Here is a 72089-nt window from a genome sequence, read left to right on the forward strand (position 1 = left end):
TCTCAAAAGTACTTTTTGTCTTTAAAATGTTTCTGAAAAGTAATGCTAAACTCACTTAGTCTAAAGAGGTGAAATCCTGTGTTTTAGTAAATAAAAGAAATAGCTTTTCTTTTGCTACATTTGCAAAAATGTTGTTTGCTTTTAAATTCAAACACCTTTTTTTTTTCTTTGGAAAAACAAACTTTCCAGATTTACTAGTTTTACATTGTCCTTTGTTAATTGAAATGAAGAACTTTTTGTTTTAACTTTCTTTTTATCAGAAATTAAAAATAAAATGGAAAATGCTAGCAAAGATGTCTTACCGGATGATTTAGATAGCTGGAATGAACGGAAAATTAAGGTCTATGGTACCAATATTTTGTTCCTGAGAAATACATATCTTGATAATTGAAAAGTTGAAAAAAAATGTTAAGTTTAATCAATCCTTTTTATTTATTTTTCCTTTACAAACTTACCAAAGATGGACTTATGGAATTGGTATTGTTTGGTTGCAAGAAGATTAGCTAAAATATAGTAGTTTCTGAATTCTCTGTGTTAGGAAACTGAAAGATACTGATATGATGAGGAAATACATTGAATTCATAATATAATATCTTTAGTCTTATTTTCAGTTTTAAAATTTCCTTACTACATTGAGAATGTTTGAGAAATTGACTCCGTGTTGACAATGCACCACTTGCAGTAACTAAAGGTGCAGATGTTGTATTTTACATGGAGCCAACTGATTTAGACATACGTGATTTCTATAATTGTTACATGATCATAGTTCAAGGTAATGGATCTTTCCCCCCCCCCCCTTTTGGTGGTTTTTTCCCCTCTCATTTGATATTCTAGCTTTGTAATTATATATTATAGTTCTAATTAATACCCTTGTGGAGATCATATATTCAGGTGCAAAAAATGTCATTAATGCATGCCGGGAATGTAAAGTTAGACGACTTGTATACAACAGTTCTGCAGATATTGTTTTTGATGGATCACGGGATATACTTGATGGTGATTTGTCTTTCATTTGCCCGGGGAAAGTATGTTTTATATTGCTGCAATCTGATGAAACACTTTGGAATTTGGTTATTATTTGTTGTTTGCTAACTGTCCTTTATTTTATCAACGTACCAATACAGTTTAAGGATATGCTGATTGACCTTAAGTTTCAAGCGGAAGGACTAATCAGGTTAGCAAACAATATTGATGGTCTTCTAACATGTGTACTTCGGCCTAGCAATGTCTTTGGACCAGGTGATACACGGCTTGTGCCTTTGCTAGTTAATCTAGCCAAAGCTGGTTTAGCAAAGGTTTGTGAACTGTCTCAACAATATAACTTTGTCTGTATAGAGCTGTAGTTTTACTACTATCTTTTTTATCTGGAAACTACCTGATTATTATCAATAGTAGCTGAAACAGAAAAACAACAGCTTGCCTGTAAGAACCACTCATTTTTATCCTAACTTTTCAATTTTGGATTTATCTCACATAAGAACCTTAGTTGTTATGCATCTTAGATTTTTTTATGCTTTTGGTGCAGGAGGATATCTGTTTGTAAAATTCTATTATTTCTCTTGCTTTTTTCAAAAAAAGAAAAAAATGTCTATTTTATGTTATGATGGAACGTGGAATATTTCTATTTAATTCTCTTTACATTGACTGGGTTTCTTATTTCAGTTTATTACAGGATGCGGTGAAAATATGTCTGACTTTACCTATACGGAGAATGTTGCTCATGCTCATATCTGTGCTGCAGAAACTCTAGATTCTCGGGTGGTCTCTGTGGCTGGAAAGGTTCTCCTTAAAAGTGTCATTAGATGTGCAAAATTCTCTCATATTTTAATTTATATTGGATCTTTGTATAAGGGAGATGTTCCCAATATGCAGGCTTTTTTCATCACAAATCTCGAGCCGATAATGTTCTGGGGATTTGTGTCTCTCATACTTGGAGGCTTAGGGTATCAAAGGTAAAGCCTCCTGATTTTCATAATAAGTGAAGCATGATATATCATTCACCAGCACAAGGTGCTGCTGAATTTTGCCATACCATTAGTAGCAAGGATCTTTACATTGGAATAATCTTCTTTCTTGTTTAGCAGTGGATTGCAGATGATATCTACTGTTATGGTATACAAAATCTGTTGTTATATGTTTTACCATCCTGTTTGATTTCCTTCTTTGAATTTCAGTTGCTTTAGTAAAAATTTGTGTGATTTTGTCTTTCTGCTGCATTGGTTGCTGAAACAATAAAAATAATCTTTCCCTTTGTTTTGATTGTGCGAGTCTTTTAGTGATTTTTTGCCTAACTGAAGTTGTCAATTGTATTGCAGACCTTACATAAAGGTTCCTACTTGGATGGTTTCATGTATTGTCTCACTTCATCAATGTAGAAATGACAAATTGTACAATTACAGCGTATCACCTCACTACATGCTTCAACTAGCTTCACGCACCAGAACTTTTGACTGCTCTGCAGCTCAAAATCATCTTGGATACTCACCTGTTGTCTCCATGAAGGTATGTTTCTGCCATCTTTCTTTTAATGTAAATGCATTCTTTTCTACTAAATAATGTACCCATCATCTGTTTATTCTTTTAGCACTCCTATATTATATAGAATATTTTCTCGATCTTCTGTTAGCCTATTTTTTCATAATTTATGCTGAGAGTTCTACAAAACTAGAACTTTTATTATCAGTTGATTGGCCAATGTAAGTATATATTGCATTCAATTTCTTTTTCTGATTTTGTATTTTCTTTTCGTCTCTCGGTATTTTGTTTCCATAATGTACTTCTTTATAGAGTTGAAGCATTACTCCTTGTTTCCACTTCTGAAACATTGACCACGTTATAACTCATCAGTTGATTTCTACAGTCAATTAAACATTCTTGGCTTCCATTTATTTTTCTGATAAGCTGTAATGCAAATAGGTAATAAATAATAATGGTAGTGCTTTCTTGTTCTAGTTCCTTACTATATCCCTTGTGAGGGACAGATGGATTGTTTTGATGGCAAGGTAAATGGAGTGAGGTTAATTTCGCCTATTTCCTAGAACAGAACTGATAAGAAGAATGGAATTTTGTAGAATTGGGTATCCTTGTTGCTTCGTGAAATTAAAAAAAGAAAAATATAGCCTTTCAGAGTAGGTTTTCTTGCGGAATCCAGTAAAATCTTTTGTCCTCATGCAGTTATCCTCGTTCTTCCTAGTTGATAAGCAGAAGACCATTTTCATTCCCTGTTATGCGGTTTCCACTCTTCTTACATTCCGTCCCAACATAAGAGATAATTAATGTTAGGTTCAAGCTCTAGCTGATTGAATTTAGCACATAGAAGTGTTTGATTCGAATACTGTTACTTCTCATTTTCTGATTACCTGGAAATAGTTTTTCAAGATCCTGCACAGAGTCTGCTAGCTTTTTTTCTATCTGAAAGTTTGACGTCTTTTTTGTTTCTTGTTGCTGATAATACAGGTGTTTGACGTCTTTTTTGTTTCTTGTTGCTGATAATACAGGATGGTATCAAGTTAACAATTCAATCATTCTCTCATTTAGCCAATGTCTCATTTTATACGAAATACGGAAATTTTAATGAACAATCCAAAGCAGAGAAGATGCTGGGCAGCGGGATAGGTAGTCTATTATTTGATTTTTTATGCAGAACTTCATAATAGCGTTCAATAGGCATTTTCTCTGAAGTTGTTTGGCCAAAGAATTTCAAGTGGTTTTCTTTCAATGATTGAGCACATGTTCAATTTAATTTTTAATGTTGGAACCATTTATTTCTTCTGATTACTATTTAGGTCACCAGTATTATACCTAACTTTCAAAGTCCAGGTGCTTTCTGATGCATGCTATGTAATAAGATTGTACTATGGGAGGAACAGTTGAAATTCAATTCTTTCTTCCTTCAAATGTTGATGAAGGTTTTTGGGTTTGTAATTGTAACCAACAGGCTGCTATACAGTCCATGTTGACTTTAGCTTGAAGCCTAAGCCAACATTTCGTGGCAAACTGTACAATCAAATTAAAAACTTAAGACATTACGCTTGACTCAGCATCTTTTCCTTGGATGCATCCAAAAATGCTACTGTAAATAATCGAGGCTTGATAATGCAACTATATAATGACCTTAAATTACTTTGTTTCAGTTGCAGACATCTTGCTGTGGAGAGATGAAAGGAGAACATTTGCATGCTTCTTTACTCTGGTTTTGGTATATTGCTGGTTCTTTCTCTGTGGAAGAACTTTTGCATCGTCTTTAGCCGACCTTCTGCTTCTAGTTATAGTCGCTCTTTATGGACATGGCATTTTATCATCAAAGATGTGAGTATTGGTAATAATATGCTAGGTTGTCTGATGGCATTTCATTGGGCCTTTTAACAGCAACCTCAATTTGCTGAAGTTCATCTGAGCCCCATTTTTACACATTGACTGAGTTTATCTGGAACTTTAAGCAGTAGCTCAGTTCTCATTCCCATTTTGGTTTTCCCATTTCATCCTTTTTCTTTTCCACTGTCCATGTTTTATGCCAAACTCTTCTATTAATATTATCTTTTTCTAGGACATATCTTTCTTTCCATACCACTGTTTTGGCTAAATTGCTCTGGCTCTTCATTTTTCTTAAGGGTACTGGGGTCCGACTCATCTGTGATGCTCACACCCGAATCTGAGTAATGTAGAAATTTCCTTATGCTCCAATTTCGCATGGGCCATCAGAGTTAAGGGGATGAGAAGGGAGATTTGTTGTTTTTTTCTTGAGTTTTTATAGTTAAGTAGATGCTATGCAGTACTTTTCATGTTTCCCTTTGTGCACTTTTACCATTTCTGTTAATATGACTAAATCAGGCTTTCTTCCCATATAATAAAACCAGAATATTAGATACCGTGACTTCCCCCTAAAAGAATGTGGTTTAGTTGTGTACATGGTATAGAGCACTTGACATACCAGAACATTTTTCTCTCCTAAGTATTTACACTCCCATTATCAACTTATAAACTGAAAGTTTTACTTTTCCTTCGGTAACCTGTTGAATTTTGTAATTTTTTTTATTAAATATGTTTTTCAAACAAATGAGCCCTCACAAATATGCATATATAAATGTCTCTCAGTTATAACTGCCTTTGAAACAGATGTGGTTTTGCTGTTCAAGAGTTACCTTCGTCTCGTTTCAAAGTCACAGAATCAGAAGCTCAACAGGCAATGAGATCCATAGCACATACATGGAATAAAGGAGTACGTAGAATCAAATCGTTGGCGAAGGGAGAGGATTGGAGCAAGTTTTTCAGGGTATGTATTTTGATGGCAATTCTTTCAACGGTTTCATGCATTTTTTAGTGTTATTTGTTTTAAGGGCTTTTATTCTAGAACATGCAAAATATGAAATCTCCAATCTAGCACTTTTTATTATACTTGTTCTCTTGAAATCCTCCTGGTTCGGGTTAGATCTTGTTTCCAGGTGCATTCTGGTAAACTTATGTTTCCAAAGTTATTGGGTTGTATTTATATGGTCTAAAATTTTAGATCACGACCTAAGACCTTCCCATACACATGAAACGTATGAATGTTGTCATGACCGATTGACTAGATAGTCTCATTTTCTACGTAGCACCATGTCATGCTTATAATCGGTATTGTACTCTTTGGATACTCATAATTTCTCAAGATTTTGGTATCTGAAGTTGGACTTCCCAGGTTCAAATCCAGGACGCCCCATATAAGGTTTTGCTTTTGTTGGACCTTTAAATCCAGGATTAGATTCTTTTGCAGGATTAGATTCTTTTATTAGCTAGCCTTCCATGCTATGCTATTTGGGTGTGTGTGAGTGTCAAGTATGAGTATGTATCTAACATGGGTATATTCAATTTTTTTGAAGTTCTTTCATGTACTTAGAGGCCCTTAGAGAATCATATCTTCTTCTCATGTTTAGATATGTATCAGATACAAATACCTAAAAAATAATAATGAAGAGTAGCAACATAGCTTACATGCATAAACTTTGCCCAAAATTCAATGTGGATTTCTTGCACATTTTGACTCGTATCAAACTTGCCAAATAGGAAAATATACAACTTTTTTGATTGATTAATCTGTACAAACTATTCATGAGTCCATACAATGAACAATTATGGGCATAATACTAAGTTCTATGGTGAATTTTGGTTTACCTATCCAAGCTTTCTTCATTTTCATTGAGAAATTTGAATTTCTCACTTACGCATGTAACTTGTTCAGGTTGTGATTTCCATTTATCTCTTCAAGTCGATACAGGCTTATTCCGTAGCTGTGCTTTTTGGCATCGGTGAGGAAAAAACTAACAAATTACTTCCACTAATAAATGAGCATTTCCTTTGGTTTAATTGTGGGTATTGACATAAAAAATAATCCGTAATGCAGTACTGGTTTTTGCCTTCACTGCATTTTTTGTTTATGATCAATATGAAGCAGAGATTGATGCATTAAGGATTCTTATCTTCTGTGGTATCGTGGAATTAAAAGGATTGTTATTAAGGAAACTACCAGCTTCCATCTCGTCATTTTCTCAACACGACAATGTATTGAATCAAGAAAAAGTTCCCGCTCGAGTAAAGGAGTGGAAACAGCCGGATCATGCTCTGGTAGTTTTTTAGTTCCATCACTGACTTGCATCAAACCTATAATGTCAGATATAGGCATGAGTGTATGCGCCCGGCGTGGGTATGTTTAATTTTTTTCTAAATTTATTCATGTATTTGGAAGGTTCTTGAAGGATCATATGTAGTATCGGGTCATAGCAATTATTTTCCTAGAGAATTAGTCATAGGTGCACGTAAAGTCTGTCACTTCTAGGCAATGGTTCATTTTAAAGCGAGTCAGGGATACATGCACATAAGTATCTGCATCGGTAACACATGCTGAGTGTACTAGAAAAAATACCTTTTTTTAAGGTAAAAAAATACGTAAAAGATTTGTTTTTCGATATTTCATAACTAAAGCTTAAAGTTATCTCAAATATTTCAACTTTATAGTTTCTTCACCATGAGGAAATGGAAACCCAACTTTAGAGTCTTGGAGGCCTCTTTTAATTCGGTGGTTGTTTGGGTAAGGCTGCCAGAGCTTCCCATAGAATACTATGAATAGGAGATACAAGCTAAAGTTGCCCAGACCATGGGTCATCTTTTCTTTGAGTCGATAATGCAACTAGTTTCGTGGGTAGGGTTTTGTATTCAAGTCAATATTGAGGATCCCCTTAGATAGTTCATAGTGCTCCAACGAAGGAAACAAATGCTACAATATGAAGGTATTGACAAGGTTTGCTTCTCTTGTGGGAGAATAGGGCACAGACGGGAATCTTGCCTTATTTCATATCCAAACCTTACTATGGCACAAAGGATAACCTCCTTGAAAGTCATAAGAACCCTGCCGCTAGGAGCCTTAAAGAGGGAAAGGGAATGTTGAATATCAAGGCAAACAATAGTGTAAAGGCCAACGTTTCACCTAGTGAAGAAGATGGCCGCATCATAAATAGGAGGATGATAAATGTGTTTCAGCTTACTCAAACCTATATACTTGTACACTGACAATAATATCAATGTCAACCGAATTAAGACTCAATCAGATTTAAATAGACTTTAATTAATATTTTTCAAATATGGGTAAACCTTGAGGTTAATATTTGTGGACAAAATTGGACTTGAATAACAATACATATTATGAATGCGATACATAAGTTGTCCAAATTCAACATAACTCATCCCAATACCACTATTAATTTTATATATTAAAAATATTATAAGAGTAGAGGACCAAATGATGATAAATTAAAATAAAAAAATTACCTACAAAACTTTAACACTGTTGATAAAGGCTAAAGCCCTGAGACATTAAGAGCATCAATTCAAGTTCCATTATGTGCAGATAATGTATGAGCTCTTAAATCCACGCTGTGTGGGTTTTCTCCAAAATTATTTTAATTTGATTCTAGGTATTTTTGGATTATGGTTGATTTGGATGTGCAATTTCATTATGTGTAGGTTTTTTTCTAAAGCTATTCTAATATAATTTAGGATATATTTCATAGTTGATTAGATGTGTATTAATTATGATTATAATTTTAAAAATATAAAAAAGATTAAATCTTAAATTTCAATATAATAAACATATTAATACATAATGGCCTTAATTAAAGAGATGGTATGACTTAGTCTAGGGGTGAGCATTCGATTGAGTCAAGTTGAATCGAGTCAAAATATTTTAAAGTTAGTCGAGTTGGCGAATCTTATTTTAACAACCGAACTCAATTTGAAATTATTCGAATCAAATTGGGTCAAAATATTTCGAGTCGAGTTAATGAATCCTATTATTTATACTATGTTGCGTTTACATGAACCAATTATTTAACTAGTAGATGAAATACAATATTATTTAACTACATAAATATAATGGTTTTGCCTTTTAACTTTATGGGTAAACATTTATCAAAACGACGTAATTTTACCTTTTAACTTAATGGTTTTGACTTTTAATTTTAGAAAATGTAAATATTTATCAAAACAGCATAGTTTGCCTTTTCTCATAAGAATTTTCTGATAACTTGTATTGTATGTTCGAGTTAAACCGAAAATTTTGATTTTTTATTCGAGTTAATCCAAATAATTCGATTAACTCAAATAACTCGAACTATTTTATTCAAAATTTGAATTTTTTATCAAGTTTTTTGAATCGAATCAAATTTTGCTCACCCTTATCTTAATGTAGATAGCATGATTGTGGATCTCTTATCATTATAATATTGAGGAAGAGAGAAGAGATGACGGAATTTGAACTCATGTCATCTAGATACCCAACCAATGCTTTAACCTATTCTCTAAGCAAATCATGACATCATTTTTTTGAAAGCACAAGCCTTGGCAAACAAGGGTAAACTACACTAGTAATCATGACATATCCCAAAAATTGGGTTAGTAGAATCAAATTAGTGGACCGGATGTCGAAATTAGGTTCGTAGTAATAATTAGGTAAAAATACTAAAATAATAATCGAGGCTAAAATTTAGATAAGGAAATTAAAATTAAACATTTTATTATTAATTAATCTAAAACAGATTTTAAATACGAAATCAGATTTGAAAAATAATTAAAGAAATTGGTTTTTAATTAAATTAGGACTAATTTTAAAAAGTGTGAAAATTCAAAGTGATTAAAAGAGTAATTGCCCAATTTTTAAAAATTGGTTCGCTATTTAAGCAACAACCCGTCAGTTCCCTCCACCATCTTTTCCATTTGATTTTCTTTTAAAATTCCCGATCTAAGCTTTTCTCTCCAATTAGTCAAACAACTTAGATTTTCTAACCTCTCAAACACCTAGTCAACTCCCAATTTTAAAGAAAATCCATGTTTACTTCACCAATTTCTTCAATCTCTTCTCATGTTCATCGTTGAATTAGTATCTACAAGTCATAGTTTTTTAAAATTGAGGTAATTTTTTTTATTTCTATTGTCAAAATTAAGCATGTTGTTATTTCAAATTGAGTTTTAATTTATTATAATGAGATTTTGATAGATTTAATGCTTTCTAATCAAAACATGGTTTAAAGGTGAAATATAAAATATCAAGGAAACTTGTTTTACATTAATTTTAGACTTATTTTGAACTAATTAAAAGGTTAGTAAAGTTAATTTTATAGATTGTTAAAGAAATTCTATGAATCGAATGTTTTCCCTCTTATAAAATGTTCTTGAAAGCTAAGTTTTTTGGAAAAGTTAAATTCAAATAATCAGATGAAATTCATGACTTAGATCTATAATTAGATGATATTTAGGATGTTTGGAAACAAATTTATGGATTAAAATGAAAATTAAGTGATAAAACCTCTTATTTCGATAAAAATGAGTTAGATTTTAGTATTGAGAAAAAAGAATGTAGATCTACGATTTTGCTATGGTTTGAATGTGATCAAGGCTGTAAATAGTGAATGTGTAATGTATTTATTATGCATGTAAAGTGTCAGATCAATCGGGACCTTCTACAAGCAAGGCAAAGGGCAAAGAGAAGTTTCCCTAGCCTTTGACGTTCGAGTGAAAACAATACGGTAAGTGATCATAATTGGTACTTCTAGGCACAATTCAATGAGTTAATAGGAAACTTAGGTTAGCCTAAACACCTATCCTAAGTTCCGAGCATAAGTATCCCTATTCAATTTATTATCGTTATGCAAAATCATGTTTATGAGATGAGTTATGCTATCTGGTTTATCATGAAATGTCAATGAAAATGTTATGTGTTTTGACTAAATATGATTTAAGTCTTGCTGATTTTATGCACACTATATGAGATCTATATGATATGCCTTTTTAAGCATTTTTAGAGCACTTGAAGTGCATTATATGAGGTTTGATAATGTGATATGAACATGAGTTAAATGATATGTGAAAGTGTGCATAAAACAGTAAGTGTATGTGTTTAAAATGAATATGTTGGCATTGTGATCTCTTGAAACCATTAGATATTGTTGATATGTCACAGGATTGTGAGTACTCACAATTATATGTTTATGTTTGGGCGAGGAGACCTCAGGATATGTTGGAGGGATAAGGGAATGTCGAGCATAACTCAATTCATCGAGATATGTTTGGTGTGTTTGGAGAGTGTTAGCCATATGCTACACTTCATAGGATATGCTAGACTCTAAGTCCTTGGTTGTGTTTGGAGTTCCTTGTATCTAATGTTTTATGTTTTATATATGTTTCATGGGCACTAAATGCCAATATATCATTAAAAAATGCTAGGGATGATGCTTGTGCTATGCCATGTAATAATGTGATAGTATGCTTACCATTAACCTTAATATTGTACCTTGTTGTGGCATTTTTGAACACTCACTAAGCTTGTTAAGCTCACACTCCTTTTATGAACATTTTTGCAAAGAAGTATCTTTTTAAGGAGGGGAAGTGTGCAAGCAACTGATCTATCTAAGGCATTCTATTCGAGTATATGATTTAGTTTTTCAACTAGCAAAAAAATGGCAATGTGGGATTGTTTTGTAAGGGTTTTAGACTTTATTTTTGTTAATGGTGTAAAAGGACTTTATAACTGGTTTGTGATTGTTAGGATGATTGGAAATTATGTTTGGAATGCATGTTATGTAATGTTTATGCCCATCTGTGTAAAATGCATAAGAATGGTTGAATAATTGATATGATGATTAGACTAGTATGCTGTAGGATTAGACATGTTTAAAATGATCAATTGGTATGAAGTGAACCATCATTGCTCTACTAGAAATGCATGAAATACTAAATTTGCTATGCTAAGTAATTGAATTGTGACTTAAGGATTTCATGCTAGCATAGTTGTTTACCAAGGTTGTTAAGTTAGGTTTCTAAATGATTTAATGTAATTAAGCATGTTTTGTATGATCTATGTATGCTATATGATAGATTAGAATAGAGAATTTGGCATAAAATCACGAAATGGCATGTCTAATTTAGTTTCAAATTGTCATATGCAAGTTGCTGTGTTTTTTTTTTTGTAGAAATTGTATACGATGACACGACAACCTATAATCGACGTTGTGACGATGGATCGTTGTTGCGACGCCGTTTATTGCATTATAGGGACGATACCTACTTCTAGATGGCATTTTGATGTGAGTAATTGTGTCATCATGACGTGGCAAGCTATGGTTTTGGGTTTGTTTTATTATATTTGCAATTTAGTCTTAACTTTTATACAATCAAAATAGAGTCCTTAAAGACGATGAAATTTCTTAAAAATTTGCATGATTAAGTATCATATGTTTAATTTAAAAATTTTATCTTTAAATTTGTAAAAAAGGTTTTTCGGATATTTTTCTAAATTTATGATTTGGTCCTTAAACTTTGTCTTTAAATTCAAATGAGTTTTTCTTGTTGATTTTAGCTAATTCTTTCAAAAATTGTCTCGAGTAAAACATTATAACTGTATGTATGCCTAACTAATGTTCTATAATTGTTTTGTATGGCGTGTTAAATGACAATTTTACCCCTGGATGTTATTTGATGATTTTTACTAGAAAAGCATGTTTTAGGTTTCCTTTTTATGGTTATGTTACTTAATAATTGATGATTATGCATGCATTTGTGTGGTGTGATCGATGGTTTCGGTGGTTTCTAGTGTGATTGGTGATCGGTAAGGAGGTGATGTAAGTGACTAATATGACATTTCAGATTTGGGTCGATTCATTCCAGCCGGATTTGGGGCACCACAAGTCACCTAATTATTAATAAATCTTTTTTTTTGTCACCTAACTATTTGAAAAGTTACAAAATGGTCACCCAACTATTCAATTTTACTTTTTTTTTGTCACAAATTGATTAACGATGATAACTTTTAAAATTAGAATTGTAACAGCCCGATTTTGGACCTAGTCGGAACAGTGGCTTCGAGACCACTAATTCAAGGTCAGAGAAAGTATTTTATTATTATTATTTTAGAGTTATAACATGTTTATATTAGTGCATGAAAAATTTGGTGAAGTAATTTTAGCGTTTGTGAGCTTAATTGCGAAAAAGGACTAAATCGCATAAAGTTCAAAAGTCTTAATTTGATAGCTAAGGGGGTTAAATTGCCATGTATCATAAATTTGGGGTCTCTAAAGTGAAATTAGGCTCTAAAATAGTGCTTGGCCTGCCAAGAGACAAAGAAAATTTAATGGTCAAATGTTAGGTATTTGATGACATAATATGTGATAAAATAATACCCTAAAAGCCTAGCCATCATCTTTTTCCTCCATCCTTTATTCTTGACCGGAAATATCAGCCATTGGAGGGGTTTTTGAAGCTTGGAATTTCAGCCATTTAGTCTCTCTTCAAGTAAGTGATTTTGATGATTTTTCTTAATGATTTTTGCATTTTTAGAACCTTTGTAGCATGAGCTTTCAAATGAGGGACTATTTTCCAAAATAGTTGAAAGTCTAGGGCTTTACCATAAGAGTGTTCATGTTTTTTTCTAAAATTTTATGGAAGAAAATGAATCATGGTTGTGAAATAAACAACTTTTGTAAAGAGATTTCTCATGAAAACCCTAAAAAGGACCATTTTGCATAAGTTGTAAAATAGGTGATAAATGTGAGAAATAATGAGAATTGTGGGCTACTTTTAGTAAAAAGTGATTGGCTAGGCTTGGTTAGTGAGAAAATGTGATAAAAATCAATTTTTGAACCTAGGGGTAAAATGGTCATTTTGTGAAAGTCTAGGGGCAAAACGGTTATTTTGCCCAATTATGAATTTTTGAGTGTCTAAAGTGATTTGCTGATGAGATGAATGAATTTCTATCATTTTAGATCAAGAATTACAAAATCCCGGCCTAGACTGGGGAAAAGCGAAGCAAATGGACTAAGCCGAGCTAGTCATCTACATTTTGTAATCCGCGGTAAGTTGTATGTAAATAATACAACTACATTGTTATTATATGTGTTTGAATTAATATGGCAGAAATTGCTTGTTTGTGGAAATAATTATGCAAGATGAACATTGAGATAATAGAACTCCCGTTTGAACCTTAGGGAATAAATCAGATATTCATGCCATGACATTCGGGTTAATTGTGTACTAGTGCAAGACATGTATGGGACATGCATCGGCCACATTACGGGAACCAGTGTAAGACCATGTCTGGGACATGGCATCGGCATTGAGACGAGAGTTAGTGTAAGACATGTCTGGGACATGCATCGGCTACAAAATGTGTCAGTGTAAGACCATGTTTGGGACATGGCATCAGCACAGATATGTGAGAGTCAGTGTAAGACCATGTTTGAGACATTTCATCGACATTATACCCTATGTTTGAGGTTTAATGAATATCTGATAGCATTTCGAATGGTTCGACTGTGAGAAATTCAGTTTAAGTTTAGCGATAAAAGTATAACCATGTTGTGAGTGGTACATGTACCTATTTGAAATGTATGAGATGAGAGCTTAAAATAGGCTATGTGAGTTGTATTGGGTAGTGACGAGTAAGTGGTGCTTATGCCTACTTTTGTATTATGAGTATGATGATGGATGGTAAAGTTATTGTTATATTTATTTGCATACAACTTACTAAGCTTTATGCTTACCCTATTTCTTTCCATTTTCTTATCATGCCGCCTAATTAGCTCGAGAATCAACGGTCGTTGGAGGCATCGATCACACTATCAATCGAAGCACTTGGTATAGTTAGATCTCTTTATTTTGATTATGACATGTATAAGACTTTGATTTTGTTTTAGTGTCACATTATTATGGGGCCAAGTGTGTTGGCTTGCTTTAACATTTGACTCATTTTGTACAAGGCCATGAAAAATGGCTACTATGAAAGTCATTACTTGAATGTAAAGTAGTCTTTCATGAATGAGGAATTGTCAGTATGGTTGAAATATATGAATTGTATATAGACCTTAGCTATGGTTGTTGTTATGTTGTGTTTCAGGGTGGCAAAAGGCTTGGTAGATAGCCCTACATTGTCCACACGAGTAGACACACGGGCATGTGTCTAGGCCGTGTGTGACACATAGCCAGCTCCATGGGTGTGTTGTCCAGCCGTGTGTCCCCTGCACGTAAAATTTTCAAGTCAGTATGCATGGTAGTAAACACACGGGCAGAGACACGGCCGTGTGTCTCAGCAGTGTGGAGGACACGACCTCTGGCCACAGGCGTGTGCCTCGGCCGTGTGCCTTAAATTGGATGTTGACGTTAGAAACAGAATGTCAAGGTTTTTAGACATGGGCTAGGACACGGGCGTGTCATGGCCATGTGAGGGACACGGGCCAAAGACACGGGCGTGTGTCAGGCCTTGTGAAAACCCCTGTAGGTTCGAATATAGAATTTAATTCACACGATCATGGGACACGGGCGTGTCCCTAATTGCTTAGGCCGTGTGTGTCACACAGGCCATCAGCACGGCCATGTCTTAATGACCACAGAGTGTGTTACCCTTCCACACGGGCTTGTGCCCTGTTTTTCAAGGGTTAATTTTCTAAGCTGGATAAGGACTCGAACTAGTCCCGAATGATTTTCAATGGACGTTTGAGACCTCGTAGGCCCTGGTTAAGAAAATTTAAATAAAATTTGAAGAAGTTTTAAGTTTGATAAAGTCTTAATGATTTCGAAAACGTTGGAATGTATGTATTTATATGAGGTAACGCCCCGTTCCAGTCCCGGCGTAGGACTCGGGTATGGGTTGTTACAGGAATCACAACTTTAACCCTCAACATATAAAAATTATATCAATTTAGTCTTGATTCTAAAAAAGTTTAATCCTCAACATTTACACATCGTGTAATTTTCTTCTTCTTATTCTTCTTCTTTTTGTAATTTTACTTTGAGGGTTAATTTTAAAAGAATAAGAAATATGAAAATTATTATCTTGGATTTTTGGGTGTTTCCATTTTTTTGTATTTTTCAATAAAATTTAGTTGATAAATTAGGTGAAAGGGTCACAAAGAAAAGCAACACTACAGAGAAGACCAAATTACATAATGTATAAATATTTAGGGTTAAAGTTGCTATTATATAAAATTTAAAAGCTATCACCATTAGCCAATTGGTGATCAAAAAAGACAAATTGAATAGTTAGGTAATCATTTTGTAACTTTTCGTAGTTTGTGACCAAAAAGATATTTACTAATAGTTGGGTGATATTTCCCAACTTTTCATATTTGGATGACCAAAACAATTTTATAGTTGGCTTTTTTCGAAATTGACCCAAAAGAATTGATTAATTACGAAAATGACCATATACAAAAAATTGTATGAAAATGTCTTGTTTCCTACAGTACACGTTGGTGCCGTCATCGTTAAGCAATCATCAACCTTTTTAAAAAAAAATTTTTTTGGGTGCCACTAGATAAATTGGCAGCATCGGACTGAAGTGTGATTATATAAAACGTTGAAGGACCTGATGAAGCAATTACCCTTTTTAGATTGATTGGAAAAAAATGTGCCATCAAATTAAATGCTTTCCAAATTTGATATATTTGCATTTTAGGTATGTTTTTTTTGAAATTAAATTTAAATAGCCCTTAAAAATATAAGAATAACAAAAATAAACCCTTCTCATTTTTTTAATTTTTTAAAAAATAATAAACAATAAAAACTATAAAAAATTATTATTTAAATTACCCAAATATATCCCCACAAAAGTTTACTCAAGTTTATCTAAATTCAAATAGGCTAGGGAATGAATTGAAAATGTTTACATTTAGATAAACTTGAGGAAATTTTTTAAGGGATGTATTTGGGTAATTTAAATAAGAATTTTATATAATTTTTTAAGTTTATTATTTTTTAAAAAATAAAAAATGAGAAATGTTTATTTTTGTTATTCTTATATTTTTAAGGGCTATTTAAATTTAATCTAAAAAAGTAACAGACCTAACATGCAAATAAAACAAAAGTTGAAAAGCATTTAATTTAGTGCGTCTCGTGGCACCCCTTTTTTTCAGCCTATCTAAAGTGGAATTGTTTCATTAGGACCCTAAATGTTTTATATAAGCACACTTCAGTAAATTGGCGGCACCATTAAAAATTGTTATTTTTAAATGCAATCATTGGCCGATGATGGGGAGTGATGTCGCCGATGTGTCTAGCAGCATCGACAAGTACTGTAGAAATCAAGTTATTTACATACATGATTTTTAAGTTGGGTTATTTTTGTAATTAATCAAAAAATTTGGGTTACTTCTAAAAAGAAACCTTTATAGTTGGGTGAATACTAATGTAGTTTACCCTAAGGACAGAGGCAAATTCAATTTTTTTTAGCAAGGGTCGGAATTTATTTATAATTTTTCCATAGATCAAAATATAAGTTTATTATGTATTAATTTATAATTTTACCTTTTTTGAATGGACTAAATAGAAATTTTTTATTTTAGGGGGGCTAAAGTGTAATTTTATTATATATTAATTTATAATTTCTTTATTTACAAGAGGATTGAATTGAAAACTTTTCATTTTGAAGGGTAAAGTGTAATTTCACTATATATTAATTTATAATTTTTTTTATTTATAAGAGGAGTAAATTGAAAATTTTCATTTTCTGGGAGGGCCAAGGCTTTGCCTCCACCTTCATATTTGCCTCTGCCTAGGGCTATAAATGAGACACTGGTGCTCACAAGCTATTTGCGTTCGACTTGAAAGAAATTTGACTTCGATCCGATAATTATCAAGCTAAACTTGAACTATTGATTGACTATTATCGAACTTTTCATATTATTATATTATTAAAATATATTATTAATTTATATAAATAAATTTAATTCAACTCGAGATGGAATAACTCAGTTTTATATGAAGGTGAAGTGAAATGATAAATTAAACACAAAATTTTAAGTGGAGCTCCAACTTGGCTTACACCCATGTAACATAACAAAACAACAATAAGGGGAGGAATTAAAAATCCTATAAAAACAAAACGACGTGGGTCGGCTCTCTGTTTCCAAACGACATCGTCCCAGATAGCCCTATCCTTTATCCTTGCCTGTCGTTAAATGTACTTCCCCAAATCTCTCCTTGTTTCTATGGTTCTTTTTCAAATTAATTTTTAGTCGATTTTCTAACACTTTAGGGTTTCATAACTCCCTCTCTCTGCCTCTTTCTAACAAATTCTTAAAGCTACAATGCGGCCGCCGATGAATCCACATAAGCTAGGGAAAGAATCGGAGGAATCCGCAACCCCGTCGAACCATTTGTGGGTCGGAAATCTGTCGGGCGAGACGGTTGATTCGGATCTGATGGAGTTGTTCAACAAATTCGGCGCACTCGATAGCGTCACCACATACTCTTCTAGAAGCTACGCTTTTGTCTACTTTAAGCGCGTGGAAGATGCGAAGGCGGCGAAGGACGCTCTCCAAGGAGCCACCTTGCACGGAAACCAAATCAAGATTGAGTTCGCTCGACCGGTTCGTTTCGTTGTTCTTTTCTTTTCCGTCTCGTTAGGTTTTTCATCCTTTTCGCAATTTTTGTATAATTATTCCTGTTTATATTTTGAAGGAAACAGAGGACAAATCGATGTTTTTGGTCTTCCAAATTCGTATATTTACCTTTTTTGCACAATTTTTTTCACAAACTATTCGCCCATTTCTCATGAAAACTCGAAATATATTCTGGAACTTAAATGCAGCCAAAAACATGAAACTAATGCGAGCTCAATCTGTTATAATTTTTTTACCAACTAAAAATGAATCAAGAGTTAATTTGGTCATAGATGATGGAAGCCAAATTAGGTCTAGAGATCGTGAAATTTTGATAATTTTATCTATCATGGAACTGGGATATCTTCGCAACGGCTAAAGGCTTTCAAAATCTACGGATTTAAGGGTTGAAAGTGGAGTAATGATGAAGATTTGCAACACAAATTTGGTTGTTGAAGATTTGCAACACAAATTTGGTTGTTGTAATATAACTTGATTTTCGTCTAAAGTGAAAAGAAAAAAATGTACAATTAGAAGACCAAAACATCGAACTTTGTTACTTTATAGCAAACAGCAAAAAATCTTACACGATGGATGATTTATATTTCCTGCAATCAATCTCTCAATATAGACACAATGGGCCGTTGCTGCTGTAGGTTTTATAATTTCATCACTCTAAACAAGTTTGTACCTTGGAATTATACTTGAAAAATGTTCAGGTTTTTTGTTTTCGCTCTCGGATTCGAAGTCTGAGTTTTGATCAAGCAAAATTTTGTTTTTCTAGAGGTAGAATTAGGAAAATGTTTGAAAATAATGGAATTCCAGCTCATAACTTAAAATAAAATATTCCCGTCAAATCAATCCCACCGTTGATGGGTTAATTGGCAGACGACGTGGACCAATGATTAGAAAATATAATCAGGGTTCCTTCCTACCTTATTTTTGACAACGTTGGTACCAGTAATGTCTTGGTCCAACCATGAGAGGCAAAACTACCAATTGATGACTTATCAATAAAGGAAGCCTTTTGTATCAATAACAAGAAACCTCTGAGAAATAAAATTATCAGCTAACCTAATTCAATTGAACAAAGTTCTTTTCTTGATACACAAGGTAGGTCATGTATGAGTGTGAGATGTATGTTTGATACCAGTATATTCAATTTGTTCTGTTAAATTTTTTAATCTCCTTAGGAAGATTTTATCTTAGTACTGATGTTCGAATATGTAAACAAGGATGTTATATATGGGAACTCAAAAAGAAAATGAAAATCCAGAGCAATATAGGGTCAAGGCATTTAACAATTTATAATTTTCCTTTAAAACTGATTTGATTTTTTTAATTGACTTTCGTTACCGTTCCATGCAAAACATTTTGATCAAAGAATGAAGCTTTAAGGTTGGTAGACGTATTTGTATAATATGGAATTTGATCAAATTGGTTTCATGAGCTTTTGTTTGTGCCTCCACCACTGCTTTTGCAATTTTCTTGTATGATGGATGCTAATTGATCTTAGTTCAGTGGAAATTAAACAAACTAGGTGATTAAAAGGAATTTAACAAAATTATTGCCTAGGTTATTAATTGAAATGATTATGTGACCTTTACAACCATATATCCCTTTTTCATTCTGGAGGTTGAGAAAAATATCTATTGATGCATTTTGATCAAAATATCATTTTAGGGTTGAAGAAGACAGTAAGTTAAACTCACCTCAACTAAGCCTTGGTCCCAAGCTGGTTTGGGTTTGTTAAATATCGCTGACTTGAAAAAGAGTAGAAATTGTTCATGTAGAAAGTGGTCTCTTTTGTTCATGTAGAAAGAGGCCACTTCAATTATGGTTGACTTGAAAGAGAGTACATTCTATATAAATTACAACTTGCTGCAACACGGTCCTAGAGCCTGCCTCTTTCTTTCTTCTTTGTTTGTTAAATGCGGCTGACTTGAAAGAGATTAGAATTATTTCATGTAGAAAGTGGTCTCTTTTTCTTCCTTGCTTTTTTAACTTAACTTGAAGGATGGTAGGATGCCATAATTTGCAGTAGAACGAATAGTAGATCAAATTTGCAATTATATAAAATTTAAGCAATTGGATGTTAGTATTAGAGATGAATAGGTTGTAATTTATCTTTGCAATTTTATGATTTATATTCCTCCAATATTTTTAATGTGTTTTTCCCTCCCACATTGTCCTGCCTTATGTAAGAAACCATGTCTAACCTTTGTACTTTTTTGGGGTTTGTTGTGAAATTCGTCAGGCAAAACCTTGTAAGAATCTATGGGTTGGTGGAATTAGCCAAACTATTTCGAGGGAAGAATTGGAAGAAGAGTTTCGAAAGTTTGGTAAAATTGAAGATTTCAAGTTCCTTAGAGATCGTAATACCGCATTCGTTGAATATTTTAGAATGGAAGATGCTTCCCAGGCCATGATAAGCATGAAGGGCAAGCGAATAGGCGGTGAACAGATACGTGTTGATTTTTTGAGATCCCACCCTTCAAGAAGAGTAAGTACCTGAATTTGGAATTTTTCGTCTGCTATTAACTTTTGGAGCTACCTTATTTTGCTTGGAGTTGTGTGAGAGTGTTAGATTTAAGTATGTGCCTATTACGGGCGTGTTCAATTTTTTCTAAGTTTTTTTCATGTATTTTGAGGGCCTTGGAAGGCATATCACTATAACTATGTTTTGATATGTTTCTAACACGGGTTACATCAAGAAAAATGAGGAGTCAAAACAACATAGTAATTACCTATTGGTTAGAATTGGCATATATATTCCTGGACTTTTTCCTGTGCTTAATGCATCTCGAACCAGTTTTCTGTTCCTTCCATGTATCTTGAAACACTCATTTTGAATGCTTTAATGTGCCGCTAGTTGTTATGCTGAATGAATATTCTCATCGATCATTTTGACAGGAGCAATGGCCTAATTCTCATGACCTTAGAGATGGCACTTTTTCTGGTAGGATGGCGTCTTCTGATGTCCATTCCATTGCAAAAAGACCAGTGAGTTCTAAACCAAAAAGCTTTTGGTCTAGATTTTGCATAATGTTCTTCATTTTTCCTATGCCACTTGACTTTAATATTTTTGCATTCTAATATGTTGAATAATTTTTGCAGTATTCTCAATTAGGTGGCCGAAAAGTTGATGGTCAGCCTAGCAAAGTTTTGTGGGTAGGTTATCCTCCCTCTGTGCAAATTGATGAACAAATGCTTCATAATGCCATGATACTCTTTGGTGAGATCGAGAAAATGAAAAGCTTCCCTTCAAGACACTATGCCTTTGTGGAGTTTAGGAGTGTGGAGGAAGCTCGCCGTGCGAAGGAGGGTTTACAGGGTCGTTTATTTAATGATCCAAGGATTACTATTATGTTCTCAAGTAGTGAACTTGCTCCAGGGAAAGAATATGGCTTTGATTCAGGCATAAAGGGGCCAAGGCCTGGCATGCTGTTTGGTGACCATCCATTTAGGCCTTCACAAATGGACAGTCTTGGTCAAAATCATCCATTACTACCAAATACGGTCTCTGGATCATTACCATCTAGTGGCATTTTTGGATCAAATGTGCCGATCAGGTCTTTTAGTCATCAAGGTAGCTATGATCCTTTGCTTTCAGGTCAAGAATACAATGATTTGTCTGCAAAGCATAATCGGAGAAGGCTATCTCCTCCTGTTCCTTCTGCTCAAGGTTTTAGGCCTTCACCAAGACAAGTATCTGGTTCATGGGATGTTTATGATGTGAACCAATTTCAGAGAGATGCAAAACGTTCGAGGATAGAGGCTGCCATGCCTGTAGATGATCTTGCACCAGTGATTGGTGGGGGTGCTTCAGGTCCATTTGTGAATGTCCAGGGGAAGGGTCGTGTAAGTCCAACTCCTGGAATGGCCACTGCTGGTGGACCTGGACTGTCCCCTCCTGATAGTGATTACATATGGAGAGGCATTATTGCTAAGGGTGGAACGCCTGTTTGTCATGCTCGATGTGTTCCCATCGGAAAGGGGTTGGAGACAGAAATGTAAGTGTTATTTTTTCCTTGGTACTTCACCAGCTTTGTGGATATTCATTGTGTAAAGAAAAGGCTCGATTCCTTGTTTGATCCTTGTAGATATCAAATGTGATTTGCTTTCAGTTTTGAATGTTTCAACATAGCATATGGTGGTTTTTACCTGATGGATCTTTTTATAGAATGTTTGTTGGACATGCGCATTTATTTTTTACTTTATACCTATTGTTAGTATCCTATTCTATGTTACTCAGAGTGTTCATTTTACTTGAAGTAGTGTCTGATACTTGTTTCTGATTCATATACTGACTTTATGGAGATATGACCTTCCAAGGACCTTCCTCACACATGGAATAACTTATTTAAAAAGTGAACATACCTGTGTCATATATGTATCCATATCTAACCACTCACACCTGAGTCCGAGTAAAATTCCATTGAAATTTGAAAAAAGGGGAATTTAGTAGATATTCAGACACATCAGATACGCATCAACTGAAAAAAGATAAAGTAGCTTAAAGTTGGATTGCCTTTTTAGAATAATTTTGTGCCACTTGTAATTTATTGGATAACTTAATTCCTCTTGGATTTTTTAAAGGCCATTTTACATCTTAGGTGCAATTTTGACATTTACTGGTCATCAACACCTTTAGTATTTCAGGGTTTGAGTGAAGTTTCATATTTGCTAAGGAATTTTCTCTGTTTCTGTGGTTGAGACATTGCCTAATACAGTCCTCTATTTTGAAGGCTGGCTTCCTCAAAGTGTGTTAGATTTGAGTGTTTCCTTTTTGTATTTGTTTGATTTCCTTGTAGTCTGGTATAAGATAAGTTGTCACTTACTGAATTTCCTGTTTTCTTCAGTCCTGAAGTTGTTAACTGTTCAGCCAGAACAGGATTGGATATGCTTGCAAAACACTATCGTGAGGCTATTGGTTTCGATATTGTTTTCTTCTTACCAGACAGTGAAGACGATTTTGCATCGTACACTGAATTCCTTCGCTACCTTGGTTCAAAAAACAGAGCTGGTGTTGCTAAGTTCGATGATGGGACTACGTTATTTTTGGTTCCTCCATCTGAATTCTTAACAAAGGTTCTAAACGTTTTAGGACCTGAACGGCTCTATGGTGTTGTTTTAAAGTTGGCTCCACAGGTACCGAATGCTGCACCACCGCTACCGAATCCACCTCTTCTTTCTCAGCCCGATTATAGTCACTTGAAGGAAGAACTGCCCCTGCAGATGGAATATAGAAGGGTTCTGCACGAGGACTCCAAACCTCCTGTAAGACCATTTGGGCAAGCTACCATGCCAAGTCAACCACCCAATAGTTCGGCAGCACTATCACAAACTGGTGTTGCTTTAACACCTGATCTGATTGCTTCGCTAGCCTCCTTTCTCCCGACGACCTCGCAGTCTGCTGCTGTAGGAGGTGTTCAGCCTCCATTGATGACGTCAACTACAGAGTCTTCATCTGCTCATTCAGTAGCACCAAAAGGAGCTTCTGCACAAATTTGGAACCCGGACCAGCAAGCTTCTGAGCCTGTAGCCCCATCTTTCCAACACTTTAATCCTTCAGTACCATTGTCACCAGTTCAGCATTACTCCTCTATATCGGGTACACCCATCCATTCTTCTGCCCAAAAGGCCCTTGGCAACACTCAGTTTCAGGAGTCTGTCATTAGCTTGCCACAGCAAGGTGCTGCGTCATCAATGCCATTGAATAATTTCAATACCCCATCTCAAAGTGATCGTGGTGGATTCTCTGCCCCTATTAGCCAGCAGTATCAGCCTGAAGTTCCTCCCGGTATGCAGAAAGTCTGTGGAATGATGCATGCAACTGATACTTCTGGGTTGTACGGTGCACCAGCTCTTCAGCAGCCAAGCAATCCTAATGTTTTGTCTAATCAGGTTCATGGTGCTAATGTTTCCCATCCTCAAAATGTGATGCAAGCTGACAGAAAAAATCAGGAGCTTCCTAGTCAAGCACAGCCACTGCAATCCGTGCTTTCTGGATCTGGTCAGGGCACATCAGATGTGGAGGTTGATAAGAATCAGCGATACCAGTCAACTTTGCAATTTGCTGCTAGCTTGCTCCTCCAGATTCAGCAGCAGCAACAGCAACAGCAGCAGACAAATACTCCTGATGGACAAGGGACTGGGAGTTAACTGTGAAGCTCGTTCAGTCTAGGTAAGTTTTCTTGCCATAACTTTTTCTTGAATTGTTACATGCTTAAGTAGTTAATTTAGGGAATGGTCTTGATTTTGTTTGTTTGTGTGATGCTAGTTGTTAGTCGACCATTGCTATCCTTTTAGTTCACTGCATATGCATTCTAAAAATTTCATACAAGTAAACCCTGTGGGTTTAGAACTTAGAAATATTAGTGGTAGTGCATATGGCAAGTATGTGTGGGGTTTGTCAGACCTTTTACTATTTCGAGAATAGCAAAAGGGGCATAAATGCTGGAATTTTTGAATGTTATGTGATGTAATGAGGTGCTTGGAAGTTTTTGTTTGTTTGTTGAAGTGTTCCAAGGTATTTAAGTATGTTATAGTCTTGTTTGTGACAAAAATGATATGTGAGTTTACTTAATCTGATTTCTGCATTTGAAGAGGTTATTTCCATGGTGGCTTATTTACATCAGCCATTGTATCCTATAGACATCATCATAAGGTGTTTGAAGCTGATTCCTTTGTAGCTAGTGCTAAGGAATCATGTAATCTAAAGTCGAAAACTTCTAGTCTTTTAGGTTTCAGGTTGAAGTTTCTTTTACTTTCAATGCTCTCGCAGAATGTTAAATTGATTCTTTGCTTTTGTTTGAACTGTATTTGGCACCTTACTACACACTATCATACATATGCATCACATTCTTCTTAGCCTTTCCCATGTCAGCCATGAACCTATTATTGATTCGTTATTATTGCAGATGGTTTCTGTAGTTTTAGTACTTAGAATAGGTACAACAGTGATTATTTTATAGCTAAATCAAGGTTTGACAATTCAGCTCGATTCTTGGTTTTTTATACTAGTTTTTGGAACTGGGGTTTTGTATTTATTTTAACAAAATGAGCTTTGTTTTATAACTTTTGGACATTATTTGATAAAGTTTTCAAATCTTTTCCATAAATATTTCCAGGAAAAAAAGTTCAAGTAAATAAAAATAATCAATAACTCTTATATAGTATTTTTTGAAAATTAATTTTTTATATTAAAACTTCAAGTTATTTTCACTATTTTAAATATAAAATATTTATTTTTAGATCATAAAATTTAAAATTAAATAAAAAAAATCCGGTTTGGGTTCTCAGTTTTCCTTGCTCAGCGCTATTCTGCTCTATGTGTTTGATGTTAAATTGCTTTTTCTGAACTGTTTTGGTTGAATGAAATTGATCTTTATTTGGTTGTTTTTAGCCCTTTTTTTTCTCCCACTGTTTTATCTTCTTTACATATGTATTTATCTGCAAATCGGTATATATATATATATATTAGTTGAGTTATTCTTTTGTTTGCAAGCCTTACCAAGGTATATACATTTGCATTTCATGTAATATTAAAATCTTACTGTTGCATTGATTTTGAAGTTTCTGCACTTCTCAATAGACAATAGGATGAAACTTAGAATTCTTGAACTGTAAATATTATGGGATTTAAATTTGTAATTTTACTTTGTATTTACTAAATTTGAAAGACTATGTTGAAATGGTAAAAATGTAAATATTGTTTTACCTGGACTCATCCTTATCCATGTTCAACACATATTCCAGTATAGGTACGGGATATGATCCCCGATGTATGGAGGAATTTAGAAAAAAAAAATGAGCATAGCCGTACCCGGTAATTAGAGTCCAGGTAACATAGATTCTTCCAAAACTCAACCTACTTGATAGATTAACCGGCATGAAACTGTTGGTGATATAAGTGTATTAAGAGTTAGATAAGTGAGGTTAGAAGGAAGTTGTTTATTGTTGTGTTTTAATCTTAAAAACATTGGAAATCCGACGTTTCGTAAACACGAATTGATTCCATTCTATACAGTTGCAACTCATTCGATCGGGTTTAGATAAATAGCTTCTCCAAGATCATGGAGCCTTTTGGTTTCAAGGATGTCAAATATTGATGGTCAGAATGATGGATTGAAAATATATAAAAATGGAAAACAAGGTTGAGCTTTGGTTTGATGGGAAAGGGTTGAATGTTTAAAAGAGAAAAAGGTTTATGTTGTGTTTATGTATGTATGAAGTACATTATATACATACACACGTTTCCGTCCCTTCTGATTGATTCTTTCTCATCGAGTATGTTAATCCAACTTTTCAAAGAACCTTATTCTACGCTAGTGCTTCACATATATATCCAAACGTGTGAACGAAGGCATATATCAATATCCGAATCCAAAGCTTGCAAGTGTCTAAATCTCTTCTTGGTATCCGCGGACATCTCAACTTTTGAACACCCAAAGCGACTTGGTGATTGTTGATTGAAAATGCCCATATTCATAGTCAAAAGAAATAAAATAAAATATCGTTATCAACCCATTTACTTGTGTTGTTTCCTTCAAATTCGAGCGTTGGCTGCTCTATTCAAACCCTTAAAATCCGTTGTCCTATTTAACCCATGCTTCATGAGTTTAACGAGAGTAAGATGTCTTATATTGTTATCTGGTTGGTTCACTGATGCTCCATAAAATCCAAATTAATTTCAATTTGTTTCTTAAATCTGCAACGTGACAAAAGGCTTGTTTGGATTGTGTAGGTAAATTTGTTGTGTCCGAAATGACCGCGCTTATTCACCGTCGTCGACGTTCGTTTTTTACCGACTAGGATTTTGTATTTGAGAAAGTGAAGTTGATTCTTGCCATTTTGCATCGATGATGGCGTCGCTTCGTTGCTCTGTAAATTGGTTTTCCCTCCTCGACCATCCATTGTTAGCGTTAGCTGTTTCATCTTTTATGAGACGTACAAATTGGCTTTTTGTTATCGAATCTTCGGTTTGAATTTATATTATTTTCAGTTATCTCATTTTTCTTTGCTTTCCTTAACAAGATAAAAATACAAAGAATAATAGTTTTAAATTAAAAACACACGACTTGAGAAAATGCGAAATGAGTAAACTACATTCAAATTCACTTTAAAATAAGACTAATTTTCCATTAAATGTCAAAAAAAATATTTACGGGACTAGGTCAATTGAATGAAAAATGACAGAAATTAGCTAATTTTTAAAAAAACGCTTCCAGCCAGGAACTTTTTCAAGTGATACTTAGTAAAGTGCTTACAGTTGGAAGCTCTCTTCGCCATTTTTCAGTAAAAGCGCTTCTAGTAGGACTCTCTTTCTATCAAGTTAACAAACCGTCAAGTTAACAATAGCGCTTCTAATAGGAAGCTCTTTTCCCCTAACTGTCACCTACTTTCAACGGCTCATTAATTAGCCATTGGCCCCCCCTCCCCCCACGATAAAAAAAATTTCCTACACTCCCCATTCCATTTTTTTCAATTCAATCTCAACTCTCTCTCATATTATCAATTCTCTCTCAAATTCTCTCAAAATTCATTTAAATTTTCTAATTTTTTTCGCTCTTTCAATTTTATTTAAATTACCTTAACATTTTCCTAAAATATTTTTTCTAATACAAAATAGACAAAGTTTCGATTATGAATTCAATTCAATTTTCTAGGAATCGAATATACGATTGGTGTAAAAATACGATGTTTTTTAATTTTGAATTAAATTATTATTTAACATCTCAAAAAATTATTACAAAATAATTAATTAAAAATCTCAAAAAAACCACTAAACCCTACTCTAAGTAAACAAAACCCTAACCGTATAAAAAATGACGTTGGAAAAATCAGGGGAAAATAGCTCCCTGTTGGAGGTGCTTTTGCTGACTTGGCTGAAATAGCTTCCTGCTGAAAGCACTTTTCTGCGTATCACCTAAAAAAGCTTCCAGCTAGAAGTGTTTTTTAAAAATTGGCCCATTCCTGTCATTTTTCATTCAATCGGTCTAGTCCCGTAAATATTTTATTTTTTGGCATTTAAAAATTGATCATTTTAATTTTTTTCAATTTAGTCACTCTAATTAAGATAATTGTTTGAACTAGTCACTATCATTAAAATTTTCATTAATCCACTAATGGATTGCTAACGTGGCATATTAGCCAATTGAGAGATAACAGGTGACTTTTTTTTTTTTTTTTTTACTTTTAACTAAAACATCAATTATTCTAATTTTTTTTCTTTCTTTGTCTTACCACTCTCTATTTAGATTATATCTGGGCTTGTCATTACTCTCCTCTTTATTTATATCAAGAAGCAAACACCTCATGCAAAATAAAATGTATATGATGCCATCCCTATTGAAAGTTTCAAATAATAATTCATCATATTTCGATAAATCATATATTCATTAACCTTTAGTTCCGTAATATTTAAATTTATTCGTAAAAGAAGAAAAAAAATCTAAAATATTTACCTACTTTCTCAAACTTTGAAAGTTGGATCTTTTGGTTTGAGATAAAATATGAAGAAAAACAAAAAAGAAAGTTTTTCAAGTGATATGATAATTTATTCTTGGTTATAGAGGAGTTTTGGATATAAAAAAGCAAGCTCCAAAAACACTGTAGAGCAGTACAAGCACCAATGGTTTGATGTAGTGAGAATTACCATCCTACAAGATTTTTGCTCAAACTTGGTCAATAATGAACCCAATATATATACTATTATAAATGAGGTTGTTTGATGATGAGATTACTTGTAAAGTGAAAACAACAAAAATAAGTGATAAGAGGAGATACCCAATTTCAAGGATCCATGTTTAATACATATAACCCAACCTACAACTATGCACACTATTCAAACCTTGACCTTTTTTAAAAACCAAATGTTCAAAAAAACTGAAAACTGAAATAAAGGAGTCAGATGGGGTCACAAAGTGTGAGTAGCCTGGTTAGAACAATAGAGAGAAGAAAAATAAATTGCTTTTGGAATAATTATATAGAGATTTTTAAATTTTGACTCATGTGTCACGTCAGTAATCTGTTAGTGGATTAATAGAATTTTTAATAACGATAATTAGTTTGAACAATTATCTTAATTAAGGTGATCAAAATAAGAAAAATCTTATTTTAGAGTGATATATAGACATAAGCTAAAACACATGCCGCATTGTAAATTTGACATGACTGGTTTTATCATTGTAATATTTGATTTTGATTATAATTAATTTGGATATGTATTATTTATAATTATAATTGTAATTTTATTTTAAAAAATGACATTTCCCAAACCTAACTTGTAACGAGTAATAGTTAAAATTTTTATCAAAAATTTACTTGATGCGAGTTTAAATTTTTAATTTTGTATAAAAATAATAACAGTGTTACGAAAATGATACCAATAAAAAAAAATATTAGAATCCATAGTGGTGGGTGAAAAAAATAGTAAATTATTGAAAATAACTTAAAAAAGTTGTAATTATATTGTAAGAAGAATTAAGGCTCAATAGTTGTAATTATGATTTAATTGAATAAATGGGTAAAATGAAGGCAGAAGTGGTTATGTAAAATATGCAACTTAATTAATGATTTTGTTTTGTCAGCCTACTCAAGAAAGAAACAACTCGTTTTACATGAAAGTGGTGTCTTGGCCACTGCCAACGGAGATACGTTTCGCCGGCCGTTATTTTTCACTCTGATTCTGCATTTTCCTGCCATCCATCCCTAAATTTCCTTTCTCATTTGATAGATCCACCCCGCCCCCCCAGAAAAAAGAAAATGGTTTCTCCAGCCGCACTCCAAAGATCCCCCACCACCACGTCCTCCTCCCCTCTCCACCGTCTCTCCACTTTCAAACCCCCTCCTGCTTCTTCCACCGCCGCTTCTCCCCTTCCTCCTCCTCCCCCATCTTCCATTCTTGACTCTTTCGCCAAAGATCCAATCCTTTCCCCCTTCCTTTCTCCTTCTTTTTCTTCCACCTCCTTCTCCTCCGCCGCACTGTCCTCCGGATCCCCTGCTTCCACCGCCGAACACCTCCTCCAAGCCATCCGCCAACTCGATTCCCAAATCCGTTCCCACGTCCTTTCCAACCACCCTCTCCTCCTCACACAGTTATCTTCTCTTAACAACGCTGAGATTTCCCTCTCCACTCTTAGATCCTCCATCTCTTCTCTTCAATCTTCGGTTCGTCGTGTCCGATCTGAGCTCTCTGAACCCCATAATTCAATCCTCTCCAAAACTGTCCAGCTCTCCAATTTGCATAGGACTTCCGAGCTTCTCTCCCACTCCATACGTGCTATTCGCCTTTCCAAAAAGCTACGGGACCTTATGGCTTCTGCTGAAGCTGAGCCTGATAAGTTGGATCTTGCTAAAGCTGCTCAGTTGCATAATGATATCTTGACCTTGTGCGAGGAATATGATCTTGGCGGTATTGATATGATCGACGAGGAAATCAATGCGGTCAAAGAGATAGGGACTAAGTTAAGAAGTGAAGCTATGAAAGTTTTGGAAAAGGGGATGGAAGGGTTGAATCAGGCTGAAGTGGGAACTGGGTTGCAAGTGTTTTACAATCTTGGGGAGTTGAGAGCGACGGTGGAGCAATTGGTGAGTAAATATAAGGGAATGGGTGTGAAGAGTGTGAGTGTGGCGTTGGATATGAAGGCCATTTCAGCTGGTGGTGGAGCTGGCGGATTTGGTCCTGGAGGTATTAGAGGGAGTGGAACGCCACAGATTGGGGGCAGTGGGAAGGCAAGAGAGGCGTTGTGGCAGAGGATGGGAAGTTGTATGGATCAGTTGCATTCTATAATGGTCGCAATTTGGCATTTGCAGAGGGTTTTGTCTAAGAAGAGAGACCCTTTTACACATGTCTTGCTGCTTGATGAAATCATTAAGGTAAGCCCCCCATTTCATTTCATTTTTATTCTCTGTCTTGGTAATTCTATTCATAATTGAATTAGACTACTTTAGAGTTAGATACTATTATGAGTCCTACATGGGTATGTTCTGTTTTTTTTCCACGTCTTTCTATGTTTATATCTCTACGTTCATGAAAAAGAAGAGTCATAACAACACAGGAATTGGCACATCATGAAACTGCTGTTCCCTGCCTGACTGTAATTATTTATGCTGTTCCGTGTAGGAGGGCGATCCCATGCTAACTGATCGAGTTTGGGAAGCTCTTGTTAAGGCCTTTGCTACTCAAATGAAGTCTGCTTTTACTGCATCAAGTTTTGTCAAAGAGATATTCACAAATGGTTATCCGAAGCTCTACTCTATGATGGAAAACCTTCTTGATGGAATTTTGGGTGACACTGATGTCAAGGGGGTGTTACCAGCTATAACTTTAGAAGGAAAAGCCCAAATGGTTGCAGCTATTGAAACATTCCAGATGGCTTTCTTAGGTAGCTGCTTAAGCCGGCTGTCAGATATTGTTAATTCTGTTTTTCCAGTCTCCAGCCGTGGTAGTGTTCCTTCCAAGGAACAGATCTCTAGAATTCTTTCTCGTATTCAGGAAGAGATCGAAGCTGTGCAGTTGGATGCTCGATTAACACTTCTTGTGCTGCGTGAAATTAGTAAAGTTTTGCTGCTGATCGCAGAACGAGCTGAATATCTGGTATCCCGTTTCTCCTGTGTGCAAAATCTTTTTGTCTTTACTGAATAGAATATCTGTTATGTGAGAAATTATTTATTAGCATATACTAAATACATTATAGCCTTGATTTGGAATTGGTACCAGGACAGAGGAGGATGAAGGAGGTTACTGCCTCATTGCCTTACCTAAATCTGCTATTGTTTATATATACAACAAGTTTATGCCTAAGAACTTGTTGTTAGTATTTCATCCCTGCAGTGTCATAGGAAGTAGTTTGTTATATTTGGGAAATACAGTCCCAATGTGATTTTATTGCATCTTATTTTGCAATTCATGACCTAACTAAATGGGGCAATGTTTAAATTTCATATCATCAAATAAACAAAAATCACTGAAAGTTACAATGCTATTTGATATTATTACTTCTAAAGTCTGAACTTGAGAAATATATAACATACAATGTGTTTCTGCCAATAAGGTTTTATGCAATACTACGGTGATCTATCTACTGAAGCTAACTGGTTAAAACATTTCCCTTTCTTTTTTTCAGCTTTTCTGACTGTATGTCATGTCTTCTGTGTCTTACAAGTACAAAATTTTCTGTTTTGTGTGGTAATTTGTTTAGGCATATATCATTGGCATTAAGTGATAGTAATGCATAATAAGCCTTTAGCATTTTCTCGAACACTATTTGATGTAATCATGGACTTGATTTGATTGTTAGTGATACCTTTAATCCCATTTTTTAATTTCTCTAGGTTATCTGTCCTCAAAACCCAAGTCTTTACAAATCTTATAGGAGTATATCAACTAGTAGAACTGTGTGCCTGTGTTACATAGTACATAAATTTCACAATGAAAACACACATATAAATAATGTGTATGTTACGTTTTTTTCTGGCAGATATCCACTGGTCCTGAAGCACGCCAAGTATCTGGTCCTGCTACGGCAGCTCAGGTCAAGAATTTTGCATTATGTCAGCATCTACAAGAAATTCATACTCGCGTAACTTCTATGATTATGGGGCTTCCAACTATAGCTGCAGATGTATTATCACCTTCACTTGGTGCAATATATGGTGTTGCTTGTGATTCTATAACATCCTTGTTCCAGGCAATGATTGATCGTCTGGAGTCTTGCATCTTACAAATCCATGACCAGAACTTTTCTGCCCTTGGCATGGATGCTGCTATGGACAACAATGCCTCGCCTTACATGGAGGAGTTGCAAAAGTGCATTCTTCACTTTCGTCGTGAGTTCCTATCAAGGCTGTTGCCATCTTCAGCCAACGCTACAACTGCAGGAACAGAAACCATATGCACGAGGCTTGTTAGGAGCATGGCTTCAAGGGTTTTGATACTCTTTATCAGGCATGCTTCTCTTGTCAGACCCCTTTCAGAATCAGGCAAGCTGAGAATGGCCAGAGACATGGCTGAGCTAGAATTAGCTGTGGGCCAGAATTTGTTCCCTGTAGAACAACTAGGTGCACCATACCGAGCTCTTAGAGCATTCCGACCGCTTATCTTCTTGGAAACGTCTCAACTAGGAGCATCTCCTCTTCTCCAAGATTTACCTCCAAGTGTTATTCTTCATCATCTTTATTCCCGAGGCCCTGACGACTTGCAATCACCACTCCAGAGGAACAAGCTTACTCATTTGCAATATTCACTGTGGCTGGATTCTCAAGGGGAAGATCAGATCTGGAAAGGAATCAAGGCAACTCTAGATGATTATGCTACAAAAGTTAGGGTTAGGAGAGACAAGGAGTTCAGTCCTGTGTATCCTCTTATGCTTCGATTAGGCTCATCATTGAGTGAAACTGCACCTGCATCTCAAAAATGACCAATCGTCTGGAATTCTTCGTGTAAACTATAAATCGACGAGCAGTGGCCATGTTTTTGCCTTAAATCAAAATATTGCACAATGAGCATCTATGGAGAAAGCTTCAAAAGTGTTGCTAGATCTACTTCAAACCTTTAGGTAAGCATGGTTTCATCAACATAACTAGGATTTTTTTTGTAGTTGTGATGAACTGACAATTTGCTTATCTTCTCACTTGGAAATAAAGGGATCGATGGCTACATTGAGCTTTTGGCAGATTACGGAGCTGGTTGTAGTTGAATGCCCTCAACTCGACCTTTTCAAGTTTTTTAAATTTTGTTGTCGCAATGTTCATTAGTGGTTTCAATTTATACATCATTTTGTCAAATGGTACAGTTCCCTCCCAGATTTCTCTTTACTTTTAGACCACATTTTAACAAACTTATTATATGAATAATATCTATTCTTTGTTTTTGTGCAAAATCTGTCAGACTGGTTCTGAAATGTTTTTGGTGGATGGAAGTTAATGTTGTTTGGATTCTGTCCTCTGTGTGGGAAATTTATTGTGGTATTGATTTTTTGGGTTGAGTTGTTTTGGCGAGTCACATGAACGTTATGGATGATAAATATGATATTAAGGTCTTGACTTGGTGAATAAATTTCATAATGGATGGAGTGAATATCAAATTTCAAAATCAATTTGGCAACCTACTTAGTAAAATCACAACAATGTAAAACAAACTCCACACATTTCTAAATGTTTCCAATGTATTTGTGTTAATTTAAAGGGTTCTAAATGTTTCCAATGTATTTGTGTTAATTTAAAGGGTTACATACATAGATTTTAAAATTTTTGTATGTTAAATTATTTTTCGTATAGAAGTTTATTAGGACTAAAATCAATATTAGAGAAATAATAATAGTAATAAAAGAACAAAGAAACTTGAGAAAAATAGGAATATGTAAATATTTGGAAAGTGTAATATTTTTTTAGTTTTCGTATAAGAGGTTTGAATATGCCTCTATGGTTATGTATTTCTCGACAATTTTGAAATTTAGTCATTGTATTTTTTTTTAAAGTTTAGTTCATTTACTTTTTTAGATTTCAAAATTTAAGTTCAATTATTAATTGTGTTAAAATTATTTTGCTAAATTCATGTATATCACAATGTCAGTTTTTTTAGTTATATTACTACCAATTGAATATTTTTTTATTGTAAAATTTTGGCAAATTTACTTTATCATCCATAATAATAAAATAATATTATGAATTCATTCACATACATTTCCCTGAACATGCATACAACTACAAAAATGTCACATCTTATCAAATATAATCATACATGAAGAAGAGAGAATTTTGGTCTCGATTTAAACATAGCACAACTTGACACTTTAATACCACTAATTGTTGGAAAAATTTCGGTTCGAAAACGGTTTTATTGCACAAAAAAAATAAAAATTTTAAAAACTGATCCGATTTGTGATATTTATAACAATAAAACCTACACCGAATTCGTACCTGTGTTTTCGGATAAACGGATCCTTAAATTCCTAGCTTTCAACCAAACGAACTTCTTCGCTATTCTCGTACCACGAATTGCTTCAAGTGTAGGTTTGAACGATTCAAATCAAACACATAACTAGAAATAATTTTCTTTCTTTTTGGAGTGAAAACGAAAGTTCTCTTCTCAAGTAGAAAGTGGCATAATCATTATTTCGAAAATATATTTAATTCTTAGATAATAAAAGTCTATATTTTCAAGCAGAATAACGGTATCTAAAAGTTGTGTAAAAGGCCCTATAGGTGCCATCTATTTATTTTAATTAGAAAAATGAACTTCTAGTTTAATTAGGATGTAGGGGGCGATAACCCTGGTTAATAATACTAGGGTTTGCTGTCCTACCTTATAACATAAAGGCTTTTGAGCCTCTTCCATATTGGGTCCAATTATAAGTACTTTCCGAGCTTTTAACCCAATATTTCATAATTTGATCCAACCCAATATTTGTTTTTTATTTCCTAAAAATAAACTTCAATATATTTCTAATTAAATAATTTTCTCAACCCAATTCTAATTTCGTTAAAATCATGTCAACTTTACTGTAAAAAATCTGTTGGAAAATATGTTTAATATTTTTGCAAAGGTTCACCATGACCAAATGATTTATTTCAATTTTCGAACTTCATTTATTTTGAAAAATATAAATTTATTTTTCAGGTCATTTTCATTTTGAAGAAAACTACATTCATTTCCAAATGACTCCATTTATCCATTTTCATTTTCATTTTGGAGAAAACCATAACCATTTCCAAATGATCATATTTCTTTATTTCACCATTTCTATTCATTTCTGTTCATCTGATTCAACATGCAATTTATTTCTAGTTTTAACGAGCTAGTTGATGAACTAATTGGACATACACAATTGAGACTCAAATGATTTATAATTAGGTTCCAGCTTTTCGCCTATTAATTATAAACTCATTTAGTGACAAAGTTATTCCATTATAGTATCGTGACTAAGCTCTCCCCAACGACATACCATTACGAAAACAACTCGATCAGTGCTCATCTAATGGCCTTGTCATAAATGTGTTACTTCATAGGATATCTTAATCTCTTTAGAATAATATTCGTTCTTCCAATATGATCCTATTTTATCTTATAGTAACCATTACATCTTCCTTCATGAAGAATCAATTACTATAAAATAATAATCAAGTCATCCATCACAAAGTCGAACGACCCGTGGCCACATTTACTTTTCATCAACCATGTAATGCCAATGAGAGGATATCATTGGCACATGTCTCGGGCTATGAATTCCACTGTTGTGAATTACGCTACATACTGTAGAAGTCGTACATCTAATGCATCAGCTTTTGGTTCATTATCTATTCAAACTCAGGCTTTTACTTACATCAAAGTATACGAGTCACACATATATAGTCCATCATCCACTCAGGATTTAGGTATACCACACTATGAACATCACAAGTGAATAAACTCATAAATGGATTCAAGATCTATTTTTCTTAGGTTCAGTCCGATGTACTATCTGTCCAGTTATTCACATCTATGTCTCTGTAACAACCCATTTTCAGTGAAATCAGAATAGTGGTTTCGGGACCACAAATCCGAACTGAAAATAAAATTTATTTTAATTTTATTCCATGGTCCTTATTATGATAGAGATGTCATGTGAGAATTCTAATAAGAAAATTTTAGCAATTATATGTTTAATTACGGGAAGGACCAAATCGCATAAAATGCAAAAGTTAAATTCTAGTAGCTAGAAGGATTAAATAGCTATGGAATTCAAAACTTGAGGTCCTTATATGGTAATTAGACCATTAATAAAAATTTAGTAGATATTTTTGATGATTCATCCATGGAAATTTAGAAAAAGGCAAGGACTAAATTGGAAATAGAAATAATTAAAAGATGATAAATAATTAAAAAGAAATTAACATCTTATTTATGTCATCTTCTTCCCTAAAATACATGGAAACCCTAGGAAAGAGAAAACAATCTTTCTTGTCTTAATTGGGAATAATTAAAAGATGATAAATAATTAAAAAGAAATTAACATCTTATTTTATGTCATCTTCTTCCCTAAAATACATGGAAACCTTAGGAAAGAGAAAACAATCTTTCTTGTCTTAATTGGGTAAGTTTTCTTGTTTCGTTTTTTGTAATTTTGATATTTTTGAAACCAGAATAGTTTAATCTATCTATTTAGGGGATTAATTTGAAAAGTTATCAAAATATAAAAATTATGTCATAGATGAATATGCTAAAAATTAGAAATTTATGGTAGAAAATGAAAGATTTTTGATAGATAAACAACTTTTACAAAGTGATTTTTGATAAAAACATGATTTAGGGACTAATTTGTAAAGTTGTTAAAGTTGAAGAAAAATTCTGAAATTTATAGAATATATGTGCTGTAAATTGTATATTGAAATTTCAGTTAGGCTTGGAATAGGGAGTAAATTGCATGAATTTCATTTTCCGAGCCTAGGGATAAAATTGGAATTTATGAAAAGTTTAGGGGCAAAATGGTAATTTTACCTAGGATGTAAATTGAGTCCAAATAAATATGAAATGTGATAAATTGATGATTAAATTCATTTATATAGATCTGGATAACACAAATTCGAAGTAGAATGTAAATTGAGTCCAAATAAATATGAAATGTGATAAATTGATGATTAATTCATTTATATAGATCCGGATAACACAAATTCGAGGCTAGATCGAGGAAAAGAAAAAGTTTCAGATTAGTAGATTTAAATACGCGAACAAGTGTCAAGGTAAGTTCGTGTAACTTAATCGAGCTTGTAAATATGTTAAATTGAATGTTGTGTTTGTATGGAATGTGTTTTATGTTAAATTGAATGTTGTGTTTGTATAGAATGTGTTTTATATTTATGTGAATTAAATTGAATGTTATAATAAAGAAAGGAATACATGTTTGAAATGGTTTAAAAAGGGTTAAATTCCATTTGAATATTGAATTTCGATCGATAAATGTGATTTCCCTTATTGAATGAGGTCTTGCATTTGTTGCTGAAGAGAATTAGCTCGGACGAGTAATCCTATTGACCTCATTACAAATAGGATTTAGCTCGGACGGCTAATCTTGATATAATCCCTTTCGAACATATGTTACAATTAGGATTTAGTCTGGACTGGTAATCCTAATTAAGCTCTTCTGAGACATGTTACAAAAAAGATTTAGCTTGGACAGGTAATCCTGATATATGATATGTGGCTCGAGAATGTGCTATCTGATTAAGTACCATAATGGGTACTCTTGAATATAAATTGACGGGTTATTGAATTGTACACCTTGAGTGTATTATCTGAGTATCCATCAAAATTTCAATGATTCCACGGATAAAATACTTGATATGATATGAGAATTATGAGACAAAATAAATAATGTCTTGAAAGAATATAGTATAAAGAGCTTATCTATGTTTACTTGATGTATATAAGAATTAAGTGACTAACATGTTTGATTGAATGCATGTGTTTAGGCAATTTTGCTAAGTTGATGGAAAATATGTTATACGAACTTACTAAGCATATAATGCTTACTAGGTTTTATTTTCTCTGTTTTATAGTGCTCGGTAGCTTGCGAAGGGTGGTGATCGATTGGAGCATCATCATACTATCCACAAGCTTACTTTGGTATAAAAAGTAAACCTATTTTGGTATAATGGCATGTATAGGCTAACTTGGCCATAGATGTCTTAAATATGTTATTTGTAATCTAGCTATTGGAATGGTTAATAATGGTATGTTTTGGTATTTATAAAGTATAATGTTATGATAAACACCTATCTATTAAATAGGAATGATCAAATGATGTTTTATGTTTATGTTAAACCAAGGTAAGATTTTAAACATGTATGTATGTATTGTCATATCATATTAGATGTTAAAATTTGCTTGAATTCAATGCTTGGATTAGTTGGTATCTGGATGTAAGTTTGGTGCAGGTTATTTGGTAAAATTTTGGGTGAGAAATAAAGCTAGAAATGGCTTTATTTTTTCCACGTGGGCGTGTGTCTAGACCGTGTGTGACACACGGCCTAATACATGGGCGTGTGGTTAGGCCTTGTGTCCCCTGCATCTTAAATTTGAGAAACAGAATGCTCAAAATTGAGCACACAGGCGTGTGTCTCAACCGTGTGTGCTACACAGCTTGGAACACGGGCGTGTGTCTTGGCCATGTGAACCCTGCACCTAATTTTTGAAAATTAAATTGATCACACAGCCTACTCACATGGGCGTGTGGCTGGCTGTGTGGCACAAGTCAGAGAGTTACACGGGGTCGAACACGGCTTGCAGCATGGGCGTGTTCTAGGGTCACACAGCCGTGTCCTTTGGACCACATGGGAGTGTGAGCCATGTAACTTGGAAAATTTTTAAAATTTCACAAAGAATTTATAGAGTTTTCGATTAAGTCCCAACTCGATTTTAATACTCATATTGGGCCTCGAAGGTCCTTTTAAGGGACATTATAGATAATTTTGGTAAAAGAATAGTAATTAACGTTGATTATTTGTAAATGTTCTAAAAGTTTTGGTAATGCTCTGTAACCTTGTTTCGGCGACGGATACTGGTTAGGGGTGTTATAGTCTCTATCTTCTGAGAGTCATCCGCTTCGATTCCCAAGACAAAATATCTCCCCAATTGAATTTAATAGACGTCATATTAGTCTTTTAATTAGTTTGTTCATTTTCGATTAGACTAAGGACATGTTAGGTTCATCTACTAATATAAGTTGTCTTTCTGTATTACGATACGACCATGTAATACAGCTTAATATTAATTTAAACATTAGACAACCAATTAGCAACATTTGCTTTCATTTTGCTTTGTGTGTAAAAACCTTAAGAGGACAATCATACAAAGTATACTAATGTAATTAATGAAATTTTTTTGTTAGCCAATCTTTTCAAAAAAAAAAAATTACAAGTTTACAAATGAATATATTACACTCAAGGCACTAGATACAACTATTAAACCATATGATCACCTTAGGTATGAGCTGAGCTAAGCTACTAGCGTTCGATACTTTATAACTTCGGTTTACTAAAATCTCGTCCAAAACCTACGCATGGAAACAAACATAACCATACGTTGAGTATTGAATACTCAATGATGCAAACGTAACTCGAATTCAATTATAATATATTAGAAATCAAAATAATAAGCTAAATAATATGAATATACGTATTAATCAAAACCATTTCATTATCAATATTCATATAAACATATATTCATGTGAGCCATTAAAACCTCAAGATATTCTATGGTTATTTATCAAGTAACCATATCCGTATCAATGTAATATTTGCTTGCATATACAAAGTTGTGATGCACCACTAGGGTATTTGCATTTGTGTAATCATGTCAAAGTCATATATCATATTGTTGTTATATTCACATTTCAATAATACTTATACTTAATATATTATTTCACATTTTAATCACATCAATTATCATTTTAGCCCTTATTAACTAACTCGGATTTGAGTATAAATACATGAATCAATCCACCAACACACTAGTATAACACACATAAAGTGTTGAATCAAATATAACATGCATAAAACATTAAAGATAACACGCATAAAATGCTAAAAGTCCCACCTATCAAACGAATCCTATGACATGCTAACTCTATCCAACACTATTAATAAGACATTATCCTTTATTAATCATTATTAAATCACATTATAATATATATAATATTACAACATCAACATCAATTCATATATACACGTATTGAACATATATAAAATCATTTCTAATATAGATGATATCACAATGTAATTCCGTATCTATATTTCAAATCATATCCATCATCAATACCCTTTGTTTATAATTATCTACCTATTCAATAACATGCCATTTCTCTGGATTCAAATGAGTCAACACAATCAAACATTATCAATGAGTCATCAAACACATTTTAGGTAAGATAACATGACATTATCATAAAACGATAGCACATTTACAATTTTACATACATTTCAACATGTATAACTCAAAATTGAACCTCGGTTTATATTTGGAATTATTATTAATCAATTATAAGTAATTATCTATTAAAATATAAATTGAAATAAAATTATGAGAGCAAAAACCAAAATATCACTAATTATCAACGATTTCATTTTTTTTTCTTTGTTTCCCGATGTACCCGCGTTTTCTTTCTTAAATATGGTTATGGTAATGGAAGTTTAAGATGCAAAGTTTCCTCACCTAACCTATGCTTAAATATGGCTCATGGCAATGGAAAGAAGAAAAAAGCATGAAACTTCCCAATTTCTTTCTTTCTAGTTTCGGCGATAGATGAAGAAAAAGAAGTCAATGTTTGTTTCATCTCTTCCCACTAACTCATAATTTAACTAAATTTATAATTTTAACATTAAATCTAATGGTTGTTAACTAACATGATAAGAATTAATGGAGTTTAATGGCTATGATCCTAATTTTCAATTATGGTTTATTAGCATTTAAAGACCTTAATAAATATAACCATTATAAGGCCTTACTCAATTCTATTTTACTCACTTTACAACTTAGTTCGTCTACTGTATACTTCCTAACTTACCTAATTCAACTATAATTCTAAACATTTAATATTTAAAATAAATAATTCAGCATAATTTTAAATTTAGCTCTTAATGTTTATTTTATTTTTTTATCAATCTGATCTTCATGCTTTTTTTAGCTAAATTTGACCGAGTCAACCTTTAAAAAGAATCAAATTTGACCAGTTGTTTTTTAAACAAAAATATTAATTAAAATGTTAAATTTATAAATATTACCCATGTGTATTTTTAGGAATATTTTATAATTCCTTTTTGAATTTTGATTTTTTCAATGTTTTTATAATTCCTTTTGGCAAACTACAATCCCGATGCATGCTGCGACGAATTTCCATAGTTTATATAAAACAACGTGGTATAATACGAGTTGACTTTACTATCTTCTCATCAAATTTCTTGCACCACACCTTTCTTTAGTATTTCCTGCAGCGAAGGAAGTAATATTAGAAATGGCAGAGGGCATTCTGTTCAATCTTGCTGGAGATGTGGTGGAGGGCCTGGCATCATTAGCAGCACAAGAGCTTCGAGTGGCATGGGGTTTCAAGGACGAAATCAATAAGCTCTCCAAAACTGCTTCGGTTATCAGAGCAGTGCTACGTGATGCGGAAGATCATCGCAACCATAACAATCATCAACTAACTCTGTGGCTCAAGGAGCTCAAGGATGTGCTTTACGATGTGGAAGATTTGTTGGACGATTTCTCTACTGAAGCTCTTCGGCGGAAATTAGTAGCAGGCAATGACACGGTGAAAGAGGTACGCCTTTTCTTCTCCAAATCAAACCAACTTGCTTATAGTCTCAAGATGGGTCATAAAGTTAAAGCCCTTAGAGAGAGACTAGATGCCATTGTAGCTGATAGAGCCAATTTTCACCTCACTAACCACCCCCTAGAGCTACCAATTGAAGTTAGGGAGAGGGACCAAACACATTCCTTTGTGCGTGCACAAGAAATAATTGGAAGAGATTATGATAAAAAGAAAATTGTGAAACTACTGCTCGAATCCAAAGCTAAAGAAAATGTTTCAATTGTTCCTATTGTTGGGATCGGAGGGTTAGGAAAGACCACATTAGCTAAAATGCTGTTCAATGATGAAAACGTGGTGAAGCATTTTGAGCTAAAAATGTGGGTCTGTGTCTCAGAGAAGTTTGAGTTAAAAGTCATTGTGCAAAACATCAGCGAGGCTGCAACTGAAAGCAAACCTGATAAGGAACTTCAGATGCAAACACTGCAAAATCGTCTTCGAGACAACATTGATGGAAAGAAGTACTTGCTAGTTCTTGATGATGTGTGGAATGACGACCTTGAAAAGTGGCTTAGCTTGAAAACTTTGCTCTTAGATGGTGCCAAGGGAAGTTGGATTGTTGTCACTACACGTAGTGAAGCGGTTGCACGAATCACAGGCACCGTTTCATCACATTTGCTTCGAGGTTTGTCAAGAAGTGAATCCTGGTCTCTATTGAAGCAAATGGCGTGTAAAGAAGAAAGCTTGGAATCTAATGGTTCCCGCTTAAAAGCAATCGGGATGGAGATTGCAGACAAGTGTGGAGGGGTTCCTCTTGCCTTAAGGGCAATAGGAAGGGTATTATATAAAAAAGCAGAAGTGGAATGGGTTAAGGTGAAGGACAATGTACATAAATATATAGCTCGACCAGAGAGTGGTATTCTACCAATTTTGAAGTTGAGTTATGATCATCTTCCACCACATTTGAAACAATGTTTCGCTTATTGCTCTTTAATCCCCAAGGATACTAAGTTTGGGGTGAAAAGGCTGATCAGATATTGGATGGCCCAAGGGTTTATCCAACCAACAAGTGGAAATGATGATGATCTAGAAGATGTTGGTCATGAGTATTTCAAAGATTTGCTTTGGAGATATTTTTTTCAAGCTGATGAAGAAGATGAAGATTCAGGAAATGTAGAGTGCTTCATAATGCATGATCTAATGCATGACCTTGCATGCTCTGTTGCTGCAACTGAGTGTTGTGTTGCAATTTTGGAAGCAGAAAATGTAAATGAAAGAACTCGTCATGCTTCATTTGAAGACAGATTATATTTCTCTCATGGAATTCCAACCACCTTGCTCAAAGCAACTAGAGTAAGGTCATTTATTCAAATCAATAGTGGGCACATGGATCTATCATTTAATCAAAAAAAGGGTGGGCACATGGGTCTATCCACTTGCAGTGCACTCATTTCTAATTTCAAGTATCTACGGAATTTGGATTTGAGTTCCTTGGCTATTAAGAAGTTACCGCATTCCATTGGTGAATTGAAGCATTTAAGGGACCTTGATCTTTCTGGAAATCGTGACATTAGAAAATTACCTGGTTCTTTATGCAGGCTTCAAAATTTGCAGACGTTAGATCTTTTTGGGTGTTGGAGTCTTGAAAATTTACCAAGCAAAACAAGTAGATTAGTAAGCCTCATGCATCTAAATATTAGACAATGTACTAATTTGTGTTACATGCTGCGTGGGCTGGGGAAACTAACTTGTCTACAAACATTATGCAAGTTTGTTGTGGGGAAGAAGAAAGGTAGGGAAGTTTGCGGGTTAAGGGAATTGCAAGGGTTGAACAACCTCAAAGGAGAACTTGGTGTTTCATGTTTAGAAAATGCTGGTATCCCAGAGCTCAGATCTACTTACTTGAAAGATAAACTGAACTTGAAATCTTTAGAATTTAAGTGGAGCAGATGGAGCTGGACTAGGAGAGAAGATGAAATGGTTTTGGAATGCCTCCAACCACCCCCAAATCTGGAGATATTGAAGGTGGAAGGGTATGCAGGAACCAAACTTTCCAGCTGGTTATCATCCATGACCATGATGAATGTAACTCAACTAACGCTAAAAAATTGTACTAAATGCAAGCATTTACCACCATTGCATCGCCTCTCTTCCCTCAAACTTTTGAAGCTTTCAAGATTGGTAGCTTTGGAAAATGTTTCGGAGACTGAAATGCAAAAGGAGTTGTTTTCTGCAAAACCAACAACAATATTTTTTCCGTCCTTGGAAGAACTGTGGATAAGAGATTGCCCAAATCTTAAAGGATGGTGGAGACCAGGTGATGTTGGAGAAGCTTCAAACGCACAGCGGCCTTGCTTTCCTTGCCTTTCAGAATTACATATCTACATGTGTCCTAATCTAACTTCTATGCCATTGTTTCCTTCAATCGAAACGTTGTATTTGAAAGAAACCAGGTGGAAGCCATTGATCCAACCTACAATAAAGATGAAGAGTGCAACGTTAAAATTAGCACCATCTTCTTCTTGTTCAATTTTTACTCCTTTTTGCAAATTGGAAACTCTGTGGCTTAAAGACATGGAAGAGCTAGATTCTCTACCAGATGAGTTTCTGCAAAACCTAACTTCACTTTGGGATTTGAGGATTGAAAGATGTTTTAACTTGACTTCAATGCCAGAAGGGATGCATTGCCTCACCTCTTTGAAACATTTGAAAATTTCTACTTGTCCGCAGTTAAGGGAAAGATGCCGAAGGGATATTGGTGCGGATTGGCCTAATATTTCTCACATCAAAGGATTTCGATTGATTCCACATGGTTTAATCGGGTAAGACGTGAAGGAAATTCCAATGGTTTTAAAGAGGTACAAGCTTCAAATTCAGTCTTTCTTTTACTAAAATTCAACCATTTTTTTTTATAGAGAAATATGTCACTCTACCAATAAGACACAACTTGAATTAACTAAAATTCAACCATTTAATATATCACTTCCAATAATTAAAATAGACTGCTGCCTTTGGTTCACCGTTTGAAGCCAGTGAGGTGTAGTTGGACTACCAACCTCACTGGGAAGCTGTTTGGTTGAGCGTTTCAGTGCAACCAAAATCAATTCTCACCACACTGATATCCCAAAAATCAACTGGAGCTTTCAGCAGCAGTAAGCTCACTCGTGCAGCAGAGGTTGATCTTCCATTTATTATTTTACCATTTTATCCTTGAAAGTTTCTTTATCAATCTTATTTTTTTTTCAGATTTGGCAGCCAAATTCTGCTGATAACGGGGAAAGAAATACCTCTGCTGCAAGCTGTGTCAACTCCTCCTCAATCGAAGACTGATAAGCCTGTGATTGTAAGTGTTAAGCTCAAATTTATCCCTTTGGAGTCTTCTTGATGCTTTCTGTGTGCCATTTCTTTTCATTTCTGGGTGTATTTGTGCATTTTTCTCTCCCACGCCCTGTCACTATCCCCAAACCTCCCTTGTCTCCCAATCTGCTTTCCACCCTATGGCTTATGCCTTTAATAAAAATCCCTCATTTTTTCCATTCTTAAGACAGACTTCATTCATTGACCCAACTTTATCATCTTTCTTTGACCATGGCATCGGTTAGTTCTTGTTTTCTTTTCCTTTCTTTTTTTAATTGATTTCTCCATTTGCAATATGATTTTTGTTCATAGTTTTTTTTCTGCTATTTCTTTTGTTTCAAACTTTGGGTTTTCTTCCTTTCTTTGTTGATCCAACAATTGGTGTAACTTTCTGCTTATTCTAAGGCTGAGGTTAATTGGATCCTTGGGAAGTACTTTAGTCTTTGATTTTTTCTTCTGAATGTGTGTGCTTATAGTAAGCAATAGATTATATATCTTTAATTTTTTTTTGTTTAAGGGACTGAATTTTACCAATTTCTTGTTTAGTTTGGATAATGCAAATAAACTGAAGAAATTCACACCTTACTCTTTCCTGATTTTGATGTGGAAAATCCCTTTATTGCATTAATTTTATACATTAGCAGATGTAGTTCTTGTTATGTATTTCTAAAAAACAATGTTGGAAGTGTATCTACCTTTGGTTCATTTTGACTTTGTGGATTGTTGCATTCAATAAGCCATTTTTACTGAAACACGGTCCTAGGAACTTGAATCCCTTTATACGTAACTTAACTGATGATAAATCTGATCTTTTTAAACATTGGTTTCATATGACAAAGAGTATTGCTCTGTAATATGATTGGTTTGTCTTGCACTTTTGTCATTCTATTTTCTGGATTTTATGATTCAGTTTATGTTCCTTTGTTCACCTCTTGCAAATTCCAGTACTCAAAAGATGGAAATGTCACTGCATTGATATGGGGAGCATCACCACAATCACGATCTGATCGGCAGAAGGACCGAGTTGAGACAAATCCTGAACAGTTGGCAGCTGCATCAGCTCAAGCTGATATATCCTTAAAACTTTGTGCATTTTTTCTTTGTTGTTAATGAATTGGCATTTGATTTTGTGTTCATTACAGTATAACAGAAAATTAGTTCTCTGGTCACTAGTGTTGGCCTTTCCAGTGATTCCTAGTGATGATTTAAATCTTGTAAATCATGATAAGTGTCTAGAAGAGACTAGTTTTTTGTGTTCGTTAGCAATTGCCTTATTATCTAAAGCTTTAGTTTTTATAAATATGCTTGCACTGTGTTTAATTTGAAATGATAATTTTTTCTGCTTAGCTGCTTTCACCAAAAGCCATTTTTAGAGCTAACTTGAATTTGTTAATTTCTGCAACTTACACCAATGTCATCGGCATAAAAATGTAGAGCTAGTATAACTTTTACTAGAAATATCTTTCGTGTGTTCTGATTTAGTGACATGTTCAAGATTCTTAGCTTTGTTGTGAAATTAACTTCAAGGTACAGAATGACTGCATCGAGGCAGAACAACACGAGTTATTGGGTGGTACCATTCACATCCCCATATTACTGTTCTTCCTTCTCATGTTGGTAAGTTTTGAACATTTAGTTTTGTTTTTGCAAAAAATCTTAATTTGCTGACCTAGCTTTTTGATACGAAAATATATTTGTCTGTTTGAAGCATTATATTGAAATAAGTTGGGAGAATAACATGATAATCTTTGTGTGTGCACTCTTTTGTTTCAGTTTGAGCAGAAATTTCACATGTACAGTTCCCTCTTTGAAATCCTAAGTTGTTTTTGTTTGTTTACTTGTATCATGAATTATTGAATGGACAGGTGCTTAGTCCTTTTTGCATGTCTAGGTTATTCAATTTTCGGTCACACTCTCCTATTAACTATTGGATGTATTTTATATTTAATCCAATGGTTGCAAATTAAGATGATTGGTTTTCTAGTCCTGTTAATTTTCAACCTGGCAAGTATGGAACCACATCCTTAAGATTTGAACCCATGACATTGTGTAGCTGATATGAGAGTGTTTGCTTATTGGTGAAACTTGACGAAGAGGATTCTTCATTGTGTAGGCACAGTGGGATTGTTTATTGGTCATTACTTTTAACTGAAGCCCACTTTTGGTTATTTCTTTTTAGATAGTGTCATATTTATGATTGATTGCGGGGCATTGAAAAGATTTTCTACTTTTACCTTCTGCAGATGTCCGGACTCAGGCAATGTATCAACTTCTAGATTCTGGATTTATTGGGCTCATATTTTCTTGTTTTAGTGAAGATACAAACAAGGTTAGTGCTTCATTATAGAAGTTCTTGTTAACCCCGGAAAGCTCAATAAATATAATTGTGATAATTCAGGTGGGAAGAATACAAGTCATTGCTTTTCAGTCATTGCTTTATCACCACTGAATAGAAGCTCAGTTATCGATCTGGAGTCATCTCTAAGCTCTTCTGAAAATCCATTGTTGACATCTGGATCTGCAGAAGTAGATAGTCACATGCAAGACACCAGTGATTCCAGACCAGTTCAAGGATCTGCCAAGGTGCAATTTATGATTGTTGAAGTTAAAATTTGTCATATATCTTGTTACCGTATCAGGGCTCTTAAACGAGCGAAAGTGAGGAGATAAGTAATGCTTAGATGATGGAATGGAACATCTTTGTGTATTATGCTGCACAAATTTTAGTTTCCATAAACAAAGTGCTTCTTTAGATTTGTTGTTACTTTGCTTAACTTTTCTTTCTTAGTGATTGCTCTAATTTCCTCTGAGAATTTTTCTACTTGGAAAAATTCAAAATGTTTAGGCAAAAATGGGCTATTCCTGCTGTTAAGGGAAACTATTGTTATAAAAGAATATTTAACTATAAAAGATTAAAAATAATTATCATTTTATCTAATAAATAATTTAAATTGATTATATAATTCATTAAAATATTTATAATAAAATATTGGAAGATAAATTTTAATATTTTATTAAATGAATTTATAAATTCACATATTTTAATAATTTTATATAAGAAAAATAATTTAAAAACTTCTATTATATATCAATTCTAATATAATGTCCTTAATAGTCATTTTTTATTTTCACCTTACCGCTACAGCTGCGTTTGAATCCAAACACACACTCCACCATTATTTCTAATCTCACCATTACAGTATTCAATCTCACCGTTACAGTAACTAATCTCACCGCCACCGCTGTTTTTAACCTCACCGGAGGTAAACACACCGCCCATCCAAACTAAGCCTTAACAATAAAAATGGTAATTAAACTATACTAATACTAGTTTTTCTAAGTTGATACTTAAAACTTATTTTTTTGTTAGAATGGGTACTTAAAACTATTAAATTGTTATCCATTTTACCCCACTGTTAGTCCCGTTAAAAAAAATTCAACCAATCACAACTTGCCACGTACATATCTATTTATTTTACCCCAACTGTCAATATAATAGTGTTAATTTTACTAGATTTTCTTATATTTTCTTCCATTTTTTCATCACCCAAACACCCAACAAAACAATCGATTGCTTCCTTGTAGAAAGCTTCCACCATTTATCATATTCAAGCTTCAACTGCTTCTACCATCTTTAAGCTTCCAGTCTTCTTCTTTCTTCACCTTTTGTTTTTAGGGTGTTTTCATTTTATAATTTTTCTTTGTTATTGAAAGGTTAATGGAATTAAAGGGTCGGATACTAAAATGGTGTTGATGTTTGAATTGAGTTAAACAACAAAGAATCTATTTAAGCAATAATGAATCGATTCAAACAATAAACAATCTATTCAAACAACAAAAATAATCGAGTCAATCAAGAACACAATCAATTCAAAAAAGCAAAGAATCGATTTAAGACAACAAACGACCGATTCAAAAGAAACAACAATGCTTTTGGTGCTCAAGCAAAGAAAAGAGAGGGCAAAAGAAAACGAGCCAAAAAATTTCAGTTGAACAAATTTGCAAATTGATCTCAATTACTTTTTCACTCTTCAAAAAGTGTTTTTTTTTTGTGTTATGTAGGAATCTCTCTATCATTGTATGAAAATGAAAGTGAAGATTTGACTCTCTTTTTTTTTATGCATTCTCTTTCATTAAAGATCTTTTTCAGTTTTCCACATCGTTGTATAAGAAAAGAATTGTATTGATACCCTTGTAAGGTTCAATATTTTGCCAAAAATTAACAGAAAAAGGAAATAAAAAACAATTGTATCAATACCCTTGTAAAGTATCGGTACTCTAATGTAAAGTATCACTACTTTAGTCTGGTACCAATACCTTTTTGAAATTTTTTTTCTCGAAAAATTATTTGTAAAATACTAATTACCAATACCCTATCCAAGGTAGCGATACGTCATAGCCAATTTCCAAAACGTGCGTTTAGTACTTAATTCATCCCAAATCCAAACTCAAAATTATGCCACAACATGTTCAAAATACAATCAAACTCACACCATTTCAATCACTCATCAAGCATATCAACCTTCCCTATCATTTACATAAGTCTATACCAAATCCAATGTCATGAAAATTATACACACATACATTCATTCACCACCCTCAATCATATAGCCTCTTTGAGTAAATACTTCAAACCTTATTAATTCATAAGCATTCCATATATACCATTTACTAACTTCAACAATGCACTTCCATATCTTAATCATAATGTGCCTAAGCATCATTTAGGTTATCTCACTATGCATTTCATACTAGTTTTACACATGACTATTAAATTTCCCATAAGCCATTAACATTATATCAATTTATAAATAAGAGCATATAAGCAAGATTTCATAGGACATTATAAACATATAGGCATGCATATGTACATATCATAAAATACTAAACCCCAAAAGTCTTAAAAACTTTAAAGCAATCCAAAATTTTGACTCAACTAGGTACATGCCTGCCTAAAATCAAAACGGGATTTACAAAAATTGTTGAGTCGAGGGATCATCCTCTGGATGCTGAGATCTACTAGCTGCTGGCTCGAGAATCTACTAACCTGCGCACGAAAAAGCAACCGTACGCTGAGCAAATTGCTTAGTGGTAAACTGTGATTCAAGTTAACATAACAATGAATATACAATAGATACAATTTATTCAAGTTTCTTCCATACACAATTTCATGCCATTCATCTCAACTACTTCAAGTTTTAACGAACATACTTATACATTCTATCTTTTTTCCACATAAATAACTCATCAATATGTCACAAGCATAATTGCAATTTCTTATCAATCATATTTGCTCAATCTCAAGTATCATAAGAACCATTTCCAAGTCTATAAGCTCAATCTCCATCCATTAGCCCTTGGGTTCATTTTCAATTCATTAGCATTTCGACATTTCATGGCATGATATTTCACATATCACTTAAACTCTTCGTTCATTAATAACCCTATTAACCAACATGAACTCAAAACGGATACATGGACGTATCACCCTGGGTTGCTCGGCAACGATGACGCTAGACAATATTTATTACCATCTCAGATTGCCCAACAACAATGGTTATCTCAGATAAATTATTTCGTCACCCCGGATTGTTTGACAACGATGACTCAAAAAATAATGTCTACCACCCCGAATTTTCCGACATGATGGTATGAGAACATGGTAAAAGTATCAAGGTAGCCCATGTACATAAGGGCAGATTGCATTTCGACCCCTCTACTGAAAAATGGATAAATTAGCCCTTATACATTTCAAAGCGTGTATATTAGCCCCTCCATTAAATTTTGTTTGTTAAATGATGACGTGGAATGTTAATTTAAATGGTTAATTACTAATTTGGTCCCTGAACTATAGCTAAAATATCATTTTGATTTTTTTTAAAAATTCTTAACAATAATTCTAAAAAAATTAAAAAATCTTTAAAATAAATATAAATTATCAAAATTATTAAAAATATTAAAAATCATGTTAAAATATATAATTTCAAAACACATGGAGTCCTTGTTTAGTTAAGATATTAAACAATAAGATCTTCAAATGAGAAAATTTATAATAGCTAAGGGATGTGAAAATGGATAATCGAAATTTTATAATAGGGATTATAAATCATGAATATTTAATATATATTTTTAATTTTTTAGAATTATTGTTTAGAAGAATTTAAAAAAAAATCAAAGTGAGATTTTAGCTATAGTTCAAAGACCAATTTAGTAATTAATCATTTAAATTAACTTTTCACATCATCAATTTAACCTATGGAATTTAACAGAGGGACTAATTTGCATATATCAAAATTTAAAGAGTTAATTTCTCCATTTTTTTAAAAGAGGTCGAAATACTGTTCACCCCTTGGGACTTCCCTCGTACTTTTCCCATGAGAACACCTACTTTTAGCGATACCAACTTTTAAAGATAGTTATGTGAATCGCCAGCTGATTCAATAGTTGATTATAGCTGTTATAAGACTTGTTGAAAAACAGCATTGAAGCTATACAATTTATGTTGGGAAAGTCTTAACTCAAATTCAACCCAACCTTCCCTCTTCTCTACTCTCAGGCTTCGGCCAAGGAAAGCAACCCAAATGAACCAATTATGAACTTGCATGTCCTCCATGGTCGCCAATAAGATGGTCAAAATCTGCTGTCGGCGATTTGAGGAAGAAATGATCGAGAGAGATGATTTGAGGTTGGGCATAAAATCCGACGAAGGAAGGGTGAAAAGAAATCATAGACATGGGAGAAGAACCAACCCACTCTATATTATATCAAACAACGTAAGAGGAAGAGACGTCTGATCCATGTGGATATGGCGGAAACACCAAGCTATCTTCTATTACCTTGATGCTGCAATGATTCCGCCATTAATTACCAAGACTTGCTTTTCCTATGGCCTCTGCTAAAATCAACAACAGAATGAATGTCCGCTTCATTTCTATTAAAAGCTCACTGTTATATTTAAGGAAAATGGTTTGCGTCTTTAAATTTTCGAGTTTTTTTCCATAGGGTTAATTCTCAAATAAAAGTATTATTCTTATTTTTAAAAACATAAAAGGTCAACTCAACCCTTAATTTAACCTCTCTTTATTTTTCATATAAATCTTTTAATTTTATTATTCAAACAATAATGTAAAAATAATATAAATTTTTTTCAAAATATCGCAGCTTTTTCATTTTAATAATATAAAAATAAAGAAAAAATACGAAAATAGTATCCCACCCACATTATTTATCAAAATGGTTTATTGTGGGTGGTTGAGGATGGTGTAGAAGCAACACCAATCTTGTATTTTCATCGCCAATCATTAGCTTGCTGTTTTAAAAAAAAAAACAATATTTAAGAGTTGAGGATAGTGTATAGGCGGCACTGCTTATACAGTACAAAATATGAATATGGTGGGGACTTAATGGTGCCTTCATGACATGCGGCACCAAGTGATTAGACCCTTCTCTGCATTTCAGGGTTTCATGGGCGGGGCCTAGGCATTGACTGAGCCTTTCAACAGGAAATGGGGTTTGTATCGAAATGTTTGATCTATCAGCAAGATAAAGCTCATTTTCAGTGGTGTCAGAAATAGTGGTTTAGGGACCACAATTTCGACAAGTGAATTATTTTATTTATTTATTTAATGTCTACAAGATTATATTAATGTCGTATTAAAATTTCGTTAAGAAATTTTGATATTTAAATGGTTTATTAGGTAAAAAGGACTAAGGCTTCCTTTGGTTTAGCTTTTAATGCCAGTGTGGTGCAGTTGGGGTAGATAATTACTACCAACCTCACTGATTGCTTGTTTGGTTCATCATCACAGTACGGCCAAAATTGATTTCAACCACACTGATAGGCTCAAAAGTGACTAGAGATTTCAACAGCAGTTAAACCCAATAAAGCAGTAGGCATTTTTAACAGACAAAAGTACCCATACTTTTATTTATTATTTTACCATTTTATCCTTGAAAGTTAAACTAATTTCTTTCCCAACCTTATTTATTTTCAAATTTGGGAACAAAATAGCCACTTGTTTTTTAGATTTGAGAACTAAAACAGTGATTATTGTTGGTTTCTCCCCTGTTTTTTGCTTTGTTCTTGGTTGTGGCTACTACTTTTTTCTTTGCCTAAAGATTAGTTTTTATATATTTGTGTTGAGTATGGTATCATGTTCATGTTATGTTTTCATCTCGTTTTTAAATTTTTCGAGTTTAGATCGGATTATTGATCAGTTGGGGGTATCTGCAAATATGAGTTGTAGTTTCCACTTCTACAATGAATGCAAAAATTTAGCTTGTAGTTGGGAATTTTTTAAGAATTTTTTAGTGCAGTGTAGTGCTCAGTTGTAGTTTTTCTTCTTAATACAAGATTGAAATGATGAAACAAACCATAAATCGTGGAAAATTCTTGAAGAACAAAAACTTAGTAGGCTAAGAACAAAGGGTTTGTTTCAAAACTAATTTATTGCATTTGAATAGGCAATTGAGTTTTGCTCTAATGAGATTAGAGGTGTAGTCTTTCCATATAGGTATATACGTTCTTATGTTTCTTCAGTTTTCCTTTCAAATGATGTAAGCTTTTGAGACCAAAAAATCTTGAGAAACACAGCTTTAAAAGATCACCCTTTTGAAATAATTTTAACCTTCTCAATCCCCTACATATCTTTGTGTTTGAGAGGCCAAATTGTTAAACGTCTTTAGAAAATCTAGATATATGAAACATAGGTGGTGTGGAAAATCTATCTAACATGGTCATATTTGGAAATCGATGTGGAGACACGATATACATGTATGCATGTCCCATATGAGTGAAAATTAAATACTTATATTCTATTATTTTGTTTAGTACAATACATCAAATTGTTAAAGAGTTTTTGTGAGAAATATTGAATGAGCTTTACAAATGCATGGATGTATATACACCATGATATCTTAAGATATATGTTTGCTTATATTTTTTATAATGGTGATCTTTAAATGATGTTTATTATGATACATATACACATTTATGGTTTTATGTCGGTTGACATTTAAAATCAAAATAATAATAATAATAATAATAGATGGTAAAGACACGAAATTTTGTGGAGGGAGATAGTACCTTAGCAACAAAAGTTGTTTGGGATGATGAGCTGACGTTGATATTTTGTGAACTTTGTGTGAATGAAGTCAATGCTGGTAATAGACCGACAACTCATTTAAACTCAAAACGATGGGAAAATGCCATTGCTTTTTTTCAAGCAAAAACATAAAAAAATTATGGAAAACCTCAATTGAAAAATAAGTGGGATACATTAAAAAAGGAATAGAGGTTATGGAGGGAGTTGCTTAAGGAATCTACAAGTATACGATGTTGTCCATCTAAAAAGATGATCGATGCTATTGAAGAATGGTGGACTGAAAAAATAGGTTAGTGTTAACTTTATCATTATTTTTATGCATAAAGTTTATTGAAATTAACAATTTACAAATATAAAAATCTTAGTATAACATTTAACATTTAACATGTTATTTAGGAAAATCCTGATTTTAAAGAGTTTAAGAAGAAAGGAATTGAACCACGATTGAATGAGTTAATGTGGCAAATGTTTGGTGGCATTGTAGCTACTGGAAAGAATGCATGGGCACCTTCGTCTGGTGTTCTTCCAAGCAGAGTTCCTATGGGAGTTGATACACCTAATGAGGGATTTGGTGATTTAGATGAACATAGTAATGAGAATGAAGGTATTCCTCCTAATGAGGCACCATCAAACCCTTCTCATGAAACTCCTAATCAAAGAAAGCAAACACTTGGGGTTGTATATGGTAAAGGAAAAAAATCAAGTTCAAGTAGAAAAATCATCAAGAAATACATTAACTACTCAGATTGAGAAATTGTGTGAGAGTATGGCTAGTCCAAGGAAGTCAATGAATGAAATTATTTTTCCTCACTCTCAATATACTATTTCAAATGCAATGGATGCTTTGCGTGCTTTGGGAGATGAAATTTCAAAGAAAGATGAGCTGTACTATTTTGCCATCAAAATGTTCTAAATACCGGTGAAACGAGAAGTTTTTCTGAACTTAGATCTAGATGTTAGAGTTTGGTGGCTTCGACGTAAGTATGCTAAACAAAATTCAATTGCATCATATTCATCCTTAGTAGCAACATCCTCTTTTCCCTTCCAACCATACCATCAACCACTTCCACCATAAGGTCCTTAGAATTATTACTGTAATATAACTATACTACTTTTTTATGTGTAAAACTAGTGTATGATATTTTTTATGTTTGGTTTTTTATGCTATACTTTTATTCAAGTTTCTGTGTTGTATAAAATGTCACAAAATATTAATCTATTTTCATTTGATTACTTTTTCAAGTTATGGATGAATTTAACAATATGTATAATAGTTTTGATATGAATTATGATACTCTTGAATTAAGTGAAGAAGCTCAACGAAGAATAGCCACAATTGTTATACAAGTTGAGCACAACAATTATTATGAAGAAGAAGAATATGTGTTAAGCAATATATTGGTCCACCATGAAACTTATTTCACTATGCAACCGTGTATGGATTCAAATTATACAGGTCAAATGTGGGTGGACGAAATATTAAATGGGCTTGATGATCGTTGCATGAATAGTTTTAGGATGCCAAAAAATATATTTCACAGCTTGTTGCATGATTTGCAAAGAAATTATGGCTTAAAGCATGGGAAAGTATCGGAAATGGAGAAGTTAGCATTATCATTGTACATTCTTAGAAATAGAGAATCAAATTCAAATGTAACAGAGCGATTTCAACGATCTGGGGAAACTGTTAGTCGAATTTTTACTGATATGTTGCATATATTTGCTCGAATGGAAATAGATATGATTAAACCCATTGAAGGTCAATTCGAGGAAGTACCGAACCATATTCGACATGATACAAGATGTTGGCCTCACTTTAAGGTAAAATTTACATAATCTTTTTATTTTTAAAATATAAATTATTTCTAATTTTTATCTCATTACTTGTATTTATTTTAAAGGATTGTATCGGGGCCATAGATGGAACACACGTAAAAGCATGCATTTCGCCTTCTTGTCAAATGCCTTATATTGGACAGAAAGGTGAACCAACTCAAAATATTATGGCAATTTGTGACTTCAACATGTGCTTTATTTTTGCATTTCTTGGTTGGGAAGGAATAGCACATGGCAGTAGAATTTTTTTGCAAGCACTTAGAAAACAAGAGTTAAAGTTTCCACACCCTCCACCAAGTTGAACTTTAATTTTTTTAATTAATCTTTACATAAAAACAATATTAAAATTTTTAATTTATTTTTAAACTTGATATTATGTTTTACTTTTTTGTAGGAAAATATTATCTTGTGGATCCAGGATATCCACAAATGGCAGGTTTTCTAAGTCCATATGGGGGGAACGATATCATTTACCTAATTTTCGTCGAGGTAATCATTGAATATCTAGAAAAAAAAGAAATCTTTAATCATGCTCATTCTTTGTTACACTATGTGATTGAACGAACATTTGGAGTGTGGAAAAAAATGGTCAATGTTAAGAGATATTCCAAGTTATTCATTCAACAAGAAAGTTTTAATAGTTATTGCAACAATGGTTTTGCATAATTACTTTCGAAGACATGCTTGGTCAAATGATGAAGATTTCGACAATTTGAGAATATACCCAACATGTCAGTCTCTTCAGGCCATTTTGATAGAGGTGAATTGAGTTCTTCTAATAGTGAAAGTGACCTTGAAATCGCGATGTTAAGGGAAACCATTGCAACTAGTTTAATGAATCCATATTTGTAAAAACATTTTGTATCATAACCTAATTTCTAGTAATAATGAAACCAGTTATGTCTTGTGTTACTATATTTTTTCTATTATTAAAAATCATATGTTTAGATGCTTCAAAATTTGATCCAAGTATAATATTACTATTTGTGAAAATAATATTTATCATTGTTATAAAAGAATATTTAACTATAAAAAATTAAAAATAATTATCATTTTATCTAATAAATAATTTAAATTGATTATATAATTCATTAAAATATTTATAGTAAAATATTGGAAGATACATTTTAATATTTTATTAAATGAATTTATAAATTCACATATTTTAATAATTTTATAAAAGTAAAATAATTTTAAAAACTTCTATTATATATCAATTCTAATCTGATGTCCTTAACAGTAATTTTTATTCTCACCTCACTGTTACAGCTGCGTTTGAATCCAAACACACACTCCACCATTGTTTCTAATCTCACCGCTACAGTAACTAATCTCACTGCCACCGCTATTTTTAACCTCACCGGAGGTAAACACACCGCCCATCCAAACTAAGCTTAAATCGTAAAATGTGTAAAAGTTGAGTTCTATTAGTTAAATGTGTCAAATAGCTATGAAATTTTAAATTAAGGGACTAATATAGTAATTAAACCATCCTTAATGTTAATGGACAAATATGGATAGCTTTTATTGAAATTTTTTATTAATAATAAGGGTAAAGTAGTAATTTAGTAATTAAGTTGAAAATAAACAAAAGAAAGGATGAATATCTTCTTCCTCATTTCTTAGTTCCACCGAAAATCACCATTGGAATAGGTTAAAGTATTCGGCCAAGCTCTCATTTTGCATGTAAGTGAATTCAAGCCCCGTTTTTAATGATTTTTATGTTTTTGAGTTCGTTTTAGCTTAGTCTAGCTAGCATGGGGGTTAATTTGCAAAACTATTAAAGGTTGAGAGACTTGCCATGGATGTTTTTAAATGTGTTTTGATGTTAGTTGATAGATTATTATTCTTTGTTGTAAAATAAACATGTTGTGTTAAATGATTTTTGATGAAATTGCAAATCGGGATTAAATTGTTAAAGTATAAATCCAGGGGTTTTATTGTGAATTGTTGATAATTATGAGTTTTTTTAAGGTCCCTTGTAACATTCGTTAACTTGGATTTAAGTTAAAATGAGTTATATTCAAGTTATGAGCTTAAAGACTAAATCGTGAATAGTTAAAATGTTAAGGGAAATTTCATAATTTTGCGTAAATATGAACTGTGGATTAAATTGAATACAAGAAGCACTTAATTAATTGAAATTATCTATTTAGATCAAGATAAACGACATTTGGACTTAAATCGAGGAAAAGCAAAAGCTTCGGATTAGTTCGACTCTAACACTACGACCCTAGTTATTAAGGTAAGTTCGTATGAACTATGATCGTTTTAATGTTAGCTAAATTGGCTATTTGCTATGTTGTTTTAATATAAATGAAACTATATATAAATGTATCCTTGTTATGATGAATTGATAGATAACGAGTCCCAGTTGAACCTTAAGAATTCTTAAGGTACAAATGACATGTCATTAGGGATTTCGTGTTTCAGGTGCTGGTCTTGAATGTCCTACCGATGGCTAAGGTCCTGCATTTGTTGCAGATTCTCCACAGCTCGTGTGAGCAGCATCATGTAGATTACATTCTGACCCACAGCTCGTGGACGTAGGCCCATTTTATAACTTGTGTGAGCATTGATGTAAAGGAAATGTTACGGTTATATGGAAAGGCACACTATATGTGTGAGTATTCCTGAGTATTTGATGCGTTTCTAGATGGTTCAACGGGTAAGAAAAGGAAATGAAATGGTAAGTATGCAAATGGAATGAATCATGATCATATGATAACATTGATGAATTAAATGATGTGTTTATATATGGTAAACTACAAACCTTATGGTTGATTTTATTTGTATCATGGACAAGTGTACTAACTTGTGAGTTTGATGATGTTGTATAGGCTTTTACTAAACTTATGGCACTGGTACTGATTTATGCTTAATCTATGAATTGTATAAATGAAATGGTAAGTTATGTTTAAAGTTATACGAGCTTACTAAGCACTCGTTGCTTACGTAGTTACTTTTTTTTGTTTTATAGATTATCGGAAGCTCGTCCGATTGGAAGCTCGTCGGAGACCTATCACACTATCTAACAATCATTTCAGTAAATTTTGTATATTTTGGCCAAGGTTAATAACGGCATGTATAGGATCTTTGTAATGTATGTTTTGGTATGTTTAAGCTTTTGAGGTTATGTTGGTTTGGTGCACTTTAATGCCTTACCAGGTTATGTCATATTGGTCACTTTTAAGTGATTGTAAATAAGGTTCTTTTGGTATGTTTTGATGGCTTGCAAATGGTCATGTATGGTAGTTAAGTGAACTAGGTTATGTGTTTGAGATATAGTCAAATTGCTTTGGTTTAATTCATAATGTTGGATGTAATTGTGGTGCCTTTGAATGGCATATTGGTTAGGTGATTTAGGATGTTTGAAAAGGCATGTTTATGCATGTTTGAATCCCTTGAATGTGTGCCCAAATGGTTTGAATGGTTGGATTTGAGATGGATTGATTTTAGGTAAATTTTGGGTTCACACGGCCTTATGATACATACGGTCTAGCGACACGACCTTGTGTCATTTGTAAAATTTTAATGTTTCAAGTCAGTGAGTTACATGACCTAGCACACAACCGTTTGTGGCAACTTAGAGAGTTACACAGCCTATGACATAGTCACGTGACCCTTGAATGTGTGCCCAAATGGTTTGAATGGTTGGATTTGAGATGGCTTAATTTTAGGTAAATTTTGGGTTCATATGGACTGAGACACGGGTTGTCACACGGATTTGTGATACACACGGTCTAGCGACACGACCTTGTGTCATTTGTAAAATTTTAATGTTTCAAGTCAGTGAGTTACACGGCCTAGCACACGGCCATATGTGGCAACTCAAAGAGTTACACAGCCTGGCACACAGCCTATGACACGGTCGTGTGACCTTTCTCAGTGAGTTACAAGGGTGAGGCAACGGGTTGGGATATGGTTGTGTATCTGTTATTCAAATGTTACATGGTCGTGTGACCTCTGTTCTCACATTTTTGCATTTTTTTCACAAAACTTCTGTTTTGTTTCAATTTAGTCCCAAATTCCTTCTAAGTTATTTTTAGGGCTTCAAAGGCTCGATTTAGGGACAAAATACATATGAATGATTGGTTTAAAATAAATGTTATATTATAATGGTAAATGATTTCTGGTTGAATGGAAATGTTTCGTAACCCTAATTCGACGAAGAAGACGGGTTAGGGATATTACACTTCAAAAAGGGGAAACCGTATTTATTTTGTAGGCAATCGATGTTAGTCTCTCTGCACATGTCACGACTTGGGAAACACTCCTCTTACACCCAAGTCGAAGCCTTCTCCCATACCCAAGTCGATAGTTCTTATCATCCGAAGTGGGGGGTTGATAACTATTTCCCAGGCTTGTTGAGCAATGGATATCAATCGAAGATTCTCGGATCCAAGATTGATGATGTTTGATATATTTAGCCCATTACGACCACAGTACTCCACTCCTCCCAGGAAAACGTTTGGGGCATACGATTTTCATACTATGTTTAGCACACCCCTAGGACTCACGATGAATTGAGTGAATGATGTTCTGAATAAAGATAACGATGGCTGCCACTAGCACCCACAGTGTCAAGGTCGACACAACGATATACCCCTAGAACCACACCATCGAACCATCAATTTTAGGGGTTCTTGTAATTTAAATGGTCGAGTTTGTATTTATTTAATTATAGTAAAATTTGGGCATTTTAACTCAATTTTTATTTACTTAACTTTCAGGCTTATATCTATTTAATTCTATTGGAATAATTTTTGGATATTTTTCTTATAAATTTAAATGAGATAATTTCTAAGAAATAAATTATCGACTTACATTAGTGTTTCCCAAATTTCGTTGTTATTGATTTGTAGTTCCAGACCCTCCAAAAGAATTAGTGTAAAATTGTGTTACCTTTTTTTTTTAAAATGAACTTTATACATGTCAAAATATAAATATGATCCATCATGATAGGTTCGATAATGAAAATTCCATAATAAAATTTTTATTGGAAGCTTCAAGATGGAGTACATTAGCTCAATTCTTACTCAATTGCGATGATTGTCTAATATGGTAGGTTTGGTGCAGGCATTAAGTTCAGGTATGACCAACTACTCTGCACACGCCACAAAGTTTTCTGTCGGTTTTCTCCCTCGTGTCTATTTCATTACGAATCCTGGTGACTTTTGGGCGACCTTTCGGATTCCTACGTAACCTATTGTCTAGGACAAGCTCAAAAGTTAGCAGAGGCACTTCCCATGTAAACAGATCACGTAAGATGGGGAACTTGTTTCCCCAAATACGTAATATGGGCTCTAGAGCATACACCTCATCAATATATTGTTCAACATTGATCGAGGCGTAAGCACAAGCACCAACGACGTGTGCACTGGGGTAACAAAGTGACTAGAACCTCCCGCAATCGCACCATCTGTTTCGAAGATCAACTCTGTAGGACCTAGGTGGGATATCGAGTTGACGACTGATGGAATCCGTAGCTCAAAAAGTTTCAAACTATCGAGAATATAGTTCTACATCCATTGACCTCGATCTCTGACGGTTCGTATCCATTGTCTTCTTAACATCTTTGTCAAACACGTGTCCCGCGTCTATCTGGTTGACTTGTTTCAACCCCATTCTTGGTATCAATGTTGTCAGCCTGTAGAACATAGCTGAGAAACTAGATGAAATTGGAAGATGTTGTGTTCGCCTCAACATGGAGTTAACCGTCTCTACTACGTTGGTGGTAATTTGACCATATCGAGCCCCATCATCGAAACTTTGAGCCCATTGTCATGACACCATGGATCTCAACCACACTCGAATACTAAGAAAAGACAAGTTACAGTCTCAAATTAATATGTGGATTTGTAAATATTAATTTTTTTTGAAAAAGTGTAGCTCTAGCTCGTACGTTGTGTATGTATTAAAAAAGACAAGTTAGAGTCTCGAATTAATTTGTTGCAGTATTAAAAGCATTTAAAACATATGTTGAAACTAAATTTTACCCATATTCACAACTTGTCTCCACCAGTTTGCATTCTTGTAGTCTTGGTGGAAGTTAGCCGTAATCTGCAGGATGCAGTAAACGAATCTCCATAGAACACTGGAACACCTGATCGCGATAATTATTTCCTTTCCTCTATCATAATATTATAATGTAAATATTTTTGTTCCTAACAACATACGTTCGCAAGTTTGTCAAAAAGAATTCTCATGATTTCATGTCTTCCTTGTCCATAATGGTAAATACTAATGAGAGCAAGTTCTAGTTCCCATCTTGAGCAATCGCAATGAGTAGGATCTGCATATATTTTCTGTATAGCCATGTCCCATCAACCTGCACAATCAGCTTGGAATGGGGAAATGTCCAACTCATAGATCGAACGTCCAGAACATCCGATAGAAAACTCTTTTTCCCAGTTGTAGTTGGTCGTTCGGGCCGTAATAAGATCGTGTCTCCAACTCAATGATAGTCCCTGGCACGTACTCTGTCATAACGGCTATCCACCATTGTAGCTCATTGTATAACGCATCCCAAACTCCTACAACTGTTCTATGGCTATCTGTTTAGCTATTCATGCTTTTTGGTATAACTCTCGGTACGGAATCGTTCTTGCATTTTGACAATCAATACCAAAACAGAAATGGTTGGCATGTCCTTTACCATTAGCATGATGCATGTGCAGATAGTTTTTTAATCAAGTTTGCAGTTATCTTGCATCATACGTGTTGAAGTACATGTGTGAGGCCCAACGAATTTTTGAATCTCCCACATTTACGACTTTTGGATAAATACGGCTTGTACCCCGCCAGTTGTAGTCTTCTGTTGACCTCCAATACTCCCCAATATACAATGTCAGTTTAGACACAATGACTTTTTAGTCAACCGAAAAATTCATGATATACTGCTTAATGGAAAATACGTACTCCTCATTGGTTGCAAATTTTTGGCCCACAAAAACCTCCTCACGTCTGAATTCTACGATCAACCGATGAGCAGGTACTATATCAGGGTACTTTGAGAACTCAAATGCATGCAACGCATCGAGATCTATGTTCGACATGTGTGCTCCAGGATAATTGTGTATCATAATGCCTCAATTCGGGTTCCCAACTAAAGACACATTAACATTTCCATCACCATTCGCGCCTTCATCATCAATATCATTCGGGACCTTATTTATATCGGGATCACTAAAATCTTCAACCTCTTGACCAGAAGGATCATTATTATCATATTCATCATCACCATCTGCATCGGTCTCAATCACCACTGGATGTATTTGTAAATGAGGACATAGGTTAAGGTTTTCAGACGCAGGTGGAGCATTAAGATTGATGTCGATCCCGCGTATAGTTGCTCACCTATCAACGAACGTTATCAGAACCACCGTACACAGGATCCTGTACTTCAAGTTCTTCACTTAATGGAGTGAAATCTTCAGCAGGCTTCACATCAGCTAACTCAGCAAACAGTTGGATCAGATCAGTTTGGCGACTACAATTTCGGCAATAAAGAGTGACCATTGTCTCCATGTCTTCATCGTCTATAAGTTTCATCTCGGTGAATTTGATGGGATCTAACAAAATTGGAAATTTGTAGAATAGTTTCGAGATCTTCCTCCCACAATGTCTAACAATTTTTGTATTGATTATTTCCTTCATTTCATCAACTGAGATATTTCTATTAAATCTCATAGCTATTTATTGGCGACATTCAAATATACATCCAACAGTTGTTGTTAAAATTATTTCATCGAAATAAACGTATGTGAAAAATTGATTATCCATCGTTAATACTAAATTTGTAAAAATATTAAATTTCTCAATATGCAATTTCAAGAAAAATACTGTCAAAAAAATTAAATAATTGAAATTACAAATCAAAGTAGTAAAGAACACAATACCACAAATACAAACAAATATTAAATTTTTTCCACAAAAAAAAAATTTACCAATGTACCTTCAACCCAAATAAAACTACGAAATCAAACAAATATTTAGTACTAAAAAGAATTAATTACAAAATACATTAACAAATAACTACAAAAATCAATTTACCTTTAAATAACAATTTAGTGTTGCTTTCTCTCCTCCTTAAACAAAAAAAAATAACAATTAAAAAATAACAATAAACACTAACTAAAAAATTAAATAATTAAAAAAATTACCTTTAAAAAAAGCAAAGAATTTGGAAACACCAAACTAAACCCTAGATCTTCTTTTTTTTCTTTTCCTTTCAAGCCCTAGATCTTCTTCTTCTTTTTTCCTTTCAAGCCTTCTTCTTCCTCTTGTATATTCTTGACTATTAAGTTGTTGATGTTTCTTTTTTTTTTAACCTTCTTCTTTCTCTTCTATTTCTCAACTAAACTAAATCTTCTAAGCACATCTTTTTTTTCAACACCCTAAAACTATTTATAAGCTACAGAGCCTTATTTTTTGGTGAAACCTTGAAATGCAATAGACTGGTGCTGCCTGTGAAGACGGCAACACCAAATCCCCACTGTATTCGTATTCGTATTTTGTATCATATAAGCATTGCTGCCTCTACACCACCCTCAACCCTTAAAAAATATATTTTTTAACAGCAGGCAAATGGTTGGGGATGAAAATACAAGGTTGGTGCCTCCTCTACACCACCACAACATACCATTTTGGTAAATAATGTGGGTGGGATACCATTTTTGTATTTTTTGTTTATTTTTATATTATTAAAGTAAAAAAGTCAGATTTTGCGTGTAACACCCCTTACCCGTACCAGAGACCGGAATAAGGTATGAGGTGTTACTAGACAAACATACAAACATCCAACTAAAATGCGAGCTATAAAATTTCATTTCAAACCAATTCCATCATTTTATCCCTTATATAGGCTTACGAGGCCCGAAGCATACATTAGAGGTGGTTTGGGACTGAACCGATAACATATGAAAGACTTAAGAAAATTTTTCGATTTGACCTCATACACCCGTGTGGAGGCACACCACACACCCGTGTCCCTAGCTCGTATGGAATCCTGAATTTTATTTTATTTTCAGTTTAAGGTGCAGTGGTTTTCACACGGCCTAGACACACGCCCGTGTCCTTGGCCCGTGTTCCTCACACGGCCTAGACATGCTCATGTTTTCGCCAGTTTTCGAAAACCTGGACATTTTATTTATGACGTCATCATTCATTTAGAGGCACACGCCCGTGTGTTAGGCCGTGTACTCCACACAATTGAGACACACAGCTGTATCTCTAACCCGTGTAGTTACTACAAAGCATGCAACATGAAAATTTCAGGATACAGAGGACACAGGGCTGAACAACACGCCCATGTGGGATGCCCGTGTGTCACACACAGTCTAAAAACCTACTCATATGTCTATCCATGTGGACCATTTGAAGGCTATTTTCCAAGCCATTGGTCAACCAAGATCTCTCTTGCACTCCAACATGCATATCATCCTACCATTTAGCACAAACCACAAGCACATATACAATTTGGCATGCATTCAATAGAATAGTTATAAGAAAACATCCCAATTAATTATATGGACCAAATCACTTGGCCATATACAAAGTAATCATACCAACTAAAGAACCATTATTTTGGGCTAGCCACATGACATGTATACAAAATAACAATCACCTATACATGCCATGACTCAAAATAATCAAATGTATTATACCCAAAGTTTAGTTGATAGTGTGACCCGAGCTCCGACGTTCCCGATCCTTCGAACTGGCTTGACGAATCAAAAGGGATAAAAAAGGAGGGAGTAAGCTATAAAGCTTAGTAAGTACACATACAAATAAAGTAAATCTTAATTAGGTCTTAGAACATTATTTACATCTTTGTCACTATTTCATACATTTCATCAAAACATATAACCTAAATTTTCAAGCATGATACACAAAGACATGTATTGCCATTAATCATCATAGTCATAAGAGTACACAAGTTTAAACACATACCTTTGCTTCCTTGCACACATATATACTTTACTTAGCTTACATTCAAACTTCATATACATTACCCGTTGAACATCTGGAATAATGGACAAGATACTCGGATACAAACGCACCGAAGTGTCATAATCATAACATAGCACGCCTCTCAACAGGGCTACATAAGAGCACCCGGACCTAGCATGCAACACATAACCACGCCTCTCAATAGGGCTACATAAGCTCCCGGACCTAGCGTCTACACATAATTACATGCCTCTCAATGGGGCTACACAAGCTCCCGGACCTAGCATGTATCATGTCATCAAATGAGCTCATACATACATAGCTATCCTAGTGACATGTCACTTGTATCCGTACCTATTCCTAAGTTCAAATGGGATTTTTGGACTTTTGTCTCTTTTTCAAACATTCTCGGAATGTTGGAATCATAACATATGACATTATCATATACAAATACTAACATGGCAACACTTGTAACATAAGCATAAAACATCAAAACATTTTATAGCAACAAAGTAACCAAATAACATATTAATTATCTAAATGTTATTTAAACATTTAAAACATCAATTAAGGTATTTATTTGTACATGTACTTACCTCGGTACAAAATATTTGAAATAGTGCCTAAGCTTCGTACACTTTGTTCTTGCCTTTATCAAGATCCGGTTCTCGTCTTTCTTGATCTATAATAGAAAATTTAGCTCATTAACTTCATACATTACTCAATTCGACCCCAAATTCATGCTTTGATAAAATTACTATTTTACCCCTAAACTTTCACTTATTCATAAATTAGTCCCTAGGCTCGTATGATGAAATGCAAGTGATTTCTTGGTTATGCAAGCCTAGCCGAATATTTCTTGTACTTATAACAGCCCATATTTTCCTTCATTTCACACTTTCTACTCATTTTCATAACCTTTACAAATAAGTCCTTTTCAAAATCACTTAACAATAGTTGTTCTCCATACTTTAAACTATCATATTCCTCCCTAAATCATCAAAATACACCTAACTCATGCATGGGTAATTTTCTAAACATAAAACCTAGCATGAAATATGGGTAGAGATGAAGAGAGCAAGTTACAGGGATTTCAAAAATATGAAGAACATTAAAAACGGGGCTTGGGAGCACTTACTATTGAGCTTGGAAAGCTTGAAAACCCTAGCTATGAAGAACCCTAATTTTCGGCAGCTACATGGAGAAAATGGCCTGATTTTTGGCTTATTTTCCCTTTTTATTTCATTTATATACCAAATGACCAAAATACCCTTAATGCATTTCCTTCAAATTTTTCCATATAAGCCCATTTTTGTCCAAAAACTTAGAATTGGGAAAATTTCTCTTTAAGACCTTCTAATTCATATTTCAAAACAATTTCACACAAATTACATCTAAAACCCAAGTTTTGCATCTTATTCAATTTAGTCCTTATTTTCTAATTGGACACTTTATTCTTAAAATTTCCTCATGAAACTTTACCACATGCATATTCTTATATTTTAAATCTCATAATGATCATAATATAAATATTTTAACGTCAGATTTATGGTCTCAAAACCATTATTCTAACTATGCCATATTTCGGGATGTTACATTGCGATACTATTATTTTCTAAATTTCTTATCTTCTCTTTCACCAAGTTGGTTGCAATACAACATTTAAAATCTTTTTTTTTGTTCTCCTTAATCATCCATGATATGATTGAATTTCTTGATTAAAAAATCATTTAAAAAAGTAGTTACAAAAATCCAAAATTGAATTTTTCTTCATATTATACATAAAATTACCAAATATTAGCATGCATTATTATCAACATAATACAAGGGAAAGGAATGTATGAAACAGTTACGCCACGTCATTCGTGTCCCTTCCCAATCAATTAATGACATGTCAGCTAATTTTTACATGTCATTTACACCTCATTTGATTAGATTTTTTTAATCATTTAATGACATATCTCATTTACACCTCATTTAATTAGGTTTTTTAATCATAAATCCCTAAAATCCCAATTAAAAATTACCCAACCCTTGTAATGACCCAAAATTCACGGGCATCGAAAAATGCATTATCAGGCCTCCGTCTTAGTAAACCGAGTCCGTAAATAATTATTAGGAGTAATTATGAATCTAGTAATGTGTCTAATTAAGTTTTAACTAGATGAATTTAGTTTAATTAAGAGAAATTAGGAAAAAGGAGTAAATAGAATAAGGTGTAAAAGTTGAATTATAGATTAAAAAAAGTAGAAAGGGCCAAAATGGCAATTAAGCCAATTCATAAATATGAGGTGGCATAAGTTGATTGAATTGAAGATATTACATGATGTTTAATTAAAAATTTTTAAGGTTAATATTTATTATAAATTATAATAATTATTATATTATGAAATAAGTTAAAAAAAGACAAATGTATGGTAATAATTTAATACAAGTGTATTAATTAAAATACATATAATTTTAATACATGTATCATTCAAGTATAAGATATTTATTTTTTTTATTAAGTAAAAAATAATTATTAGATAATGAATTGAATTATAAGATTTTTACAAGTGTATGGTATAGATGATATTGTACATTTATGAATAAAATATATATGTACATTTGTAATATTATTATTTGTTGTTAAATAAATTTTTATTAAATAAATAAGATAATTGACAAATATATGGTACAAAATTTATACAAGTGTAATAACATAAATATGTACAAATGTAATTTAATAATTGATTTACTTAAAATTTAAGCATAAGATATTTTATATTGATATTATATTAATTATTAAGTAATTAAAACAATAAAGTAAATAAAAGAAAGTAAATAAAAGAAACTAAAGAAAGAAAAGAAATAAAAGAAACAAAAAGAACAGCAGAAGCCATTCGAACGGGGGAAGAAAGAATAGGAAAGAAAAATAAAGGGAAAACTAGGGATTTGAAGCTTGAAGTTTAATTGGTAAATTAAATTAAGCCATTTTCTCTTAAATTTGATGTTTTAGAAGTTTTAAAACAAGATTTTGATGGAATTAAGTTGATATTTTATAAGTTCATAGGTTTTCAAGTATAGTTTATGTTGAACAAAAAGATGAATTAGGGATTTAAATGAATGAAATTCAAGTTAGAATAGATAAAGGGATTAAATTGTAAAGTAAGCTATAAGTTTTATGTTGTAGGGACTAATTTGAGGAAATTTTGAAATTAGTGAAATATGCTAAAAAATTTAGTAGTTAAATTTGAGTTTGGATGAAATTTGAATAGAAATAGAGTATGAATTAAGTTAGTAAAGTGAATGAGTTAGTTAGGACCTAATTGAAATAAGGTGTAAATTGAATAGAAATTCAATTATTTGTTATAATGAGTGCTGTAATTAATGGTATAATTATTTTAATTTCCGTAGCTAATGTAATACCAGAGACCTCGACAAAGAAAGGAAAGGAGAAGGTTGACGAAGAGTAATTCGAGAATTATAGTTTGTATTTTTATAAACCGAACTTAACATTTAAATTGTTGATTTTATTATTATATGTGTATGGAAAGATATTAAGGTAAGTATTAGTGTTTTGATATTGAATTGAATATATGTGAATATGTAATTATTGTGAAATGGATATTGAAATGATTAATTACTATGAACTAAGAAATGAATTGAATACCCTATTAACTGTATCAGTCTGAGTCGGATATAGTTGGCATGCCATATGATTGGAAGTGTTCAGGGATACTTCGACCTTGAGTCGATGAGGCACTATAAGTGTCGTACTGTTACTTCGACTTCGAGTTGATGAGGCACCTCGTGTGTCGTACTGTTACTGTTATTTCGGTTTAATCCGGTGAGGTACTAAGTACCGTACTACTACTGTTTACTTCGGCAAAGCCGATGAGGCACTGAATGTCGTACTGGTGTGTTGGTTGGATCCATGTATCCGTCTAAGTCCGAGCTATATTAATAGGGGTGAACTATTGCATTGAATAACTGAATGATTGTATTACTGGACTGAATAGCTAATTGTTATTGATTGTTTGATACTGAATAACTGATTGTTATTGAATAACTATAATCAAATCATTATTATTGAAAAATAATGATTGATACTGAGTTTGAATTAAAATATAGCACTAGATTGAAAGGTGAATATTTAAATAGTTACTGAATTTGAGTAGTGTTATATATGTATTTTATAATTATTTAAGTGTTGGTTATAGAAATACCATTGAGTGCATACTCAGCGTACGGTTTGTTTTCGTGCGCAGGTTAGGTACAAAAGTGACAAACGACTCAGCATCCAAGCCAATCCCGAACTCAAATACGTGGTGATGTACTTTTCTCTTTTGAAAATGGCATGTACCTAGGTTGTAATTTGTTGTTATTTTGATACATAAATATTAATGATAAATGATGGTAATGGTTGTTCCATACAATTACTTATGTCTTAAACATAGTCTATATCATAGTTTTGGGCAATTTTGTTAAATGATAATTTAAATGAATCAATTAGACATCTTATGTTAGATTGTTATAAACATAAAAATGTTAGAACTTTATATTATTATTAGTTTGTTATGATTAGAGATGTATAAATTCATGAATTGATTTGTTTGGATTGGTATTGATTTGAATTTTAGGGAAGGTTAGATATTTATAAAGGGGTTATATTAAGTTCGCAAAAAAAAATTCGTAGTACTCGAATAAGTCCTGATTCGATTCTAATGTGTGATTTGGACCTCGAGGGTCCATTATAGGGACTTTATAATTAAATCGAGATATGTACGTCATTTATTTGAATTAATTGTAAATTGTCTGATAGGTCCGGTAATGCTCCGTAACCCTGTTCCGGCGACAAATTGGGGTTAGGGGGTGTTACAACCCTAATAAAAATTCTATCTTCACTTCTCTACCCTGCTGCCCTGCTGCTATTATGTTTTTTCCTGCGACTGCTTTGTTGCTTCACGTCTCTGCTTCATGTCTCTGCCCTACTGTTATTTTTTTCAGCAACTGCTTTGCTGCTTCAATTACTCTGCTTCACGTCTTTGCCTTGCTGTTATTTTTTTCAGCAACTGCTTTGCTGCTGATTTGCTTTGGTTTCTATCTTCCCTAATAAAAAATCTATCTTCACGTCTCTGCCCTGCTGCTATTAATTTTTTTTCGGCAACTGCTTTGCTGCTTTACGTCTCTGCCCTGCTGTTATTTTTTTCTAGTAACTGCTTTGCTGCTGATTTGCTTTGGTTTTTTGGCATGGCTGCTGCAATTTATTTTACATGTGAGTTTTTTTTTTTTTCTATTATGCTAAAGTAGATAGGAGAGCAAGAAAGTCAATGCTAGTTCCTAATAATTAAATGAATAGTTTAAACTATTCTTGAGCAGAAACAAAGATCTAATCTTTAGGCAGCTTTTCATGTAATACAATATAATTAAATAGTTTTAGATAAAATTAGTGAATTCTAGCATTATGCTCAATTGGATCAACATGTTAGGTTATTCAAGGCTGGTTGGGTGATTTAGTTTGGGATGTTAAGTATTTCCACTTGATTTTCATTTGTTTGAAATATAGTTCTATTTAGATTCTTTGAAATAATTGTGATTTTTAATAATAATGACTTAGCGTATTGAAAAAAATTTATATGATTTTTAAGCAGTGTTTTTATTAGATTTTAATTGTT

General features: G+C 33.4%; 4 protein-coding genes across 9 annotated transcripts in view; all 4 read left to right on the plus strand.

Annotated features, from left to right (window-relative positions):
• Window positions 1-6974, plus strand: part of LOC107896916 (3beta-hydroxysteroid-dehydrogenase/decarboxylase) — a 7913-nt gene extending 939 nt beyond the window's left edge. Inside the window, exons 2-12 of the mRNA XM_016822221.2 lie at window positions 683-772; window positions 892-1025; window positions 1125-1295; window positions 1663-1779; window positions 1873-1952; window positions 2316-2502; window positions 3498-3615; window positions 4134-4308; window positions 5116-5272; window positions 6218-6284; window positions 6380-6974. Of these exons, the coding sequence (XP_016677710.1) occupies window positions 683-772; window positions 892-1025; window positions 1125-1295; window positions 1663-1779; window positions 1873-1952; window positions 2316-2502; window positions 3498-3615; window positions 4134-4308; window positions 5116-5272; window positions 6218-6284; window positions 6380-6612 (1529 nt within the window). The 3' untranslated portion in view covers window positions 6613-6974. The remainder of the gene's footprint in view (window positions 1-682; window positions 773-891; window positions 1026-1124; window positions 1296-1662; window positions 1780-1872; window positions 1953-2315; window positions 2503-3497; window positions 3616-4133; window positions 4309-5115; window positions 5273-6217; window positions 6285-6379) is intronic.
• Window positions 6975-17420: 10446 nt separating this feature from the next.
• LOC107896915 (flowering time control protein FPA) lies at window positions 17421-26909 on the plus strand. Its single transcript, XM_016822220.2, has 6 exons — window positions 17421-17882; window positions 20152-20397; window positions 20808-20897; window positions 21012-21907; window positions 22757-24081; window positions 26644-26909. The coding sequence occupies exons 1-5, from the start codon at window positions 17601-17603 to the stop codon at window positions 24057-24059; spliced, it is 2817 nt and encodes a 938-aa protein (XP_016677709.2). The 5' UTR covers window positions 17421-17600; the 3' UTR covers window positions 24060-24081; window positions 26644-26909.
• A 2533-nt stretch (window positions 26910-29442) lies between these two features.
• On the plus strand, window positions 29443-33781 carry LOC107896914 (conserved oligomeric Golgi complex subunit 5). Of its 2 annotated transcripts, XR_005903265.1 has the most exons (4): window positions 29443-30776; window positions 31024-31497; window positions 32381-33457; window positions 33546-33781. XR_005903265.1 is itself a non-coding variant. In XM_041078864.1 (3 exons), the coding sequence occupies exons 1-3, from the start codon at window positions 29664-29666 to the stop codon at window positions 33317-33319; spliced, it is 2526 nt and encodes an 841-aa protein (XP_040934798.1). In that variant the 5' UTR covers window positions 29444-29663; the 3' UTR covers window positions 33320-33781. The 2 variants fall into 2 exon arrangements, 1 of the variants encoding a protein (XP_040934798.1); XM_041078864.1 differs by having other exon boundaries at window positions 29444-30776; window positions 32381-33781.
• A 7962-nt stretch (window positions 33782-41743) lies between these two features.
• On the plus strand, window positions 41744-48290 carry LOC107896912 (putative disease resistance protein RGA3). Of its 5 annotated transcripts, none has more exons than XM_016822214.2 (6): window positions 41744-45039; window positions 45183-45356; window positions 45428-45524; window positions 46484-47155; window positions 47782-47867; window positions 47937-48290. In XM_016822214.2, exon 1 carries the CDS (start codon window positions 41888-41890, stop codon window positions 45005-45007), a length of 3120 nt encoding a protein of 1039 aa, XP_016677703.1. In that variant the 5' UTR covers window positions 41744-41887; the 3' UTR covers window positions 45008-45039; window positions 45183-45356; window positions 45428-45524; window positions 46484-47155; window positions 47782-47867; window positions 47937-48290. The 5 variants fall into 5 exon arrangements, 4 of the variants coding, with proteins under 4 accessions (XP_016677703.1, XP_016677704.1, XP_040934799.1 ...); XM_016822215.2 differs by having other exon boundaries at window positions 45183-45333; XM_041078865.1 differs by having other exon boundaries at window positions 45215-45356.
• The last annotated feature ends 23799 nt before the right edge of the window (window positions 48291-72089 follow it).

The sequence above is a fragment of the Gossypium hirsutum genome, chromosome A10 (assembly GCF_007990345.1).
Source record: "Gossypium hirsutum isolate 1008001.06 chromosome A10, Gossypium_hirsutum_v2.1, whole genome shotgun sequence".
In the NCBI taxonomy this organism is placed as follows: Eukaryota; Viridiplantae; Streptophyta; class Magnoliopsida; order Malvales; family Malvaceae; genus Gossypium; species Gossypium hirsutum.

What these genes read in the sequence shown, in the direction of transcription:
- LOC107896912 (XM_016822214.2), top strand. Translation starts at nt 41,888, where the DNA reads ATGGCAGAGGGCATTCTGTTCAATCTTGCTGGAGATGTGGTGGAGGGC.
- LOC107896914 (XM_041078864.1), top strand. Translation starts at nt 29,664, where the DNA reads ATGGTTTCTCCAGCCGCACTCCAAAGATCCCCCACCACCACGTCCTCC. An exon ending in TGCTTGATGAAATCATTAAG is followed by an intron (nt 30,777 to 31,023) that starts GTAAGCCCCCCA and finishes TGTTCCGTGTAG; the next exon opens with GAGGGCGATCCCATGCTAAC. An exon ending in CAGAACGAGCTGAATATCTG is followed by an intron (nt 31,498 to 32,380) that starts GTATCCCGTTTC and finishes TTTTTCTGGCAG; the next exon opens with ATATCCACTGGTCCTGAAGC.
- LOC107896915 (XM_016822220.2), top strand. Translation starts at nt 17,601, where the DNA reads ATGCGGCCGCCGATGAATCCACATAAGCTAGGGAAAGAATCGGAGGAA. An exon ending in AGATTGAGTTCGCTCGACCG is followed by an intron (nt 17,883 to 20,151) that starts GTTCGTTTCGTT and finishes GAAATTCGTCAG; the next exon opens with GCAAAACCTTGTAAGAATCT. An exon ending in GATCCCACCCTTCAAGAAGA is followed by an intron (nt 20,398 to 20,807) that starts GTAAGTACCTGA and finishes TCATTTTGACAG; the next exon opens with GAGCAATGGCCTAATTCTCA.